The 71,281-nt window shown below is 47.1% G+C and overlaps 2 protein-coding genes across 6 annotated transcripts; one reads left to right on the forward strand and one right to left on the reverse strand.

Annotated features, from left to right (window-relative positions):
• Positions 1 to 2,897: 2,897 nt before the first annotated feature.
• LOC128341802 (uncharacterized) lies at positions 2,898 to 10,548 on the forward strand. Of its 5 annotated transcripts, none has more exons than XM_053288351.1 (8): positions 2,898 to 3,083; positions 4,392 to 4,486; positions 4,590 to 4,712; positions 4,844 to 4,876; positions 5,068 to 5,124; positions 5,228 to 5,287; positions 5,379 to 5,486; positions 5,901 to 10,548. In XM_053288351.1, exons 2-8 carry the CDS (start codon positions 4,432 to 4,434, stop codon positions 6,089 to 6,091), a joined length of 627 nt encoding a protein of 208 aa, XP_053144326.1. In that variant the 5' UTR covers positions 2,898 to 3,083; positions 4,392 to 4,431; the 3' UTR covers positions 6,092 to 10,548. The 5 variants fall into 5 exon arrangements, with proteins under 5 accessions (XP_053144326.1, XP_053144322.1, XP_053144324.1 ...); XM_053288347.1 differs by having other exon boundaries at positions 5,228 to 5,281; XM_053288349.1 differs by having other exon boundaries at positions 2,898 to 4,486.
• Positions 10,549 to 22,453: 11,905 nt separating this feature from the next.
• On the reverse strand, positions 22,454 to 56,501 carry LOC128343774 (ceramide synthase 4-like). The gene is made up of 10 exons (XM_053293210.1): positions 56,401 to 56,501; positions 54,798 to 54,915; positions 42,351 to 42,469; positions 41,592 to 41,649; positions 40,719 to 40,769; positions 31,871 to 31,963; positions 31,309 to 31,437; positions 26,849 to 26,955; positions 25,868 to 26,024; positions 22,454 to 24,414 (listed from the first exon to the last, which is right to left on the reverse strand). Exons 1-10 carry the CDS (start codon positions 56,499 to 56,501, stop codon positions 24,220 to 24,222), a joined length of 1,128 nt encoding a protein of 375 aa, XP_053149185.1. The 3' UTR covers positions 22,454 to 24,219.
• Positions 56,502 to 71,281: the final 14,780 nt, after the last annotated feature.

The raw sequence follows: 71,281 nt of genomic DNA on the forward strand, positions 1-71,281 counted from the left end.
GCAGCTTCACACATTCAGACATTGGCTGCATTTCACATGTAACATGAAACCGGAGGTTGCTGAACCCACAGTTTAATGTTTGTGCCCATGAACGGCATTGCAGGCGGTCATCCAAATGCAGCCCAGCAAGCTCCAGGTTGAGGGTAGGGGAGCCATTCCCTCTCCCTGATCCGATGAGGCCACATCTCAGCAAGCTCTGTAGTGCTCACATGGTCAGACTGTGGGCAAGGTAGCAGAACGTCTGCAGGGTGGCAGCCATTAGCCATGCTCTACAAGGGGTGTGCGGAGTGCAATCGTGACTTTTCAGGATGGACCGCCTGCCCTCAGCAGGGAAGATGAAGTTAGATCATCATCACCAAGTCGGAAGGCTACAGGAATTGATGGAAGAGCTACAGGAATATGGCAGGCAACAGAAGAAGAATCAGTCAAAGCTCTAACCAAACTATGCCAGCCAGTTTGGAGAACAACACAGTGGCCAACAGATTGGAAGAGGTCAGTCTACATACCCATACCACAGAAAGGAGACTTAACAGATTGGGCAAACCATCGCACAATATCCTTAATTTCACATGCTAGCAAAATCATGCTCAGTATCATCCAACACAGACTGGAGCCCTACATGGAAAGGGAAATGCCTGATGTTCAAGCTGGTTTCAGAAAAGGCCAAGGAACAAGAGACATCATTGCTGATGCACACTGGATAATTGAGAAAGCCAAAAAATACCAGAAAGAAGTCAATATGTGCTTGATTGACTACAGAAAAGCCTTCAATTGCATCGACCATAGTAGTATAGGGGCATACCTGCTGTCAAAAACCATGTGCTTTTGTTTACAAACAAAAGCACGTGGCTGGAGGATGACGTCACAGTGACGTCACGGGGGGCGGGGCATGCAGCTGTCAAAATGCACTTGCGTCACCGGAAATACGTCATCGGAAGGGGCTGAGGAGACTCCCACGTGACCGGAAAGGGTCAGAATTGGGGGACGCCCTTACCCCCGGAAGTCTGGCACCTACCCTACCACGCCTACCCCAGAATATGTCCAGACATGTCCGAAGGTGGGCATGTGACCCCTCTAAGAACATGCCTGGCCACCCTGGACCAATAGGAACAGGTTTCAGGCTCCGGAGAGGCCCGAGTGAGCGGGTGTGATAATGGTCGAGCGGCCATTTTGTGCAACTTTATTGGTCGAAAAGGCCCAGAGGAGACCCCACGTGGTCGGAAAGGGTCAGAAGTAGGGGAACGCCCTCACCCCGGAAGTCTGGCACCCACCCTACCACCCCTACACCTGAATATGTCCAGACATGTCCGAAGGTGGACATGTGACCCCTCTAAGAACACGCCTAGTCAGCCTGGACCAATAGGAATAGGTTTCAGGCTCCGGAAAGGTCCGAGTGCGCAGGCGTGATAATGGTCGGGCGGCCATTTTGTGCAACTTTATTGACCGTATCGGGGTCAAGTGAGCTCTCTACGAACATGCCTGGCCATTCTGATTCAGTAGGAATACCCCGTTTCTCTCTGAGCCACTTTGTTTTTGCAGACCCACGGTTTGAGCGATCATGGGTTCCCCAGAGAGATCCTTGGAGGATATTGTACAAGAAACAATTGTAAACCCTAGCCCGAGAAAGCGGTATATTAGTACAAGTTCTGATGATGAGAAATTCCCACCAGCTAAGCGTCCCGAAGAAGAAGACCAAGAACTTTATGAAATCTGGCAGGGAATCTTGGAAGATGCAGCGGCAGAATCTTTTGGAGCTCAGGTAAATAAACACTATTGGTGTTACAGACTTGGGGAGTATGTGAGAGTTCCCAGGGCTGCAACATAAAAACTGTGTTCTTTAATGTTTTCCCAGGAGGGTGAGGACCGTGGCCTTGACACACTGCCTCTAGCAATATGGAACTATACAGAGCCCGGGAACATGCATATCAGGGTGCGTATGGAGAATTTAGGGGTGGGAATATCTCTTTTAAAAGAAAGATAGAAAGAAATAGTAATAACAGCATACCTTCCCCATCCTACAGAATCCTCCCGCTGTGAGAACGCATCAACCCAGCCATGTTACTATGCAGAATTTCCTAGGACTACAAGTGGATGATTCAGATTACATACCAGCAAGGAAAAGACGTTCTGCTATGAAAGGCCTTGTCAGAGCCGGGGTATATGGAATTTTAAAATACTGCCTGAAGAATTACATGTATGATTCATGCTACGGGTGTATGGTTCAAGCAGGGGGGCAAGACTCACATGAATGTGTTACTTGGACCGATAGAAATGTTTCCAGATTTATTAGAACATTGTCATCAAGGATGTGTGTGAAAGCAGTGCTCCACATAATTAATATAATTGCTTACAGCTTGAAAATGTTATTGCTATCTAGTGATACCGTGAATCAGACTCTAAACCTCATCAGCAGGGTTAAGGGTTCTGATGACCCGCAGGCTGTGTTAGAAGCTATCCCACAACAGAACGATTCCAGAATGCTCTCTTTTGTGAACTGTGTCCTCGAAAAAAGGGGATACAGACAGTTTCTTGTTCCAGAGATACCTGAATAAATTCCCTCGCAAAAGTCTAATGGAACTGTTGTACACGACTGCCCTCTAGTGGTGTGTGTTTTTTGCTTTTTTTTGGTTTTGTTGTTGTTAATACATTCTTCCTAGAATACTGACTGTTTTTGTATGTCTATTAAAATACTATATTATTATGTATCAATTCATAAATAAATAAAATAACCCTGGCTCTAAACAAATGACTGCTTTATTTTTGCTGGGGATACCCTATTACAGATATATTTACAAGGAACTTCACCAGCCCTGAGGGTTCTGTAGTAGGTTTGGGTCCGACAAGAGGATGCGTTCATCAGACAATGGGTTCTGTAGTAGGTTGGGGGGATAATCCCATCAGCCATCATGAATCTTTTACCACTCCCCTAACCAGCATGCTGGTGGACATCCAATCAGAAAGGTCTTGCAAGACCATGTGGGCATAGAACTCACGTTGATAAAACTAGTTTGAAGCAGGAAGTCTTTCTCTTTCACCCAGAAGCACTCCCCAGAAGCAGGACCCTGCAGAGAAAGAAGTCTGAGGTATGGCTACCCACCATTTTATAACTTGCTTTTTCTAAAATATGCTGCTGGGCCTGGTTTTGAATCTGTTTGATATCTTTGGAATCTTTTGATATTTTAGTATGCTATTATTTTATATATGGAGAGCCTGTTTTCAGGGCCTTGTATGGTTTAAAAGTGCATGTAACTTTAGTAATTTACCCCCCTTTTCTCTCATTTTTTCCTCTCTATGCCATGCGGCCTGATTTTGAATCTGCCTGAATCCTTAGTAAATGCTTATTTTATATATGGAGAGCCTGTTTTCAGGGCCTTGTATGGTTTAAAAGTGCATGTAACTTTAGTAATTTACCCCCTTTTCTCTCATTTTTTCTCTAAGCCATGCGGCCTGATTTTGAATCTGCCTGAATCCTTAGTAAATGCTTATTATATATATGGAGAGCCTGTTTTAGGGGCCAGGATTGGTTTAAAATGCATGATTCTTTAGCAGTTTACCCCTTTTTCTCTCATTTTTTCCTCTCTACGCCATGTGGCCTGTTTTTGAATCTGCATGCTTCCTTAGTAAATGTCTATTTTTATATCTGGAGAGCATGTTTTAGGGTCAGGAATGATTTGAATCTTACCCACAGGGCCTTTTTTTTTTTTTTTTAAATGAGAACCCTGACCCTTGTTGTTTTTAAAATTTTATTCTTAAAACCTATATTTACACAGGCAGTATTATATACAGCATTTTTGATGTACGCCTCAACATCTGTAGAAATCTAGTATTCCAAGGGCAGTTTCTGTTCTCTGCAAAACAGCTCTCCTGCAACAAATAAATAAAACAGGGTTATGCATGCACAACTCACAATCCTGTAAATGGTTTAAATTAAATAAACTCACCCAGCACACGTGTTCATGGCAGCCACTCCTCACAATGTAATCTGTAAGAAAAAGGGCCATCTTGTCCATGATTTGCTGGCTCACCGCAGGACATAGACGCTTTGTAAGACTTTTTGTAAGCAAACCACCGAACAGAAAAATAGTTAAAAATCTGCCCTTATTGATTTTCCCATCTGCAAATTCTGCAGCCATCAAGGATGTGAAATAGTTCTCAATATCTAGCAAGCTGTTAGGGTGAAGAGAGTCCATGTGGGGTCTTAGTTCGGCCTCCATTTTAAGCAGCAAGGGGCCTATCCCCACCGCTTCTGGTTTTCCACAGGCCTGCCGGATACAGCCCACAGCAAGAGAGTAAACATGCCGATATTCCATCTTGGTGCCCGTTTAGGTTCTGTTTGGGGAGGATATGTCTGAGCATGTCCCTGGTTGGGTATTTTTGTATATATTCAACAGCACTCACCAAAACAAAGAAAGAAAAACACCACCAAAGAAGATGAGCATAAGGGATGATGAAATGAGCAATCTTCCCAATATCCCTCAAGATATGGGTATGGCTATATTCTACTCTCCCCAACCCCCCCCCCCTTTTTAGATTGTTTTAAAATGTTATGAAGATATATACATGACTGATTTATATTTGATGTTCTACAGAAAATGTTGTTCAAGCCCCTCGGTCTGGGAGAGCCACTTTTTCTCTCTCAAAGGGTTCGGACCCATATCTCATCCCAAAGGATGAGGTTCTCACATCACAGGCTGTTAGAAACACAGTATCTGGTAAATTACATTTTAAAAATTTAAAATAAATTCTAGATGAGTACTGTTTTGAAGGGTTTTCTGAGTAAGACCAACTCTCTCTCTCTCTCTCTCTCTCTCTCTCTCTCTCTCTCTCTCTCTCTCTCTTGTAGATGGCATAGGGCAGAGAAGTGATGATAACATAGGTAAGAACAGCCCCCCCCCCAATCTCTCTGTAATATCTCATTCTAAAATTCAACAAATTGTGTATTATTTCTCTGTGTAAACAGCCCTGAGCCATTTTTATTATTTATTTATTTTGGAAGGCCGGGGGGGGGGGGGGATACAAATAGAATTATTAATAATTATGGTTAACACATGCCTATGTTGTTCACAGTGGACCTGACAAATACCCAGGACGGGTTGCGGAATCTGACTGAGAGTGCTCTAGAGGGTAAAATAGCTTTATTTTAAAAGCATCCCTGCAAATGTATACGCCGTGTGGAAACCTCAGACTAATTCTATCTAACATCCCCCCCCCTTTTTTCTCCCTACAGAAGAACCTGAACCAGCCCCCACACGTCTAAGCAGATTGAAGAGAAAAGCAAAGAGTAAGGGTAGGAGAAAGAAAGAAAGAATGAAATGTTTTAACTATTTTATTTATGTATAGCTTTTATTGATAAAACCGTATGATTCCCTTATCTGCAGATGTAGTATCCCATGAACAGCATCAACCCGGACACATGGCGCCCAGGGACTCTGACGTGGAGGTGCAGCCAGCCTACAAAAAACCCAGAAAGGCTATCCTGGAACCTGGTAAGACATTTCCACACTGCATGACACAAACAGCTACATACTTCAGTAACACACATGTTTGTACCATGCGGGTAAGACATTTCTGCACCGCATGACACAAACACGCTCACACATCATGCACACACCTATGTGTCATGTTGGGGAGGACCCCCCCCCCCCTTGTCTGCGTGGATTCCTGAAGACGTTCCCTCTACTACCTGACGACAGCTGACCCGGAAGCCCTAGGAGCGGGCAAAACCACAAGACACCCAGAGACCGTTTCAGAAGCCTGGTAAGTCTACCCCCCCCCCATGGCACAACACACACACACACACACACACACACACACACACACGTTCAAACCTACTAGCTGTGGGTGATTTACTCCAGACATACATGGTGACCCCCTGCCCCCCTCTGATCTATCTGTTTCAGAACATGAACCGGGGGTCCGTGATGTCCAAGAGTTGAACGCCCAAGATAACGAATTCTTGGCCAGCATGGCACGTGTCACAGAACACATAGAGACATTGATAAGGACTAGGGCTGTGGCTTTTGAACGCAAGGCCGAAGCTGAGCAACACCTTGAACAAGCAAAACGCATCATAGTAAACAAATGGCCGTGATTAGTGATACTTCACAACAGCTAGAATGTCTAAAGACACGTGCAAACCCTGTGTGTGATTTCGTAGACAGAAATAAAAAAGATCAACCATACCCTGTCTGCATACAGGTGGGGGGAGGGTCCACATCTAGCCACCAGCCAGGAGGGTATAGGAATGCTTCTGATTCTTCAGACGAATTTGAACCATCCGAGGAGTCACCTAGTGGCCCCAGTCCTCAGAATGCTTTTACTGAACAGTGTGAAACCCAGAATGGGTCCTCTCTAGGTGAGGCTTCTGATGTTGGCCCGAATACCACCCCCAAAGAGCGGGCTACCCACAGCGGAGCTTCTCGAGGAGGCTTGGCGTTCGATGTTGGACCTGCAGCTGGTTCCCAACAGTTCTCTTCTGAAGAAGCAGCAGGCATTTCTGAAGAAACCCCACCTGTGGATCTTCAGTTTATACAGCGTTATAATAGGAGCTATGCACGCTTTAATGGAACTGAAATGTATTACGAATTCAAGTTTGTGAATTTGGACAGAGTACACTCCTTTTGTGATGCGCTATCTGGGATGCATTCTGCTATTCAAAGGGTTTTGGATAATATAAACAACCATATAGAACCAGGGGACTTTGTACAGCTCAGATTGCGAGCGCCAGGGATTTCAAACCCCCTTTACTCAGCAAGGAGACAGGCAGGCCATCTGAACGCTGAGGCATTCCTAAGCGCTATATCTAACCTGCTTCAAAGTTATGCACAAATTTTAGCTGATGGTGTATTAACACTGGCTGTGATTGTCATCACACACCCCCGAGGAGCCGGTCGCAGGCATATAAAATCAATACCCTATAGCAGCATTATACAGAAAAAGAGGCTGCATCTGATAGATGTCCCCATGCCTAACACAGCCCTCTGTTTTGCAGCGAGTCTCATGGCTGTTCTAGATTTGAGAGCCACCGCTACACAGATAAAAAAGGGAGCAAAAAAGTTGTACCAGGATCTTGGGTGGAGTGAGCAAAAACAAGTGTCTTATGCAGACGTGGAAACCGTAGAGACACACATGAAGGTCAATATTGTTGTTGTGCAATGGGGAACTTCTGGATGGAGTATTTTAAAAACTCCTGAACAGAAGTACCTCAAAACCTGTTTTCTGTCACTTCATAAGGATCATTATTATGGGGTTAAGAACATCAAGGGGTTTTTTGGGACCAGAAATTTTTGTTATGTCTGCTACACACCCTACAGACACACACACGACTGTTTGATGAGGTGCCACTGCTGTTTAGAGGCTGGATGTGTAAAACACGTGGGGCGTGTAATCAGATGCCCCAAATGCAAGATGCAGTGTAGATCACATGAGTGTCTAGGAAAGCATATGAAGCTCGCCGCCGTGGGGCGGGTAGAATGCATCCCGCGTGATCTATGTGAAAAGTGCTTCCGCTATGTGGAGCTGGGTCATGAAACTGAACGCATCTGTAGGGGAAAGCAGTGCCGTGTCTGTTATGAGTACCTTTCCCCCGGGGTAGAACACGCGTGTTACATTCCACATCTACAGTACCCCGAGATATCAGTAAAATATGTGTTTTATGACTGCGAATGCAGGCAGGAGGATGGGATCCACGTCCCAAACTATATTTATGCCAAGGCCTTTGAAGGGGAGACTGTGGAGCCTGTTAAAGCATATCAAGAGAAACAGAAAGATTGGGAGAAGTGGGGGCCCCAAGGGGATTATTGGGAATTTAAGGGAGATAAATGTCTGAATGAGTTTGTATTACGTTTTACATCAGATAATAAGTTTATGGGGTGCACTTTTCTGGTGGCTCACAACTCGCGGAGCTACGATGGCATTTTGATACTGAGAGAGCTAATCAATGAAGGCCTCGATGTAGAGCTGCTCACACAGGGGGGAAAACTGCTGTGTATAACAGTTACAAAAAATGACATAAAATTTATAGATTCCCTATGCCACCTACCCATGGCTCTAGCAAAACTCCCCAAAGCTATGGGTTTTCAGGGCTGCAAGGGCTATTTCCCACATTTCTTTAATAAAAAAGAAAATGAGAGTTATGTTGGGAATATGCCAGACCCCCAGGACTACGCTGTGGATGCTATGAAGCCTGCAAATAGGGAAGAATTCATGAAGTGGTATGAGGAAAACAAATCAAAAACGTTTGATATGCAGAAGGAATTGGCCTATTACTGTCAGAAAGATGTAGACATCCTGATGCAGGCCTGTACAAAATATAGACATGAATTGGTTGAGATGACATGGGATGTCGTTGATAAACCTATGGGGAGGAAAAATGCCAGGGTGCTGGTGGGTATCGACCCTTTCCAATACCCTACGCTTGCTAGTGTGTGCTTAAGAATGTACCGCTACAAGTATCTGAAAGATGAAGAGATCGCCATACCGGCCCCAGATAACTACCATCATCAGTGCAAAAGATTCTCAACTATGTCCATTCAATGGTTGGAATACATAGCCCACAGGGAAAACATACATATTCAACACACTTTGAAAGGGGGTGAGTTTAAGGTTGATATTCCTCAGGAGCTTCAGGAGGCGTCGGGGGGTGTTAAGGCATATTATTTAGATGGTTATTCTGTGAATGGGGGAAAGAAATGTGCTTTTGAATTTAATGGCTGCTTTTATCACGGGTGTGTAACCTGTTATTCAGCACACAAACAGCACCCCATGTTGTTGGAAACCTATGGTTTCCTCTACAATGCTAGTGAGAGGAAAGCAGATGTCTTAAAACGCATGGGGTTTGAAGTCCGTTGTATATGGGAGCATGAGTGGCGTGACATGGTCAAGGGGGATCAGAAGGTGGTAGATTTTCTGAAGCAGCAGGGATTTCCAGAACCTCTGGAACCTAGAGATGCGTTGTTTGGGGGCAGGACAGGCTGTGTGAGTCTGTATTATGAGGCGAAGGAGGGAGAACAGATTCACTACTCAGATTTTACCTCTCTCTATCCTTTTATCATGCGAAATCGCCAGTTTCCCATAGGTCACCCTAAAGTAATTTATGACGATTTTAGACCACTCTCTGAATATTTTGGAATTGCCAAGGTGAAGGTATACCCACCACACCGTCTCTTTTTCCCTGTCCTCCCTGTCAAAGTGAACGGGAAGCTCATGTTTCCGCTGTGCAGTCTCTGTGCAGACTCACAGCAGCTGGAGCAATGCAGGCACAATGATGAGGAAAGGGCTTTAGTGGGTACATGGTGCACTGTAGAATTGAATGTTGCTGTGGCTAAAGGTTACAGGGTGGCACAGATCTATGAGGTTTGGCATTTTGAAAGGAGTTCTGGCAGCCTCTTTTCAGAGTACGTCAAAACATTTCTCAGGCAGAAGCAAGAGGCTTCGGGCTACCCAGCAGAGTATGTCAGCAGGGAGGATAGGGAGAAATACATTGCTGAGTATTATAAGAAAGAAGGTGTGTGTTTACGCCCCGAGATGATTGAATCAAATCCTGCTAAACGCCAGATAGCCAAGCTTTTCTTACATTCCTTGTGGGGGAAATTTGCTCAGAGATCAAACCTTCCTAGGACATCCATAGTAAAAAGCCCTAACGAGCTTTTCCAATACCTCTTTTCAGATAGCTATGAGGTCTCTATGTGTGAATTCCTTGATGATGATACATGTTGTGTGTCTTGGAAAGATGCAAAAGAACGTATAGTTCCACCAGGTCACACAAATGTTTTTCTGGCGTGCTTTACAACCGCCTATGCACGCCTGCATTTGTACTCTATCATGGAGAAGCTGGGGGAACAGTGCCTGTACCATGACACAGATTCTGTGATCTATGTGTCTCGTGAGGGGGAGTACAACCCACCCCTTGGAAACTTTTTAGGGGAGCTGACAAACGAACTACCGGCAGACCAGTACATAACAGAGTTTGTGAGCACAGGTCCTAAATCTTACGGCTACAAGCTGTCAGGGGGGGAATCGTGTATTAAGGTCAAGGGAATTACTCTGAACTTTTCTAATTGTCAAAAAATTAATTTTGACAGTCTGAAAAATCTGGTTTTTGCCTACGTTTCGGACCAGAAGCCGCCACGTGAGATTGTGGTAGAGCAGAATGGCATCGTTAGAAATAAGAGGAGATGGGAGATAGAAACACGTCTTTTGAGGAAGACGCAGAGAGTGGTGTTTGATAAGCGCGTCATCGTTGAGGGTTTTAAGACTATCCCCTACGGGTATTAAAATGGATGTTCGATGGCAACACCCCTTCTCCGCTATCCTTGCGGGACCAAGCAATAGCGGAAAGACGTTTTTCCTTAAAAAAATGCTGGACAATGCACACAGTGTGCTATCTGTGATGCCTGAAAAAATCGTATGGTGTTACTCTTGTTGGCAACCTTTGTACAAACAAATGCTCTGTAAATACCCTATGATAAAATTTGTAGAAGGTATGCCTGAGAAAATTGATGATGATGGCTTGTTACCCCCAAATAAAATCTGTTTTCTTGTTCTGGATGACCTGATGAGTGCTTCATCTGACAGCCAGCAAATTGAACGCGCTTTCACTGAGTTTGTTCACCACAGGAATCTGAGCGTTTTTCTCATCACACAGAATGTTTTCTACAAAGGGAAAGCGGCCCGCACCATAAGCCTTAATGCCAAGTATATGGTGCTCTTTAAAAACCCAAGGGATAAATTACAGATCATTAATTTGGCGCGTCAGATTTTCCCCGGGGATGTCAAGTATTTCACTGAGGCCTACCACGATGCCACACGGGAGCCTTATGGTTATCTAGTTGTGGATTTAAACCCTAGAACTCCTGAGGATTATAGGGTCAGAACGGGTCTTTTCCCTCCCGAATGGCCTGTCGTATACATCAAGAAAAAATCAAAGGGGGGATACAAAAGGGGGTCACACTGATGCTTTCACAGGTATTCCTGTTACCCCACTGCTCTGAGAGCCATGTCTATCCGTGTGAAGAGAAACATACCCCTCTTAAAACTCCTTATTCATGCCTCAGCACGGCAGAGGAAAGCCATACTATGTGCAGCTTCTGATGATTTAATATCAGCCATATCCGAGATTGCCCTAAACACCTTAAAAGGAAATATTCCATTGTCTCCGCACCAGTTGCGTGTGCTAAGAAAAAAGCGTGGATTAATTAAAAAACTGAGTAACAAGCGCGTATCTCTGAGAAAGAAGAAGCTTTTGCTCAAGCAGTCTGGAGGGTTTCTAGCACCGCTGTTAGGTACTGCAATTCCTCTGATAACAAGCCTTTTAACCAAACAATAATGGAGTATGCGGAAAAGATGTACATGGTCCCCAAACATCAGTTAGATCTGTTAAAAGGGAACCCTCCTAAGGAGGAAAACATCAGAGCTGCTACAATCTACGCTTTAGACACTGAAATGCAAGGTGTTCTTCAGAGGTCTGACTTAACAGAATATGAAAAGGCTAAACTTTATGAGGGCCTACTTCAAAAATATTTAACACATGTGAGAATGGGTGATACCGAAAAGGGAAGACTAAACCTGTTTCTACCACAGCCTGAGATGCCAGCTGTTGAAGCTACACACAGCTCTGATCCCTCCTTTCAGGAAATCTTGGACACTCTCCCTGTGCGTTCTAGGAACTCGGCAAAGATTTTGTTAAACAAGCTGAGGCAGAATGCTGCAGTTACAGCGTGGGATGAGCGGGGGCATTTTGTCTATAAGGGGATGGCTGTTGACGGTTCCAACATGGTGGATCTGATCAAGGCATTCACTCAAGTTCATACCCTGCGTTCCAAACGCTTCCCTAAAGGCTGGGATCTGTTCATGAACGGTTTGGCAGAGTTAAATGTGCCTACCTCTGTGGCAGGAAACCAGACCAGTAGGGAGTTTTTGGAACATATGAAGAATCCTACCCCTGCAGCTAGCCCTCTAACCTTAACACCTACACCCAGGACTTCTAAAATACCCGTGAGAACTCACTGGCTCCAATTGTAACCTGCTACATTTATATTAAAACATGTAAAAGTGTCAAATAAATTTTTTCTCTGAAATATATTTTACAGGGTGGTAGTTGCTGCTTTGCGGGTAAGAATGATACAAGCACACACACGTATACTTTTTAAAGACTCAAGGCTTACTTTATTGTTCTGTGAAAATCAGTACAAGATCCACAACCTTGCGTGCTTTGAAAACAATTTGCAACATGCCTAGGCATGCATTTCTTTTTCTTAACATACAGTTCGACCATCTGGTCATTTCTTTCTAAATCCCCAGAATACAATTCTTGAATCTGCTTAAATGTTAATCCCCTACCCCTCTGCAGTAGAAAGAACAAACAGTGGTAGCCACAGGTCACAGAGTCGTGAGCTTGGAGCTGTCGGGGTTGAAAGACTGTCTTAGAGGCATTTTTTCTTAAAAAAATCATTATCGCTTTGGGAAAACGTGGGTGATTTGGGGGGTGCCCATAAGAATCAAAAAACTCTGCCTGGTTGTCCTCTGGCAGGTAGATGGCTAACCAATGTTCTCCCGGTAGGGTATGGTCATGTGTGTTCACTACTAATCCCACAGGTCTTTGTAGCAGTCTCTTTCTAGGCAACCAGTCACTAGGGAAAACTCCAAAGAACGTCTTTCGGGTGCAGGGGCTGGCAGACAGTACGCGTGTTAATTGTATGCTATCCATATTACATATAGTCGAACAGTACATCCCGTCTGTGGTTTATCTCGATGAGATTGTCAAATACCGCATACACAATCATGTTAATGGTCAGTTGAAGCGGTCTGGCAAAACGTATCTCGGCCCTCAGATTCCCTGTCTTAATCAGGGAATAGTGGCTCCCGCATTCTTGGTCAGGCGTTAGATCAAAAGCAAACAGTGTGTAGCCTTTCCCATATTCTTCCCTATTAATGAGCAGGGGTCTGTCTTCTAGATGCTTGCCTGTGGCCTGTAGCAACCCCACATACTCACGGATATAGTTACGCGCTGCAAAATCTGGCTGGTAAGGCTTCATAGGGACGGGAGTACTATCCATATAGAGGCAGGCAAAGTTAATGTCATAATGCTTGAAATTAAAGGGATTTTTGGTATATGAACCACTAAATGCATCGTTATCCACAAAACCAATGATGACAGTTTTTGGCAACTGCCCTAAATACAAATTTTCCTGATTGCAGACACGGCTTCCAGCGGGGATACTGAACACTTTCATACTCACACGGTCCACAGGGTATTTTGCATTGGCTGTGAGCAACGCCTCCGCATGTGCTAACCGCACAGAAGGGTTCAGGGAACATTTCTTGATAAAGAGGGATGCCGATAGTATTTGCAGCTTGTAGCGGGGGTTAGCTCCACCTGCCATCAGACAGAACGTGTCCTTGTTGCGCGTTAGTTTAATTTTCACATCTACACCGTTTAAAAGCAGTTTTTCTTGAAACATAATATCTGTGTGTAGATGCCCCATTAGGTCCACCTTCCGACTTTCAGATGTGAACGCTGCTCTGTCTAAAAATCCTAAATTCTGCCCATCGAAAGCTGTTATCTCGTGAAAGCCCGGGGCATCCTTATAAAATAACCCTGCTGAAAACTGTGTAGATAGAGTGGCCTCACTGTAATTCATCATCGCTTCAATGAAAGCCCTGTAGGGGTAGGTGCTACTGCTCTGACTGACAAGACGGTCTCCCAGGGTCACATCCACCTGGCTAAACATGGCTGCTAGCGGGTAGTTCTCAACAAGGACACCTGCCAGGTTGGTCCCATCCTCCTTGACAATTTTACAACACACATATAAAAGCGTGTTATTCAAATCCAGGTAAAAATCTCCAGACCCCGCAATGAAAAAGTCCAGAGGGGCTGTGTCTGTCAGGGCTGTAAGCGGTGGAACCTCGACATATACGCTTCTCTCGATACTTGTTTGTGTTGGTGCAATTTGGAAAAGGTCCAGTTCCGATTTCATGCATTCTTCGGAGCTGCAATGTATAAAAGCCATTATGTCTTAAAAGATGTCACCGGGAGCACGTTTCCTCTTCCCCTTGGGATGCCTTCGATGCTTCTGAGGCTTTTTCAGGTTCACCCCTTTTCTTTTAAGAGGTTGGGGAGGTCCTAATAGCTGCACACGTGCTGCTTTTTGTTTTCTTTTGATATACATCAGCCCTGACCCCCCTTGTGAGGAAGAAGCTTGATCCATCCTGTTCAGAACTGCTTGGGAGGCATGGCCCACTACATCTTTGGCAATACCTCGCGCTGCTGTTTTGATGTGTGGCCTAATGATTTCCAGCCCCCACCTCAAAAGAGGTACAGCTTTCCTGAAAAGGATCATAAATATACCCCCAATTCCAGCCCCATACATGACAGGGGCCCCCATGAAGCCAGGAAGAGCGCTTCCGGCTTGGGCCCTGTAATAGTTCTTGTAAAGGGCGGGGTCGCCATAGGTTTTCAGAATTGGCATTTTTATTTCCCCTTAAAGTTGTAGGCCTCTTCTGGGGCAAAAGTGTAGCTTCACAATAACCTTGCCAAAACGGAATGGCACACATTTGTCCTGATCCGTCTTTATCTGGACCGTGATCGTATCAATATGGTGCTTGCTGACAGAGATGTAGTGTGGCTTATCATAAACAATGTTAACACATTCACCGTTCAGGCCCTTCACGGGGATACTTCGCAAAAGGGGTACATGGTGGTCTCCCACGATCTGATACTCTACAATGTCTGTATAAACAAACAGAGTGTTGAACCCCCCTGTTATATCTGCAGGAAAAGGGAAACCTTTGCCTGCTGTATCATGAACAAACAGAGTTTTGACCCCACTGGCTATGCTTGATGGGTAAGACAGCTCTTTTGGGTGTGTGTCAGGGAGGAGTCCTAATATGTGTGCTAATTCTGCCCCGGCAGAAAAGGTGTATGCATTGTTAGGACTCATAATCTGTATATATCTAGTAACAGAATCATAAAGCAGGGTAGTCCCCTCTAGAGCCTTCTGGGTGCTGGTGATTTCATTCATATCGTGCAGCAAATCGTTTATGGTGGAGTAATATCCCTTTCGTAAGTAGAAGGTCCATTTCTTTAACCCCTTGCTATATTGAAATGGAGTGTCTGTCGTGATGGTGTCCCATGTGCACGGGTACTGTATCTCTGAGAGCCCACTCCCCGGGAAGATCCAGTGGCCTGGCTAGTTGGATGGTGAAATCTGAGCTAGCGTTCTGTGGAAAGGCCTTCTTGCTGGCGTTACTAGGGAGTGTGATGTAAAAACCCCTATCACCCATTGCAGAGGTCTGAAGCAGGTACCCAGCTATTGAACTTGTCAGGCCACCCCACCCACTTCACTAAATGTCGTTTTACTTTGCCACGGCCTTTTGTAGCTAGAATTTTTTCAATCCTGTACAATTTGCCCTCTCCTGCTTTAACTTTCTGTAATTCTTCATGATAGAAGCTCCCAATAACTGGCTCACAATAATGAGCTCACTGGCTCACCCATGTAGTCTTTTACCAGATAGACCGGGCGTTCAGCTTTTCTGATGACTCGGTCCACTATAAACAATTCTGTGGTGTAGTTCTGTTCATAACCTTTCTCAAAAACCCCTTTAATTTTTGAAATCCTGACGTGATCTCCTTTTCTTAACACTGGAGACTTTGCTTTTTTATGGCTACAGCTTCCATAGACTCTTCTCCAAACAGACAGGTCGTTGCTGGTTGTGACATCTACCGGCCTGCATTGTATGGTTCTGTGAAAGCTGTGGTTATAGCTCTTTAGGAGTTGAGGCAGGACATCAATATACCTGAATGTGTTATGAGCAGTAAAATACCTCCACATACGTGTTTTCAAGGTTCGGTTCAGTCTCTCCACAAGAGCAGCTTTGACATCGTTGTTGGTGACAAAGTGGTGAATACCTTGCTCCTTTAACAGGGTCCCTACAGGTTTATTTAAAAATTCCCTCCCTCTATCTGTCTGGAGCTTGCCAGGCTCTCGGCCTTCTTTGAAAATAGCTCTAAAAGCACCGGCCACTTCCCTCCCTGTTTTATCTTTTAGAGGTACAGCCCAAGCATATCTAGATAGAATGTCCACAACCGTCAAAATGTACTTGTACCCATTGTTGTATTTACAATATTGCTGCATGTCCACTAAATCGGCCTGCCATTGTGCATCCACCCCTGAAACAACAGTCTTGTTTCTTTTAAAATGAATCCTTGCAGGCCTGTGCAGAGTGTAAGCATCCTGCTCTGAAAGCCATGCCTCAACATGTCTTTTACGCAGATCTCTACTCTGCTGTCTGGCCTCTTGAAATAGTGGGTTTACACCTCCAAAACTCCCCACTCTCCCAGGGTTGTAATATATTTTCTTTAAAACTTCTTCGGCCCCTGCCATGGTTCTGTTTAACACAAGTATGGACACACATATTTAAAACAAATTTCTTTTATTGGGCCCCATCAGTACACGCACAGGAAATGCAGGACACATTGACATCCCTGAGTTGCATGTTCTCAACACCCCGTACCTGCACAAAAGAGGGAAATATTTTAATACTAACAGGTTAAAAAAACACAAGTAAACAAAACAAGACTGCTTAAATCGCCTCCAACTCACCAGCTTGCCAGTTTCCGCATTGGGGTCTGGTTCTTCAGGCTTTGTAACCACAAGGCCATCCAAGGTTTCCTCCTCCTCGCCGCTTTCAGATGATGAAGTAAAGCACACAGCCCTACAGTAATCGGCCCATGGGTCGGTCGGGTCTGGGGTCAGGCAGTTACAAGATGACCAGTCTTCGCTCGATCTGCAGCACTTATGCTCGCAATAGACGACCCTTGACCGGGATGACAAGTAAGATTCGCACCCGCACTCATCTGAATAAGTATACTCTCCACATGAGCTATCACAACACCTCTCGTCGCCAATCAAATTGGGGTCTGCTCTTCACCCATTTTCTCTTCTTCCTAAGCCGCTTTTGTTTCACAGGCTCTTCTGTTTCAGAATCTGAGGAACACACGTTTCCCACTTTGGAGGTGGTAGTTGGAGGCTCTTCATCTTCAGTTTCCATGGTGGTTAGAAGGCTGGTGTCACAGTGCCCGCAATCACATTCTAGTCTACCACCCTCATCCGAGGGCCCTGCTGCAAAGTTAGTCTCTGGAACCTCCCCAGCAATAAGATCAGCCCTCTGAGGGGTTTTCATACCCATAGGAGGGAAGGACAGACTCCGCACTTGCATAGGCTTAATCTTTGTGGGTGCCTGTGGCGATGATAGGTCTGTGGCACGCGGTGGAGTCCTAGCGTCAGCCATCGTCTCTGTACAGCTGTAAAATGGCTTCCCTCTAAATGCACCACCCCTAACCCTGTTCATAGAGGGGTCACTTGACCCGGTTTCACCCAATAAAGTTACAAAAAATGGCCGTCCAACCATTATCACGCCTGCGCACTCGGTCCTTTCCAGACCCTGAAACCTGTTCCTATTGGTCCAGGGTGGCTAGGCGTGTTCGTAGAGGGGTCACATGCCCGCCTTCGGACATGTCTGGACATATTCTGGGGTAGGGGTGGCAGGGTGGGTGCCAGACTTCCGGGGTGAGGGCGTACCCCTACTTCTGACCCTTTCCGACCACGTGGGGTCTCCTCTGGGCCTTTTCGACCAATAAAGTTGCACAAAATGGCCGCCTGACCATTATCACACCCGCTCACTCGGGCCTCTCCAGAGCCTGAAACCTGTTCCTATTGGTCCAGGGTGGCTAGGCGTGTTCGTAGAGGGGTCACATGCCCACCTTCGGACATGTCTGGACATATTCTGGGGTAGGCGTGGTAGGGTAGGTGCCAGACTTCCGGGGGTAAGGGCGTCCCCCAATTCTGACCCTTTCCGGTCACGTGGGAGTCTCCTCAGCCCCTTCCGATGACGTATTTCCGGTGACGTAAATGCATTTTGACAGCTGCATGCCCCGCCCCCGTGACGTCACTGTGACGTCATCCTCCAGCCACGTGCTTTTGTTTGTAAACAAAAGCACATGGTTTTTGACAGCAGGTATGCCCCTATACTACTGACCATGTCAAGTTGTGAAATATCCTTCAGAAAATGGGCATCCGGAACATCTCATTGTTCTCATGAGGAACCTATACAGAGGACAGGAAGCCATAGTTCAGATGGAACATGGTGGAACAGACTGGTTCCAGATCGGCAAAGGAGTAAGACAAGGCTGTATACTCTCTACTTCTTTATTCAGTTTATATGCTGAACATATACTAAGAGAAGCTGGATTGGAAGAAGATGAGTGTGGTTTTAAAGTTGGAGGAAGAAACATCAATAACCTGCGCTACGCTGATGACACACACCACTCTGATAGCTCAGAATGTGGATGATCTGCAAGCTCTAGTAATGAAGTCAAGGAGCACAGTGAAAAAATGGGACTACAATTAAATGTAAAGAAGACTAAACTAATGACAACGGGTACAGCAACCAGCCTCCGAATTGACAATGAAGACATTGAAGTGGTGGGTAGCTTCTGCCTTTTAGGATCGACGATCAACAGTAAAGGATCCAGCAGTCAAGAAATACACCGCTGACTAGCACTTGGTAGGGTTGCAATGAAGGCCTTGCAAAGGGTATTTAGATGCTGTGACGTGTCTACACCTACAAAGATTAGAATTGTTTGGACAATGGTTTCCCCCGTGACACTCTATGGATGCAAAAGCTGGACTTTGAAGAAGCAAGATAGAAAAAGCATTGATGCTTTTGAGCTTTGGTGCTGGAGAAGACTTTTGAGGATACCATGGATAGCCAGGAAAACAAACAAATGGATCATAGAACAAATCAATCCAGAATTTTCACTCGAGGCACAAATGACCAGACTCAAACTATTATACTTTGGACACATTATGCAAAGACCCAGCTCACTTGAGAAGTCCACTATGCTAGCAAAAGTTGAAGGAAAGAGAAGAAGAGGATGACCAGCAGCAGCAAGGTGGATTATGACAGCAATGAATGTACCACTGAGAGACCTTAAAGGCCAAGTAGAAGACAGATCATCCTGGAGAGAATCTATCTATGTGGTCGCTAAGAGTCAACACCGACGACACTTAATCGATCCATCAATCAATGATTCCTACTGTGGAATTTGTCTTTTTCACAGCTGGGAGAATGCTGGGTGTTCCCATGCAGCTGCCCACAATGACCTCCCAAGATCCTGATTTCAGCCTGTCAAAGAGGGTATCCGTAAAGGAGGTATACCTTCAAAGTGGAAGCAAGCTTTAGCCTGCAGTGACATCCAGTTCTGCAGAAGGTAGACCATAATATTCCATATTATGCTTTCTGCTCAGCCAGACCACTGGTCCATCTAGTTCGGCATTGAAAGCAGAAGTTCAGACTGAGGAGTTCAGAACTTCAGTGAAAGAGAAGGGACTACAAAAGCAATGTCTGCATTTACACGTCACGTGAAACTGGAGTTTACCGAACCTGCGGTTAATTTTTGTAACCATGAATCGCATCACAGACGTTCATTGTGATACAACTACGGCTGTATTACCATGTAATCTGTAAAGCACCCTGCTGACAATCCATAAAAACTGCATTTTTAAAAAACTGCTTCATTAGGAGAGCTGGTCTTGTGGTAGCATGCATGAATTGTCCCCTTTGCTAAGCAGGGTCCACTCTGGTTTGCATTTGAATGGGAGACTTGCAAGCACTGTAAGATATTCCTTCTTAGGAGATGGGGCCACTCTGGGAAGAGCAGCTGCCTGCTTGCATAAATAAGGTTCAAAATTCCCTCCCTGGCATCTCCAAGATAGGGCTGAGAGAGATTCCGGCCTGGAACTTTGGAGTAGCCGCTGCCTCTCTGCGTAGACAATACTGAGCTAGATAGACCAATGGTCTGACTTGGTAGAAGGCAGCTTCCTGTATTCCTAGGGATGTATGTATTCCTGTATTCCTAGTATTGAAAAAGCATGGTTTTTTTCACAGAGTGTCAGCAGACAGCCAGCAGATGGCACCAAGAGATTGTGCACTGTATGTAGATGTCATGTAGATGCTTTGTAAAATATCTAGTTGGAATTTTGTGTTGAAGTGGGAAGGGAAGTGGGAAGAAATTACCAAATAGACTCAGAAAGGGGGCAGATTTCTCAGGGTCTGAAAAGCAAGCCGCTGGAGCCCTGCAATCCCCAGTAGGAAAAGGCTGCTTTTTGTGAGCAGTGCTATTTATTCATATTGTGTAGCTGCTGTGTTTATAGCACACACACACTCCCACTCTCTGTGTCTGTCACTCTGTGTCCATGGCATACATATAGGGGCGGAGCCACCACTGAGCGAATGGGTTCAAAGCACCCGGGTCGCCGCCAGTCCGGGGCTGGGCCTGGCGCCCCAGCCACACACCCTGCACCTGACATCAGAAGAGAGGCGTAACTAGGGAAAATGGCGCCCGGGGCAAGCACTGAAATTGCGCCCCCCCCCCCACCGCCGCGACAGGGGAAAACTCAAAAGGTCAGGGGAGACAAGCTGCCTGATGGACGTCAACCCTCGAGGGAGCCCACTGCCGCCGCGTCCCTTCTGCTGCTGCCCCTACCTCGGAAGGGAAGTCCGGCATAAAGGCGCACGTCCTCTTCCAACCGGATGTCACCCACTTCGCCTTGCGAGGTGGAGGGAGTGGCCAGGGGTGGGTAGATGCCCCGCAGCTCCAGCCCCCGGGGAGGTGCCACCGCACGGAACTTTCTAGGCGCGCTCCCCCTTCCAAGTCCACTGGGGCGCCAGCAAAGGCTTCTTAGCCCCAAGAGAGGCAGGCAGCGCGGGGCTGCTGCCATGGCCGTGTGAGAGAACTTCTTCTCGGTCGGTCTAGTGCTGCGCAGTCTGGGGGCCACTAGCTGGTGGGTGATGAGGGCGGGCAGAAATGTATTGAGACCGCCCTCCTGGACGGTGGGAGGAGGTGAAAACACTCTGTTCAGCCCAGCAGCCTCATCAAAGTCCTCTTCCGGTTTTAAAGGGACCCTCGAGAGCCGCTTTATACCCAGTCAGGCGCAGCCGTTTGCGCCATCTGTCTCCGTAGTTCTCCACACCAGCCTCGGGCTTCAGGTGGGGAGGAGGAAGTGGACCTGGGACCTGGCATGATCTGCATGTAAAGCAGCTGCCCTACTACCACCGAGCCATCTATGCCCTCACCACCACCCCGTAAAAAAACATGGAAATCAATTGGCCATGTAGTAATAGAAGTATAAGGGCCAGCCAGGTGCAATGCCAAGCCTGCCCCGCCCGACCAAGTTCACACATCAATCATCACACACACCTTGTCCTGGTGCTTTTGCTTGTGTTATGCGGCAGCAGTAGGGATGTGCATGGTCCGGAGCAGTCCGGACCAGCACCGAAGGGGGGCCTTCCTTTTAGGGCGGGGAGGGCTTGCTTACCTCTCCCGCCTCTTTGCCCCCTCCAGTGCCCGTATTCTATAGTATAATTGGGGTGCTGGAAACCACCCGCCCCAGCCCCCCCCCCCGTCTTCCTCCCGGTGGGTAGACCGGGCCTCCGGCGAAAGTTCTATTAGTTAAGGTGTTCTATCGCGCGTGCGCGCGTGCCCAAGGCCCCAGTTTGGCCGGAGACTTTGGCAAGAGAGGAGCTCTGCGTGAGCTCCTCTCTATTTTTCGGCAAACGTGGTGAGCACTCGGGGGGGGGGGCGGCGGGTGGGTGGGAGGGAGGGCGGGGGGGGGCAGCAGTAGCTTTTCTTTGCCCCTAATCTGCTAGCGGAGGGGGGGGGGGCGGCTGGGGCGGCTGGTTTCCAGCACCCCAATTATACTATAGAAGACGGGTGCTGGAGGGGGCAAAGAGGCGGGAGGGGTAAGCAAGCCCTCCTGCCCTTAAAGGAAGACCCCCCACCCGGACCCGGACCGGCCAAGTCCGAACTGGTCTGGAAGTTCGGAGGCCTTTAGAATGGCCTCCAGATCGGTTCGGACACACCCCTAGGCAGCGGCCGGCCGTTAACTCCCCCTAGTGCTTGTGCTCAGTGGCCTCAGCAGCAGAAACACTCCCGTCGCTGCTCCGACTCTGAGTCCGACTCCCTGCCTCGTCACCGACGCACGTGCTGCAGGCGGCGAGTTGGGAGGAGGAGTCAGACACCAGCACCACGCATGCGCGACTGGTGGTGGGGCGGGGACTGGGAGTGCGGAGTACTTGCTGTTCCTGCTCATGCTGTGATGACGAAGATTGTTTGAGTCGACAAACTTTAGGCGCCCGCATGCCAGAGCCGAGCAATGGGGGGGCGGGGGTGTGGCGCCGGGACCGGGGGAGGGGGCACCACGTGGAACGGAGCGGTCGGACTGCTCACTCGACTGCTGCGCTTTAAAAAACCCCAAAAAAGGGAAAGCCAGGGGATCGGCGGGGGCACTTTTTGGCGCCCCCCCATGTGACCAACCAGGGTGGCGCCCGGGGCACGTGCTCCCCCTGCCCCCCCTATAGTTACGCCTCTGGATGATCCACAATTTAGCCCAACTGTGCCTCAAATGTTCACGCATCTGCCATCTTGATTCGGGGTGGATGACATCATCACAAACTAAGAAATGTTTCTATGTGTCCTTACAACTGTACCCAATTTGGTTCATATTGGTCCAAGCATTGCAAAGTTGATAGCGAGGGTCACACAGACAGACACAATGCCAGGTGATCTCATAAGCTTACTTTTCTTAGGGAATGTAGACTAAAAATCAGGCCATATAAAACAGCTTTTAAAAAACCTTTTTGTATTCTATTGTGCTTTTTTGGGTAGTTTTATGTGTTTTAACAGTACATTTTACTCAATAGTTGTTTTATTGTTGTACTTTCTGAGCCACCCAGAGAACAAGTTGTTATGGAGCTGTCAGCAAATGGTTATTATTATTATTAGAAAAACACATACGTTTTGAATGAAAAATCTAAGGGACAACACCGTAAGAAGTTATTTTATCTTAAGATAAAACTAAGTTAGTGGAGAACTCAAGAACCCCTTTTGGGGTTGGGTACATTGATCAGTCTGCTTAGAAATATGGGAGACAGGCCATTCAGTAACAGTAACTTTGGGGTATATCTTAAGTTTTTGTAGAACTGAGTGTTTGTGGATTATGTTAAACAATTTAGTAGGATTATGTCAGATCATTCATTCCTAATGTATGTTTTTCTGGCTTGCATTGTTCACCAGGCTCCCTTGAAAAAGATTATTTTCAAAATGCACTGGGAATAAACCATCATCCTTTTCACCCAGTGGTTCCTCTTTTTTGTTCTTCTGCTGTTCTACAGCTGAACTGATCCTCCGTATGGCGGGCCCCAGCGTGCCTCATTTTTAGCATGCACCATTCTGATAAAAACAGAGACACGCCCTGGATTTTGCTTTCCTCAATGACCTTATTGGTTCCAGCAGTCGGGTGTGCTCAATATGGCACCGGAAGGCGGAGTCACGCGACTCAGGAAGAGAACTGGGAAAATACAGCCCAAATGGTAGCACTAGCATAGCTTCCCACCTGCCACCCAGCCCGACTCAGGAGGAGGAGGAAGAGGCCCTCCTGTTGCAGGATCATAGCCAGACCCCTCCTGCTGGGGGCAGCGTGGCAGTCTTCCTTCTAGCTCAACGCTTCCTCGTGGTGCCCTGTGGACGGGCCACCCAATATCGCCAGTTCTCCCATCGCCTTTCTCCTGCAGTTCCTGTCACTTCAAATGTCCTCCTTGCACTTCTACCCGGATCCCAGCTACAGAGACCTCTTGACGGCATTTCCCGTCTTGCGATGGCCGGATCGGCTGCTCCTGCACCCCGTCCCAAGCACTCCGCTGGGCTCCGGGCTCTCCAGCTTCTGCGTCACATCGAGATGCCTCTTGATGAACCACCACGCGGGGCCTCAGCCACGTCCCAGGCTGTCACTGCCTCCTGAATCTGGCCTCATAGCGCCCTAACCTCTCAGAGTTCGTTGGGGGAACATGCTGGGGGCTATTTGGTGGAGATGCGCAAGTGGGCGGCTGCAACGACCTCGCCAAGCTGCAATCAGAGCCGGCTGAAGCGAGAAGGCAAGGCCAGCTTGAAGCGACGCCATCCCTTGTGTTACTTCTGGCTACTCCAAAAACAATGTAAAGAACTGAAGAGATCAAGAGAAGCAGCAGAGAGTGTGTATTCTGCAGAGGGCAGAGAGTTGGCTAGGAAGCTAGAGGGGTGCCCGTCCAGGCCTACGAGAAGCAGGAGCAACCTGGCAGGGGCCGGCTCCAGTTATCATAACATGCAGGCTCCAGTTATCTCATTTAGGCATGGCCGCCGGTGGGCCATTGGCTCCTGCCAATTCCGCTGCAGGGGGTTCTTCTTGCCAATGCCAAGGCAGCAGCTGTACTGTTTGGGCTGTGAGGGGGGACCCCGTTCCTCTTGGCTTCCTTCTCCTGCTCCATCTCTTCCTCATTATTCTCACTGTCTTCTGTATCACTCTTCAGGTCCCCTTCCATCTGCAAAAGAAGTGAACCTTTGTAAGGAACACAGGAAGCTGCCTTATACTGAGTCAGACCATTGGTCCATCTAGCTCAGCACTGTCTACACAGACTGGCAGCAGCTTCTCCAAAGATACAGGCAGGAATCTGGAGATGTCAGGGAGGGAACTCGGAACCTTCTGTGTGCAAGCATGCAGGTGCTCTTTCCCGGAGTGGCTCCATTCCCTATGGGGAATATCCTACAGTGCTCACATATAGTCTCCCATTCAAATGCAAACTAGGGCAGACCCTGCTTAGCAAAGGGGACAATTCATCCTTCTTACCACAAGACCAGCTCTCCTCTCCTTTGTCACCTGCCCCAGGGCCAGCTCCAGGCTTGAAGGCCCTCTGTATAGAAGTGCTTTGGAATAAGTGAGCAAAGTCCACTTTGTGGAAAGATGGAGCTTCTTTACCGAAACTTGGAATGATCATTTCCAGGATAAGAAAAACCCTTAGGCACTGTTCTCCCTTCTCCAGTTAACAGGAAAATGTGTGGTTTAAAGCTAGGAGCATTATGCAGAATTGAGACACAGAAGATGGATATGCTGAGTTGAGAAATGATGAGTGTATAAAAATAGTAGCTTTTAAATCTGTTGTGATATATAAATCATGGATATCATGAACAATGTTGGTTGTGTGTGTTTGTGTGTGTGAGAGAGAGAGAGAACAAACTAAAATTTGAATAAATAGCACTACTCACAAAAAGCAAGCTTTAGGGATTGTAGAGAAAGACTTTCAGAGACTGAGCAATTTTCTTTTCAGACCCTGAAAGGTCTGCCCCATTTCTGACTCTGACTAGATAATAATTTATTTCAATTTCAACGTAAATTCCCAACCGATTTTTACTAGGCTTCTACATGATGTTTAAGCATGCCAGATAATTTATTTGCGCCGTCTACTGGCCATCTGCTGAAAAATCTGTGAAAAAGCCATGCCTTTTCAATATTATTATTTTATTTTTATTATTTTTACATTTATATCCCGCTCTTCCTCCAAGGAGCCCAGAGCAGTGTACTACATACTTGAGTTTCTCCTCACAACAACCCTGTGAATTAGGTTAGGCTGAGAGAGATGTGACTGGCCCAGAGTCACCCAGCAAGTCTCATGGCTGAATGGGGATTTGAACTCGGGTCTCTCTGGTCCTAGTCCAGCACTCTAACCACTACACCACGCTGGCTCTTACCACTTTTAAAGCCAGACTGAAAAGATACAGGGGTTTTCGTGGTGTGTCAGAAGATCGTGCTAGAAATTTACACTACACCCATTACATCCATTTTACATCCAAATTTACTACACCCATTACTACACTACACCCATTACATCCAAATTTACACTACACATACATCCAATCAGCACACATTATGATATCTCCTGTCAAAATCTGCCTAAAAGGTGGAATAAATTATTATCTGGATAGCCTCTCTGTGCTTACTGTGCCATGGAGGATGAACCTGTAGACCATGAGGATGATCATGCAGGACCAGAAGATATTCAGTAATTGGATGACCATCAGGAGGCCATTCAGGAGGTAGTAGCCAAAGAAGGGCTGGTAGATTTCAATGAAGTAGTAATATGTGCTGTAGATTACCCTGTGGGATGAAGAAGGGGTTGGAGGAATCAATCCACTACAGCATTTCAGAAAGAGGCTCTTAGCCTTCTATCCATTAAACTGTATGCTATTTGGGGCAGATACACGCCCCCTTCTGCTGATATTGCACTCTGTAAAGCACCCACCTTGTGCACTGAGAAACAAGGAATAAGGATTATCTTGGAGAATTTCCATGGCACCTGGCCTGGAAGCATCTCTTCTACGAATGAGCTATGGCACCATCCCCAAAGGGGACTCTCTTACAGAAGATGTAGCTTCCCTACTTGGGGTACCTGTTTTGCCCTAAAGACCAGCCCCCCCACCCTCCCACTTTACACGCAGTTCAAGCAGGTTTAAATGCATCACTGCAACCTGGTAGCTAGCAGCAGCTCAAGACCTCTGTGTGCCTGAGAAAGGGTGCCAAATGCTGCCTTCTTGCACACACCCTCCTCCCCCTCTTTCCTTTTTTGTAAATCGGGGGGGGGGGGGATCTTGCTGGTGCCCCAATAATCTGCCGCCTGAGGTGACCGCCTCACCTCGCCTCATGGAAGGGCCGCCTCTGCTGGCCGCAGCTATAGCACTGGGGGAGAGGAAGTTGGGATTGTTCTGAATTTGTGGTTTTCTGGCAAGTGGGTAGAACAGATCTAGGGACCCTCCCTTGCCCTGCCCGGCCATGCTCCCCTCTCCCAAATTGCCACCTTTTGCATCCCAACTGGGAGCTGGTGAGGAGAGCTGCGCTCCTCTGGTTCAGGTGCAGCACGCCTGGGACTGGAACATGGGAGGTCATGAAACAGTGTGGAAAAGCAGCCTGAAGCTAAAACTTACATGCAAGGGAAAATAACCAGCCGGGTAAGCAGGAAAACGGCGGAGAAAATGATAAACAGACCATCAGAGATTCGGCGCCATTTCAGGTAGTAGAATATCTTGGTGGGCTGTGGGGGGTGGGGGTGGGGACAAAATCAAAAGGTACAAATCGAGAAATGAGATCCCCATCTTGCAATCCTGCTGCAGACTCAACCCAACGTCAACCTGAGAAGCTGTAACGGCTTGCCCTCCTCCCAAGGAATGCTGGGAAATGTAGTTTTGGACTAACATTAGAGCATGAATATGACCTGCCATGATAGGTCAGACGGGATTTCTTTCTCCATCCATACGCTTTGATCATGTCTCCCTAGAGTTGTTTTTTCCTGAACTAAAACCCTCAAATGCGTCATCTGGTATTTCCTTGATTTGTGCATATTGAATTTGGTGGAATTTTGGAAAGAGGATCTTGGACTAGGTGGGCCCTCTTTCTTCTACTCCGGCAGAGAGCTCTTCCTCACATTTCTCTCATGTGGTGAAACTTTTGCTCTTAAAAATAAGATGTTAATCTTTAAAGTGTTGCAAAACCACCTCCTCTCTCTGCCTCCATTTCCCTGCAGCTGCATTGCCTTGCCTCAACCCACCCACAAAAACGTAAGTGGAGAGTATCAAGTACTTGAACAAGCAGAAGCTCACATGGCTCCAAATATGATAGTGAGAAGAGTGAACACACACAAGTGGCAAACCTTCTTTCAAACCACCTTCAGTTCTCGGGGTGGGTGGTGGCTTCTAGTAAATCCTGATGCCCAACTGCAGATCAGAGAAACAACAATAACAAATATTTATATACCGCTTTTCAACAAAAGTTTCCAAAGCGGTTTACATAGAGAAATCATAAATAAATAAGATAGCTCCCTCCCTTAGCAGAGCAAAGTCAGCAATTCTTCTCTGAGCCTATCTCAAGACTGGAAGATCTGATGGGTCTTTTGGGACCTGTGCCATCATTTCCTGGATTTATAGTCGCTCTGAAGAAAGATCAGCCTTACCAGCCGAGGACTGGAGTACTGGAAGGACCTTCACAAGAGGATGAAGTAATTGTCAATGTACCCCTTGACATCCTCATCATGGATGGAAGCTGAGGAACCTATCAATTCCTAGTAGCCTATCAACAGCTACTAGTTGGAGGGCTATTTGGCCACCTCCAGCCTCAAAGGCAGGATGCCTCTGAGTACCAGTTGCAGGGGAGTAACAGCAGGAGGGAGAGCATGCCTTCAACTTTCCAGTGGCATCTTGTGGGCCACTGTGAGAAACAGGATGCTGGACTAGTTGGGCTTCCTTGGGCCTGATCCAGCAGGGCTGTTTTTATGTTCTTATGTTCTAACCTATGTCAGACAAGCCCACAGCCCCACCAACAGTAGGAGATGTTAGACAAGGACCTGTTTGATCTAACTCATGGTTTTGTCGCCCTCTTTGCTGAACTGGGAGGGGTTATCCTCCTCCCCTTGTAAGATGCCTCAAGAAGCAGACATGAGCCTCCCGGGAAGCGATTCTACCAATATATTGGCTGCAACATCTCCTGTGATCGAACTGCCCCCACTGAGTAATCTGGAGCAGAATAATTGACATTTGACTTTCCCAACAAACCTCGCCCTGCTCCCGTGGAATGCTGCGGGCTGGCAGAATGCCATAAGAGACTCCGCCCTTGTCACCTATCTATCTAAACATGATACTCTCCGCTTACAGGAGATGTGGGCCTTGAAAGACTTAGAGCTGGATGGGGTTTGATGTTAATTCTCTTAATGAAACTCCCAGCGTGAAAGCTGGAAGACCTAAAGAGGGCTTAGGCATTTGATGGCATTGTTTTCCCCGGCACTCCTGCAGGGTAGATACTCCAAAGCACCACTGGCTGAGAGAACTTGCCCATGCGGGGCATAGGAGATAGAAACGATCCAACATGTCCTGTTATACTGCACGTTTTATAAGGACTCCTGTACAAGATATATTTCCTCTCTACTGTAGAGGCATATGGATAGATTGGAGCGGTTCTATATGAAGCCATTGCTCTCTGATACAAATCAAACCCTCACCTGCATGGTAGCTAAGTTCTGTGTTTTGATTGATTGACTAAGTGCTGTCAAGTCGGTGTTGACTCTTAGCGACCATACAGATAGATTCTCTCCAGGATGATCTGTCTTCAACTTGGCCTTTAAGATCTCTCAGTGGTGCGTTCATTGCTGTCGTGATCAAGTCCATCCACATTGCTGCTGGTTATCCTCTTCTTCTCTTTCCTTCAACTTTCCCCAGAATTATGGACTGCTCAAAGGAGCTGGATCTTCGTATAATGTGTCCGAAGTATGATAGTTTGAGCCTGGTCATTTGTGCCTCAAGTGAAAATTCTAGATTGATTTGTTCTATGATCCATTTGTTTATTTTCCTGGCTGTCCATGGGATCCTCAAAAGTCTTCTCCAGCACCTAAGTTCAAAAACATCGATACCTTTTCTATCTTGCTTCTTCAAAGTCCAGCCTTCGCATCCATAGGGTGTCATGGGGAAAACCATTGTCACGTGACAGTATCTAAATATCCTTTCCAAGGCCTTCATTGCAACAGTGCTCGTCTGCGGCATATTTCTTGACTGCTGGATCCTTTACTGTTGATGGTTGATCCTAAAAGGCAGAAGCTATCTACCACTTCAAAGAGCCTCCCCATCTCTTACAACTTTTAAAAAGGCAGTCAAGACTCATTTGTTCACCCAGGCTTTTAATTAGATATTGTTTTAATTGTGTGTTGAATAGTTTTAACGTTTTAAATTTTTAATTGCTGTAATGTTTTAACCTTTTAATGTGTTGTTTTTATACTTTTGTTGTAAACCGCCCAGAGACTTGCGTTTTTGGTGGTATACAAATGTGTCAAATAAATAAATAAATAAATAAAGAAAGAAAGAAAGAAAGAAAGAAAGTCTTCATTATCAGTTCTGAGGCTGGTTGCTGTACCCGTTGTCATTAGTTGAGTGCAGCAGTGGTGAAAACATGACAATTTTACTCTAATCATTTGAAGGTAGGGATAAAGGTGGGGTGATAACACAGAGAAAAAGCTGTACATGCAACATGCAATCACCTCTTTTCCATCTCTAGAGGGGTGCCCAAAATTACTACGAGCATTCATCCCCGAGATCGTACCAATGGCCAACAATTGTGGGCTTGGCTCATTGAAGAAGACGAAGAAGGGTCCAAAGAGCAGGCAGTGCCCTTCTCAGGTATCTCAAGAGCACAAACTGCTCTGGGATCTCCATTAGGGCATCAGAATAGACTAGAAGCCATTTCTTGCCTGAGAGAATTGAAGGTGGTTAGGGAACTTTTATAAGGACATTTTCCAGTTTAGCTGCTCAGCAGCGGCAATATGCTTCCTGTTTAGGCAAATCACATTCAAAACATAAATAGCAAAGCGCCCAGCAGGGGGAGCAGTCTCGCGAAAACTAACAACCCGAAAAAACAGCAACCTTTTTACGCCAGACATACAACGCTTTATCAATAAATCGCAGCAATTAAATCCAAAACAAGGCATTGGAAATGTGAACGGCACCCTGTTGTCAGCATAGGGACTGCAGTGGCACAACACAGGATGTGTGGAAGCACACTTCGGAGATATGCCGTGACCCCATTGCAGGGTCTAATCTGGAAAGTGCCCTGGAGTGCTTTCATGATGTTCTGATAATCCTCCTTTTCAGCACTACTAAGCCATCTTTTCACACTAGAGTTTGTTCCACAAGCAAGGTTTTGGCTGTGGACATCAGCTGCTGTCTCAAAGCTCTATGCCATGCTATTGCAAAGCAGCTTCTGTCTTGATGAGATAATGGAAAGGAAGCTTAGGAACATAGGAAGCTGCCTTCTACTGAGTCAGACCATTGCTCCATCTAGCTCAGTAGTGTTGTCTACACCAGGGATTCTCAACGATGGGTCCCCAGCTGTTATTGGACTTCAACTCCCATAATCCCCAACCAAATGCCACTGGGGCTGGGGATTATGGGAGTTGAAGTCCAATAACATCTGGGGACACAACGCTGAGAATCCCTGGTCTACACAGACTAGCAGTGGCTTCTCCATGGTTGCAGGCAGGAATCTCACTCGGCCTCGTCTTGGAGATACCAGAGAGCAAACTTGGAACCTTCTGCATGCAAAGATGCAGATACTCTTCCCAGAGTGGCTCCATCCCCTATGGGGAATATCTTACAGTGCTCACATGTTGTCTCCCATTCAAATGCAAACTAGGGGGGCCCTGCTTAGCAAAGGGGGCAATTCATCCTTGTTACCACAACACCAGCTCTCCTTGCTTATATTCACCCCCTGCTTGTATCCCAAGAGGAGGTGTTCCCTGGGAACAAAGCATCCCTCATCTTCCTTTTGCCCCCCCCCGGCATAAGCCACGAGAGAGGGAGCCCACACCACCTCCGCTGGTCTTCCCTCCTGGGCCATGAGCACCACTTACCTCCAGCAAACATTCAGATGATAACTGTATGATTATGACAAGTGTGCCGATGCGGATATAGTTGGCGCAATATGAGAAGATGATGAGCGGAATGGCGGCGGCGTGGTGGACAATTTGCTGGTAAAAGTCCTGTGGGGTGGGAAAGTCATGGCTGTGGGATTGCCAGGGCACTCTGATGCAGCCAAATATTGCGTTAATAATACAGCCTGAATAATGCTGATCGTTCGTATGGTGCTTTAAAAAGGAGTGAACTGCGCATCAGTAACGATGGCACATACACTATCCAATACAGTCCTGCAGCACTTGTGCAAGAATTTTCCCACTCAGCATGCACAATAGCAGGAAGAATTGCTTCTGCCCAGAGATATGACATGGATGGGACCAGTCTTCTCTCTAACAGGGATTCCCAGATGTTGATGACTCCAACTCCCATAATCCCCAAGCAAAAGCCATTGCAGCTGGGGATTCTGGGAGTTGTAGTCAACAACACCTGGGAATCCCAGTTAGGGGAACACTGGATGGGACTGAACCTCCCTCTGCCACAGTGGATATCCCCACTCACCTTCTGTTTGACATCAAAAGGCAATGTGATGACCAAGGAGCAGAAATAGGAGAGCTCCAGCATGTAGAAGCCAAAGGTGGAGTAGAGGAGCCGCTGCGAGAGGGAAAAGGGAGCGGAGACACAGGAAGACACATTATAGAGAGTCAGACTATTGGTCCAGCTAGGTCAAAACTGTCTGCACTGACTGGCAGCAGCTCTCCAAGGTTTCAGTCAGGGGTCTTTCCCAGCCCTACCTGGAGATGCTGCCAGGGAGTGAACCTAGGACCTTCTGCAGGCAAAGCTGATGCTCTACGACTGAGCTATGGCTCCACCCCCAAAGGGGAATCTCTTACAGCAGACAGTGCTCACATACAGTCACCCATCTAAATACAAACCAAGGTGAACCCTGCTTAGCCAAGAGGGAATTCATGTTTGACTGTTTCTTCTTCCAGCGTAAGAGGGAGTTGCTCTTGGGGGCAGGGAGGGAAGTGTGAACAGAACTGCCACTTTCCCCCTTTAAGAGCTGCTGAACCATCTCAGACAAACATTCACCAGGTATATCTTCTTTGAGTCTCATGCAATGATGACTCTGCCAGTTGTACTGATTTAAAAAGCTCCTTCTCAGAGCCACCAGCTGAAAGAACGAGGGCTTTAGCGTCTTCATGGAGATGGTAGTTCCACAAGAGCCACCTTGAGGAGGTGTCCATCCTGTAAGGGCTGCCGCTGCAAGGTTAAATGTCTCAAGAAGACCAGCATTTATGTCCTAACAGTGGCTAGTCAGATGCTTCTGGGAAGCCCACAGGCAGGACAGGAAACTGATGGCCTCCTCTATCATTCCTCCACCCCCGGCATCTGGTTAGTCAAAGGTACACTGCCTCAGAAAATGGAGGTTCTATTTATAACCAAGAGCCATTGCTAGCCCTGCCTACTGTGTATTTATCTAACTCTTTCTAAGAACATAAAATGAATATGCTGGATTAGACCAAGGCAGGTTCACCTGGCCAAGCATCCCCTTTCCAACCAGGAGGCTACTCCAGGAAGCTCACAAGCAGGGCACAAGGGCAGTATCCCTCCCCCATTGCTGGCCCTTCCAGCAAATGCTGCTCTGAGGTAGACTGCCTCAGGCCACGGAAGCTTCTCTGAGCTATCACGGCCACAGAGCCTTTGGTAGGCCTCTCCTCCCCTACAGCTACTGCTCAGCCTGGGAAGTATTCTTGAGTCAAGGAATCTGGCACACACAGTTGCACATATCAGCTGCTTGAAGAAATCAACCCTAAATCTGAACTCCGCCAATGTGCTTTTCAAAATCGAACCCCTTCCTTTCTGGGCAGGGACAGCTGATGCTCCATGGAGCAAGCAGGGAACCCCAACGTCTCACTCTCCCCAGGCTCAGATGAGCAGGAGGGGGCCTGGGCTGGGTTTTAGCTTCTGCCCCCCACCATAACCATGCAAGATTTGGGGACCTGGATTATCTGGAGAGGTTCCATCCAAGGCTTGCCTGGCCTTTGCAGCCGGTTCTCAAGTCTGGGTAAGTTCAAGGTTGGCTTTAACCTCTTGGCAGCTGCTCAGATCTCTTTCGGTAGTTGGGGGAGAGGCCAGCTGCAACCTCCATTTTTGGATTCATTTTACAGAACGTGGGATGCTCGCCAGGGCCGGACTGGGGGCACTGAGAGGGCGGTGGAATGTATGTGGGGAGGGCGCCGAGTTTTGAGCAGAATGGGTAATTAAGGGTGGGAGTTGGGGCGCAGGGGCCCCCCCCAGGTGGGCCTCACCGGGAATATGCCCTGTTGCCCTGTGGGCCAGTCCGAGCTTGGATGCTCCAGAAATCTCACCCGCAATGGTGGAGCTGTCCAGAATAAATTCATACAGGGGTGGTCCATGTCTGCAGTTTTTTAGAATGAGAGATATTATTAAGGTGATATTTTCCCTTAACTCTTGTTCTTTTTTCACTCAAAATCTGTGATCTCTGTTGACCATAGAACCCCATTTACTTACTTTAAGCAAAAATACAAATAATTGATCATTTAGTAAGCCTTCACACTTAGTCTACATACCCATTCCATCCATCAATCAATCGTTTTATTTAAAGCTGTAAGCCAAACAAAATTAAAACTTTGGACTGTTACCATAGATAAATATACAGCATAAAATAACTGAAAGATACAGGATCAGCCTCAAAAAACCCCATGACAAGAGGTCAGTTTCATAGCCCCATATAAAAATTTAGCAACCAGTTTAGTGATACCCACATTAACATCAGCAAGACATAAGTTAAGATAAAATGAGTCAGGCTTGCCTGGGAACTGATCAAATAGAGGGGTCAATAATTCTTTCCTTGAGTCGTGGAACAGAGGGCAGTAGAAAAGTACATGAGCAACTGTTTCTAAGCAGCCCTCTCCATAAGAACATAGCCCCGAAACAGGGGAATCCTTGCAAAACCTTCTAAGGAGCAAGGCAGAGGGTAGAACATTCAGCCTGGCTCTTGCAAAGGCTGACCTCAATTTAACCAGATGGAGCAGGGAGAGATATTTAGCAGGATGACTTCGAGCAGGGAGGGAAATACCAAGATATATGGGAGAGCAGCATCTATTCGCTAAGGAGACAAGGCGTTGATACTCAATGTCTCTAAGACATTGGATCATGATAACCTTGGCGCTGGTAAAACACAGGGACAATAAACTGGAGGGAGAAAGCCCCTAACTCAGCACTCATACCAAAAGAAAGGAGATTTAACAGATTGCGCAAACCATCGCACAATATCCTTAATTTCACATGCTAGCAGAATAATGCTCAGGATCATCCAACACAGATTGGAGCCCTACTTGGAAAGGGAAATGCCGGATGTTCAAGCTGGTTTTAGAAAAGGCTAAGGAACCAGAGACATCATTGCTGATGCACGCTGGATAATTGAGAAAGCCAAAGAATACCAAAAAGAAGTCAATATGTGCTTGATTGACTACAGAAAAGCCTACAATTGCATCGACCATGTCAAGTTGTGAAATATCCTTCAGAAAATGGGCATCCGGAACATCTCATTGTTCTCATGAGGAACCTATACAGAGGACAGGAAGCCATAGTTCAGATGGAACATGGTGGAACAGACTGGTTCCAGATCGGCAAAGGAGTAAGACAAGGCTGTATACTCTCTACTTCTTTATTCAGTTTATATGCTGAACATATACTGAGAGAAGCTGGATTGGAAGAAGATGAGCGTGGTTTTAAAGTTGGAGGAGGAAACATCAGTAACCTACGCTACAATGATGACACCACTCTGATAGCTGAGAATGTGGATGATCTGCAAGCTCTAGTAATGAAAGTCAAGGAGCACAGTGAAAAAATGAGACTACGATTAAATGTAAAGAAGACTAAACTAATGACAACAGGTACAGCAACCAGCTTCTGAACTGACACTGAAGACACTGAAGTGGTGGATAGTTTCTGCCTTTTAGGATTGACCACCAACAGTAAGGGATCCAGCAGTCAAGAAATACGCCACAGACTAGTACTTGGTAGAGTTGCAATGAAGGCCTTGGAAAGGATATTTAGATGCCAAGATGTGTCTGCACCTACAAGGATTAGAATCGTTCGGACAACGGTTTTCCCCATGACACTCTATGGATGCGAAAGCTGGACTTTGAAAAAGCAAGATAGAAAAAGCATTGATGCTTCTGAACTTTGGTGCTGGAGAAGACTTTTGAGGATACCATGGACAGCCAGGAAAACAAACAAATGGATCATAGAACAATTTGATCCAGAATTTTCACTCGAAGCACAAATGACCAGGCTCAAACTATCATACTTTGGACACATTATGTGAAGATTCAGCTCCCTTGAGAAGTCCATAATGCTGAGAAAAGTTGAAGGAAAGAGAAGAGGACGACCAGCAGCAAGGTGGATGGACTCGATTACAACAGCAATGAATGCACCACTGAGAGAGCGTAAAGGCCAAGCTGAAGACAGATCATCCTGGAGGGAATCTATCTATGTGGTCGCTAAGAGTCGACACCGACATGACATTCAATCAAAATACCAGTTGCAGGGGAGCAACAGCAGGAGAGAGGGCATGCCCTTGCCTCTCCCCTGTGGGCTTCCTAAAGGCATCTGGTGGGCCACTGTGTGAAACAGGATGCTGGACTAGATAGGCCTTGGGCCTGATCCAGCAGGGCTGTCCTTATGTTCTTAACTCCAGTTTCCTCCAACAAATTGCAGTTGTAACCTGAGATTTTCTTGAAGCTTTGCCACCGACAAATGCAGTTTTGCCACCGAACGGTTACGCCCGAAGGCAGACTTGCTCATAACCGCAGTTAAGCTCCCATTTCCAAACTCCAGTCACAGAGGCAGCCGTGCAGACCTGCCCAAGGCTGCTGCATGCTTTCAGCACTTCTCACTCGCAGGTGCTCGGAAAGAAGGCCACACCCCTCCCGTCAGCCAAGCAGCTGTGGAGTTGCCAGGCAACAGGGCAACACGCCCCACCCCAGACTGGCCAGCCTGTCAAGTCACACAGCGACTCATGGGCAACAGTCATGGGTGTCCACAAGCACAAACACTCCAAATGGCATCACAAGCAGGGCACCCCATCACGGTGCTGGGAGGGGGAAGCCAAAAGGCAGGCCCAAGCAGGGAAGGTGGTGTGGCCAAGTTCTATTTTCCACACATAGGGTGGGGAAGGGGGCTCTAGTCCCTTCCCTGGGTAGGAACATTTGGTCCCACAGTCTTCCTCAGGAAGAGAACCGTCTTTGGTCATGAATGCCAAATGAACAACAGGGTACCCATGTTGTACCAGGGTCTGAAAGGCAGATCCCCAGAAGGGATTCCAGAGCAGCCAAGTTCTATTTTCCACAGAGAAAGGGTGGGAAAGGGAACTCCAGCCCCTTCCCCTTTGGGGGTTTATGCCCACAGAGGCTAGCTCATGAGCAGGGCAGGTCACTGCGGACAGCCTTGGTTCAGCAGAGAGCCTTTTTCAAGGCAACTGTCAGCCGACCCAGGGTTCAGTGGCCAGGCATGAGAGAGACAAGCCACGGGGACACCCCCGGACAGCTCATGAGAGGGACCATCCAAGTGGAGTGGAGAGGAGAGTATTGCCTGGAAACAGCAAAATGGATGCAAGAGGGCAATCGATCCCCTTCTCCACCTAACACCTCCCTCACGAGAGTGTCAGGCCATGGGTGCTCTGAAAAGAGCGAGGAGTGCTAGCTGGCTTGCAGCCGTGGAGAGTGCTATCCCGGGGAACACTTGCTTAGTCCTGGGGAGTGCGGACAATCCGCTGCGATACATGTCCATGTGCACAGGTGTAGTGGGGTGGGGGGCTCGCCTCTCCTGCCCATCCCTGTACCTGTAGATTTGCTTATGGCGGGAGGTTGGACCACGAACCGGGAGTTCTGAATGGGTGGAAGGATCTGTGCTGGTGTCCAGCCCTCACAGCGCACACACCATGGCAAGGGAGCCAGCGTGGTGTAGTGGCTAGAGTGCCGGACTAGGACCGGGGAGACCCGAGTTCAAATCCCCATTCAACCATGAAACTAGCTGGGTGACTCTGGACCAGTCACTTCTCTCTCAGCCTAACCTACTTCACAGGGTTGTTGTTGTGAGGAGAAACCTAAGTATGTAGTACACTGCTCTGGGCTCCTTGGAGGAAGAGCAGGATATAAAATGTAAAAATAAAATAAATAAAAGTAAAAGGGAAAGGGGAAAGGGGGGCACCTAGATTCCTTGCACAGAGGAAGAGTGTGGGGAGGTTTCAAGGGATATGCTCTATTTTATTTTATTTTTTACAGAGAAAGGGGTTGCAACCCCGTACCCACCCACTTCTCTGGGGGTACAGGGTTGCAACCCCTGGTTATGCATGAGCAAGGCCTTGGTTACTCCTCATCAAAACATGATGACGAGTGTGTCTAGGAAATGGCCATTTGGACTACGCCCACTCACAATAGTGTCAGTCCATGGATGCTCCAAGTGGAGCTGTGTTGCTGCGTGTTGGGAAGCCATGGGCAGGTGTATCCCAGAGACCGCTTTCTCAGGGACTGCGGCCGAGGTGCCTGGGAAAACAGCCCCCTGCCTGGCCATGCACCCCTGTGCACAGGGGCGCCGTTGCCCGCAGCCCAGGCAGTCAACCTAGCTGCCCCCGGGTTAGGGGAGCAGAAGAGAGTGCTGTCCCTCACAATTCCCTGCACTCGCTTATCTGCACTGAGCACACAGAAGGACCGGAGAAGGGATCTTTAAAACTGGAGTGAATGCACTGTCCCATTGGCCCAGCTCACCAGCTGTGCAGGTGGCCAAGCCATGTGGGGATGCCCGTAGGGGTACATGCAAGGCTGCACAGGGATGTGGGGAGAGGGGAGTCAGTGTTTCTTTTCCTTTTGTATTTTTCAACAAAGAGAGCTGAGGGGGCTCACCAGAGCAGGGTCTTCTTGGATTCCCTGGTGGTGAAGTGGCGGGCTCAGTCCATGGATGGGGATAGCACCTTAGTGGGCACAGGCATATCCCCCAAAGACTGGCCCTCTCGTGAGTGTGTGAGCCTACTGGGCAGCAAGCTGGAGGGATGATCTGCAAGAGTTGTGCTATTCCTTGAATATTTATTTTGGGGACCTCAGTGGTGAGGTTGATTGTAAATGCTCATTACACAAACTTGTTCTGTACTCTTGTTCTCCCTGGTTACATGTGTTTACATTGCTCACATCGATGTGTTGAATGAGACTGCTTATTATTTGTTTCTCTTTATATTATATTTTTATTCCCTGATGTTTGGACTACTCCCACTATCCATAGACTTGATAATTTTCCAAAGTCCATGCATACTTATGAAGCATAACATTTTGGACTATAATATGGTGGTGGGTTCTTTTGGGGTCCATTTCCTTAATTTGCTGGCCACCAGACCGTTCTCCCTCTTCTTCGAAGTCTAGTCCATGTTCCAAATCAACTGAGAAGCCCATTGGGTATCTTTAGGATTTGTGGGCCCCTGTGGAATATGTGGTTCAACAGCCCCCCGCCCCGGGTGAGGGTCTGGAGAGTCATATTCCGAGACAGCCGAGGAGTGAGGGGAAGCTGGCCTTTTAGGCCTATGCCTTGAATGGTTTTTTAAAGGGTTTTTTTGGGGGGGGGTCTTTTTGTATCTTTTCCATTTCTTCTGCTTATGATTCTTTTTTGTCATTTTAAGGGAACTCTCTGATGAAGATGATGAAGTGGCTGAGGAAGACGACACCTCCCTAGGCCTATGGCGCTTTTTGGAGGATTTCTTAGGCTTGTGTTGCTCTTCAGCATGTTAGAGAACCAAGATTCCCAAGCCTCAGGGACCTCACCAGTGGAGGTGGGTGGCATTGGATTAATAGGTACTTGGGGCGTATTTGGAATAGTGGGGCCAGATGGCCCTCGACTCATTGGTCCCGGCATGACTGGTTTAGTGGGTGGTGGTGCCGCTAAAGAACATTATCGTTGTCTTTATTGTCCAGAGTCCATGGAGTGGTGGTGGTGGTGGGCGTTTGGATCCTCACCACCTTCATCACGTGTCAGGCCCCCTGGATTCGAAGGCGGGGGTAGAGCCAGCATAAGAACAGGGTCCTCTGGTGTTGGGTTGGACCTGCCCGGCATTGCTTCTCCTTTTCCTTCTACAGTCAGTGGTGTGCTCGGGGGCTCAGTATTTTTGCTGCTGGCTGGGCGCTTTCCAGTTAGCCTCTCAACAGTAGCAAAATGCTTCCATTCAAGCAAATCACTTTCAAAACGTAAATAGCAAAGTGCCCAGCAGGGGGAGCAGTCTTGTGAAAACTAACAACCCCCCAAAACAGCAACTTCTTTACGCAGGATATACAACGTCATAGCACTATATCACAGCGACTAAATTTGAAGCAAGGCATTGGAAATATGAACAGTATCCTGCTGCCAGTGTAGGGACTGCAATGTCACAACACAGGAAGTGTGGAAGCACACTTCAGAGATTCATCGTGACCCTGTTGTAGGGTGCAATTTGGAAAGTGCCCTGGCTGCAGATTTCTCAAGGCCGCTTTGTAGGGGGCACTCAAGGCAAATGAGGGCTTTGAAGGCCCACTGAGGAGTCCAGGATATCCTCAAACAGAACAATGATTTGGCGGCTTTCCTCCCACCGAAGGGGGATTTGGAATAGTTGCACTTTTACGCATGCTCAATTTCAGTTAGGTGAGCACCCGTAAACCTCTCTACTGCGGTGGTGTTGGGGCTTACTGGCTTGCAGCAGGGCCATAGTTTCCTCCCGCGTTGGGATCTGAACGTTAAGAATGCCGACTCCATAGGAGGGAGGATGATAGGAAGGAGAAAGAAAGGGGAAAGGATAAGGGTTTTTAAAAATATTTTTATGAAGAGAAGACTGAGGAAGAGTAAGGAAGATAAGGTAAGCTGAGGCAAATAGCTGAAGGAGAAAACAGAGGGAAGCAAGAAGTGAGGGGAGCTTGAACGCTCCGGAGCTTTAGCAGGACAAACTAAAAATAAAACGGAAGGGGCTATCCTCCACTGCCTCTTAAAGGCTTTGCTTAATTGGTTTGTCCTGCCTCTGGGGTGTCCTGGGAGGATGACCCACATGAGGTGTCCTCACCCAGCAGTCGAGAATTAGAATTTTAAAGGAAGAGGGGGAATTCTGGGTTTTTAAGTTCCCAGCCATGTTTGCCTGTGAAAAGGTCAGACCCACATTAATGTCACGTTAGGTGTTTGGGTGTGAGAATGATGAGTTTGGGTCATCTTAGGGCAGGGGTAGGCGACCTGGTCTCGTCAGCTGTTGCTGAACTACAACTCCCACTAAACTGCAGCTGGGGATAATGGGAGTTGTAGTTCCAAAACAGCCAGTAAGCCCAGGTTGCTCACTCCTGATCTTACTCCTGATCTTCGGCTTTGCTCAGTTACGTACCTGCTGCGGGTACCCGGTCCAGCACTCACGATGATCCCAGAACCAGGGTTTCTGCAAGGAGACACAATCTCTTAAGAAGTGTGCATGGTCCAAACACACACTATAGGAGATGCCAATTTTATGGCAGCATCAAAAATCGGACGGAGGGCCTCTGGGCAAAAAGCAGACTTGGCCCACAGAAGCACTATGCAGGGATTTATTTATTTATTATTTATTTATTTACATTTATACCCCACTCTTCCTCCAGGGAGCCCAGAACGTGTACTACATACTTAAGTTTCTCCTCACCACAACCCTGTGAAGTAGGTTAGGCTGAGAGAGAAGTGACTGGCCCAGAGTCACCCAGCAAGTCTCATGGCTGAATGGGGATTTGAACTTGGGTCTCCCCAGTCCTAGTCCAGCACTCTAACCACTACACCACGCTGGCTCAGGAACACAGGAAGCTGTCTTCTGCTGAGTCATTGGTCCATCTAGCTCAGTTGTGTCTAAACCAGGCCTGTTCACCTTAGCCCCCCCCCAGCTGTTTTTGGACTACGACTCCCATAATCCCCAGCCATAGGGGCCAATAGCCGAGGATCATGGGAGCTGTAGGCCAACATCTGCAGAAGGGTCAAAGTTGAGCAGACCTGGTCCAGCACTACCTGGAGATGCTGCCAAGGAGTGAACCTGGGACCTCCTGCATATGGCCCCGTTCCCTTGTATCCCTCGGGTAACTTGCCAGATGCCTTTGCTCTCCGCCAGACTACCCCTCCTCTCTTCTTCTATTCAAACAGGGAACCCCCCAAGCACAGGGAAGTCTATCCAGGGATGCAATTCTGCTGGTTGTCATTTGGTAATGGCTAATTTAAAATAGGGCAGGATCTTCATACTCACATCATATAAGGTGGCCAGGCCTATGCAGAAAGCCGTTAAATAAAAGGTGGCTCTGCAGCTGGGGGGAAACAAACACACAGAACATAGATCAAGGTTTGGGGTTGGGGGAGGTTCGAGGGAAAAGGTGTGTGTGCAGACCACAGCAAATGCACAGCAAGTGTTGTTTTGCTCTGGAAACTATTACAAGGAAGAAGAACTCCCCCCCGCTTTCAGAACATTAGGGCTCCTTCCAGTTGGCAATAGATTTAGCTGTGCAGTTTCAAAGATACCCTCCCGACACACCTGTAAGCCTTCAGAGTTCAAATTTATACTGTGTTCAAAAACAAAGCAGGGCCCTTGTGTGACTTTTGGAGCGCCACCTCCTGGCTACCTCTTGCATTCCATGAAGAACTGCTTTTTGGATAAATGGTGGTTCTTCATGAAATACAAGTGCTGTCCAGCAGGTGGAGCTGTAAATATCACGCAAGGACTCTGCTCTCTATCTACACATAGCATGAATTCAGGGTGGGAAGAAAGACTGAGGCCTGCAGGAGTGTGTGGAGCATGACTCAACTTGTGCTTGGAATTTGCTCGAAAGCTTCTTATGTTGCACAGTTCATTGCTGCCAAAGAGGACCTGTTGAATCTTTGCATTTTTGAATGGACAAATGCAAATGTAAACTCTAAGAACTCCAGAGTGGAACTTATCCCACCCCCTACATCCCCCAAATTCCTTTTGTTCCAGTTCAAAGGAAAGCGGTCTGCCCCTCTCCCTGGTCACCTGGCTACACAGAACTTTTTCGTCAGGCTCGGCTGGTCCTGATTCCGACGGCACCGAAACCACCTCTCCACTTGCCTGGGCTGCAGGTCACACTGCTTGGCCAGACCACTGAGCTCGCCCTGCAGAAAGAAAACAGAAGCAAAGGTGAGAGGAATCACGGCACACATCCATGGAGCCCTTTGTGGTGGTGGTAGTAGTAGTAGCAGTAGTAGTAGTAGTAGTTTTTATTACAGTCAAAAGACTCAAAATACAGCAAGAGAACAAGAAACAACAAAAGAATAACAGCAATTTGATATACCATTGAAATACAAAACAGACACTTAAGATAGCAATTTCCTCCTATGTTTAATCACAGCTGCTAAGAATTTAGCTACAGCAAGAGTTACCTCAGACCTGGAGTCAGACAAAAGGAATTCTGCATATACCTGAACTGATCGATAGAGGCGTATCTGGGGAAAATAGTGCCTAGGGCAAACACTGAAATTGTGCCCCCTGTCCAAACATCTGACACCCATCTTTCAGATAACTTTACCATAATATCAGCTGAAAAATACAAGTCAAGCTCGTTAATCTTTTAATCTTTCAAAAGCTATTTAGCAGTGAACATAGCCAGACCAAAAAGGGCTGGAAAAAGACAACTTTCAGTATGCTGGGGCTCATGAAATAGCCACATACTATGTGGAGGTGTACTTGGAAAACTAAAAAGAAGTGCCTGTCTAATTCTCTACTATGCATTGTAGCATCACTATTACATAAGTTTTAAAATTAAATGGAGAATTGGACTTTTCCCAGATACTCTGGAAAATAATTAAAGAATATGCAGAGTAAACTGTGTCACTGCTTGGAATATATTCTAGTCTTTCAGAAAGACAGTTAAAATGAGAGAAAGAGAGCAAGATACTCCCAGTGGGCGTTAATACTAAGGATTTTACATGGATTCAAAGACAAACTCACCATTAATAGCCATGTTATTAAGACATCACATTTAACTCGCTTATCACAAGAAGCAAAGTAAGAGCAAATGAATACAATCCTAGCTCATAAGCTTCAGCTCAGTATTCACAAGCCCTGATTCTCTGTACATAGTGTCAATCTGAATATGTGTACAGTGTCTTATATTATATTAAGTTTAAATTTTTTTTTTACTTGTAGCCCCTTCAGGGGGCTTCCTAAAGGCTGTTGGGGGGGTCTTCAAAGGTCCCCCCTCTGGCCTCTAGGGCCTCACAGGGATCATTTGAGCATGTGCGGTGGCCATTTTAAAAAATAATCTTTTTTTTAAAAAAAAAGGCTGCTGAAAACAAAATGGCCACCGTGCATGCTCAAATGGCCTCTGCAAGGCCTGGCATGACCTAGGGCCTCACAGAGGCCATTTGACCATGTGCGGTGGCCATTTTGGTTTTGGCAGCCACTAAAAAACAATTTACAAAATGTTGCCCCCCTCAAGTGGCACCCGGGGCACCGTGCCCTGCCTGCCCTACCCTAGATACGCCCCTGTTGATTGACCAGGTTGTGATATTAATAAGGAGCAAATGAGATTTTATCTCATATTAACATAAAACCCACAGACCAAAAGTACATGCTCCACAGTCTCTATTTCTAAATTATTGCATGGACAGTATCATTGTACACCCTAGAATCTCCCTAATAACTCCTGTGAGGGGGAAGTATTTAAACAGCCTTTGCAAAAGCAACTTGATGGAAACTATTAAGATTAATTAAGTATGAAGCCATATAAAAAAAGTTTAAAGTTTTATAAACGTTTTAATAATAAATAATAATAAATAATAAATAAGTATGAAGCCATATGCCAATTATTCTGGTAGTTAATATCCAAATGGGCTGAGGAGCAGGATGGACTACGTTTGTGTTTCAGACAGAGAAGCAGCAGAGCCCTCATTGCTCCATGAAAAGAAGCCTTTGGTTAACCCTTTGGTTGACAGGCTATAGGGTCATCTCATCTTTGCCCTTAGTCACTCCCCTTTACATATGAAGATGAGCTGATCTGCCCCATTTGTCTTGACTGAGGTTGGAGAACCAATGGACAAGTACTTTTTCACACAACCCATAATTAACCTATGGAATTCTCTGCCACAAGATGTGGTGCCAGCCAACAACCTGGAGGGCTTTAAGGGAGGTTTAGATAAATTCAGAGAGGACAAGTCTTTCAGTGGCTACTGATCTGGGGGCTATAGGCCACCTCCAGCCTCAGAGGCCTGACAGAGGCGTAGCTAGGGGAAATAGCGCCTAGGGCAAGCACTGAAATTGCACCCCTGTCCAAATTTTACCATACCATCAGCTCAAAAATACAAGTCAAGCCCGTTAATTAACAAATCTTTTAATTAACAAATTATGGCACTACATGGAAATTGTAACTGCACCTTCCTTGCTTTCACTGATGCAAAATTGTTTACTCAAAAGTAAGTCCCATTATGTTCAAGAGGGCTTACTCCAAAGTAAGCATGTGTAGGATTGCAGCATTAGACAGCAATCCTATGCGTGCTTACCTTAAACTATGTGAATTCAATAGGGCTTACTTCCAAGTAAACATGCTTAGACTTGGGCTGCGCCACTGAGAACAAAGCAATGGGATTATAAAAATTCCATTATGACTAACTTTTGCGGGGTTGTGTCCAATGAGTATAAGAAACTGCTCTTTTTCAAAACTGCCCAATTTTCAGGTTTTTGCTTTCTTTTCCTTCCTCTGTGTGATGCAGCCACTTTCCGGTTGCACCTCTGCTTTCTGGTTGTACTGCTGCACAAAAGCTTATGCCACAACCAATGCAGCCATTTCCAAGGTGCCACCACACAAGACTCTTGGGGAAGCGAATCCCACTTAACACAGTCAGCTGCCCTGTCTGTGCTAATAATATGTGAGCAGCAGGAGGAGGCAGTGACACTTTAACCAGAGCAGGAGCCAAGCCCTGCTCTTCCTTGACACTTTCCTCTTCCTCTCCCCCACCTACAAAGCTCTTTCTCCATCACTTCTCATCTCTGTCTCAGGCGGGGTCTCCCTCTGCCCATTACACCTCTTGGGGACCCTGGATGGGGGCAAACTACATTTCCAAAACTCCCTTCTGGCAAATTCCCTCTCTTTCCCTACATTGATTCTGCAAGTGGGTATCTTCTGTAATAAATTATAATGATGATGATGATGGTGATGATGATGGTGAAAGAACAACAACAGTAATTCCCTTCTCCTTTCACTTCTCCAGCAGCAACAGTTGGAGACAGGAAAAGCATTATCAGTACCAATTAGGACACAAAACTATAAGGGTTTGGAGAGAAACGCTAGGAGCTGAGAAGCAACGTGGAGGGATAGAGAGGAAAAACATTTGCCACCAGGACAAGCCTCCCTCCCTTCAAGGCTCAAGCTCAGACATGCAAAAAAAAAAAAAAAAAAGAGGTGTGTGTGTGTGTGAATGCAGCTTTAAAAGGTCGCATTAACTCAAAATAAATGCAAAGTGTGCTGCCTCATGAGATGTTAAGCAAGGTGCTAGATGGGGTTGTAAATACTGACACTCGGGGATTAAAGGGGAAGAAAGTGGAGTGCAGGCATATAAAACTTCCCTTTCCCTCCTGTAATGTTCCATTGAAATGCAACCAAACAGGTTCCTCCAAAGCAGGGATTCTCAACATGTGGGTCCCCAGATGTAATTGGACTTCAGCTCCCATAATTCCCAACCAAAGGCCACTGGGGCTGGGGATTATGGGAGTTGAAGTCCGATAACATCTGGGGACCCACACGTTGAGAAACCCTGCTCCAGAGGATGTGGACCGGGACTAATTTCATCTCCGAACAGTGAGGAAAGGTGGGGGAAGGGAGTGGAGAAAGAGGGTGGGAGGAAGAGGTCCAGAAATGGGGAGCAAGATGCATACCCCCAAAAGTTATTCCTTCGGGGTTCAGAACTTGGGAAAGCGCTCAAGCCCCGGAATTGCAAGCAACGGACGAGCAAGCTCGAGTCCCCTGGTCTAAAGGCGTGACATTGGTGGGAGACGGAGCTGCTAGAAATAGCGCCTCTTTCCTTATCTCCTATGTGAGGAGGTTCTTGCTGGGGAGGAGGAAGTGGTGGTAAACAAAGCAGCCGGCAACCGACCCAGAGCAAGAGGAAGCAAGAGGGACCATGAGGCAGGCAGGCAGGCAGGCAGGCAGGCAGGGAGAGGGCTTCCGTTTTAAAATGGAAAAGGGGAAAAAAGCAGGGGTATGGGAAACAGAGGAGCTACATGTGGGAAAGAGGATGTTGTTGTTGTTGTTTTAACGAATGTAATGTGTGTTGTGGAGTGGAAGGAGGAAGAGGAGGAGCTTCCAGAGAAAGAAACATGTTCAGGGGGGAAATCCAAAGAGAGCTGGAATAAACAAGATTTTTAAAGGGAAGAAAGCTCTCTCCTTCAAGACTTTAGTCCAAGTAAACATCTGCTCTGCTGTTGCGCCCCCCCACCCCACCCTGGCAGCAGGTCTCTGTCCCACCCTGCTTGCTCTTCCAACGCCCATCTCCTCCAACTGATGTGTTTAGAAAACCAAAGAAACTCCATGTTTGCCCAGAATACCACATTCTAACTCAAAGTAACCCCAGCCCAGCTCAGGGACATCACGGTCTCTCATGATCAATGTCGTCATCTCTCACCACTAAATTGTATCTAAGAAACTTGGTTCTCACAAGGTTCTCACTGTTCTTTGCTGACAGTTAAGAAAACAGGATTTCACCAAATAAGGAGTAAGCACCAGATGAACAATGAATCATTCGCATGCGTACTAGATACTTAGTCCACCATTTTATTGCCACGTATACTATGTCTAGGGTGTCAGCATCCATTTTGTTGATTGTATAAAAGAAGAACCTCAGCTGTAACTTATTTGTATTCAATGTGGAGCAATTAGCCGTTGAATACCTTGCAACTGCAGTGCAATAAAAGCCTCTAAAGAATTCCTACTGAGTCTGTTTGATTGGCTGAAGGCGGACCCAGGGACGAACCGAATTCACATCAATTTGGTGCCGTGAGAGTCGGATGTGACCTCTGGGTGGACAGTCTGACCTGTCACGGGACGATGAAATCCAGCGCGCCCCACAGCGTTTTGTCTGTGGAGGATTCTCATAGCCCCGAGACATGCCAGTTGTTATAAACATGCCACATCTGGGAATCGAGGCAAGAGTGAATGAAAGTGTGAACAGAGTGAGTGAGTGAGACAGAGAGAGTGAAATCCAGAGACGTCTTTTGGTGAGTACCCGGTCCGCGCAGGGGCGAGGGGAAATTGCAGCCCGTGAAGGGGCAAACGAAGTCCGTGCAGGGACGAAATGGGGGGCGCTATGGGGAGTAGAAATAGCAAGTACACAAAATCTGAACGGGCTTCATGTACACCTTTAGAATGCATGTTGAAAAATTGGATGATTCTCACGGGAGGGGGAGGCGCCCTCAGAATGAGAGTTTTAAAACGCCTCAGTATGGAAGTTTGGACATATCATGAGCTCAGTAACATCCTTTTGCAATTGCTTTTATTTTATACACATACCGGTAAATTTTAATAACACCAATATGCACAGGCCTACCAAAGAAACCCCCGAATGATTGCCTTTTGCTAAAATCATGTTGTCTGTGTTCTCTTTCCAAGCTCAAACAGCTGCTAGCTGCTCTTGTGTTGCAAACAGTCTAAATTCTTGCTGCTACTGTAAGGAAGCCAAAAGATAACACTGTTCTTGCTGCAAAAAGTTTCTCCGAACAAAAGGCTGCTTTTGTTCTCTTTTTCTTTTCTCTCTCTCTCTTCAACTGCTTGCAGTTGGAAAGGAGGAAAGAAAATGGAGTTTGAAGGAATGCATATGTTGAAGTTCTGTGCAGGGAATTGCAGAGAAAAGACTAGAAGGAGACGTGAAAGGATTTTGGTTTGAAGTTGTTAACAAAACAAAAAGAAAATTGATTGAAAAGCACCTGTAAGTTGTAAGTTGTGATGTGGAAAGCTAATATGGAATTACAGATTGTTTTATGGATGACTGTGGTAAGCTGTTCTGTTTAAGCTACTTTCTTAACTGAGTTTATGGCTAACATTTTAAAAATGTTATAAAATTCTTTGTGACTCATATGAAATTTCTTTTGTTTAGTCCTTTGTTCTGTGAAATAGACAAGCCTCTGTGTGTGTGTGTGTGTGTGTGTGTGTGTGTGTGTGTGTGAATGCAGCTTTAAAAGGTCGCATTAACTCAAAATAAATGCAAAGTGTGCTGCCTCATGAGATGTTAAGCAAGGTGCTAGATGGGGTTGTAAATACTGACACTCGGGGATTAAAGGGGAAGAAAGTGGAGTGCAGGCATATAATACTTCCCTTTCCCTCCTGTAATGTTTCATTGAAATGCAACCAAACAGGTTCCTCCAAAGCAGGGATTCTCAATATGTGGGTCCCCAGATGTAAATGGACTTCAGCTCCCATAATTCCCAACCAAAGGCCACTGGGGCTGGGGATTATGGGAGTTGAAGTCCGATAACATCTGGGGACCCACACGTTGAGAAACCCTGCTCCAGAGGATGTGGACCGGGACTAATTTCATCTCCGAACAGTGAGGAAAGGTGGGGGAAGGGAGTGGAGAAAGAGGGTGGGAGGAAGAGGTCCAGAAATGGGGAGCAAGATGTATACCCCAAAAAGTTATTCCTTCGGGGTTCAGAACTTGGGAAAGCGCTCAAGCCCCGGAATTGCAAGCAACGGACGAGCAAGCTCGAGTCCCCTGGTCTAAAGGCGTGACATTGGTGGGAAACGGAGCTGCTAGAAATAGCGCCTCTTTCCTTATCTCCTATGTGAGGAGGTTCTTGCTGGGGAGGAGGAAGTGGTGGTAAACAAAGCAGCCGGCAACCGACCCAGAGCAAGAGGAAGCAAGAGGGACCATGAGGCAGGCAGGCAGGCAGGCAGGGAGAGGGCTTCCGTTTTAAAATGGAAAAGGGGAAAAAAGCAGGGGTATGGGAAACAGAGGAGCTACATGTGGGAAAGAGGATGTTGTTGTTGTTGTTTTAACGAATGTAATGTGTGTTGTGGAGTGGAAGGAGGAAGAGGAGGAGCTTCCAGAGAAAGAAACATGTTCAGGGGGGAAATCCAAAGAGAGCTGGAATAAACAAGATTTTTAAAGGGAAGAAAGCTCTCTCCTTCAAGACTTTAGTCCAAGTAAACATCTGCTCTGCTGTTGAGCCCCCCCACCCCGCCCTGGCAGCAGGTCTCTGTCCCACCCTGCTTGCTCTTCCAACGCCCATCTCCTCCAACTGATGTGTTTAGAAAACCAAAGAAACTCCATGTTTAATATGGAATTACAGATTGTTTTATGGATGACTGTGGTAAGCTGTTCTGTTTAAGCTACTTTCTTAACTGAGTTTATGGCTAACATTTTAAAAATGTTATAAAATTCTTTGTGACTCATATGAAATTTCTTTTGTTTAGTCCTTTGTTCTGTGAAATAGACAAGCCTCTGTGTGTGTGTGTGTGTGTGTGTGTGTGTGTGTGTGTGTGTGTGCATGTTTCTGAGCGGGAGCCCAAAGCTCTCCAACACCCATCAATCTTAACTCATCTCTGTGAAGATGAGGTTTCTGTTGTATTTGTGAATTTATTTATTCTAGTGACATGTCTTTTCCTGTAAACTGTTCCAGACCAAACTTGCTCTGACATTGAATTCCAAAATTAGCAGTTATTATATTAATTGAACATAAAATTGGTCATGGCCTGAGCAACAGGGGGAGCAAGAGTCCCAGCTGGCCAACTGGAGGGCTGAATCTTTCCACCTCTGCAAAAGTGCTGCTTATGGCTGGCTGAATGCATTAGGCATAGGAGCAAGCTCTATTTCATTCATTCTTCTATCAAGTTGATTGTGATATTTCTGCCACTACTGAGTATCATAAGCCTTTATATGTTATGTTTACTGATTTCCTTGACATGGTCTATCTTTTTTCTGTGAGCTCAAAACCTTTCCCTAAACCGGAAGTTTCCCTTTCAAATTCTTTCTCACAACTGAGAGCTGATCTCTGATGAACAATGACAACTCCGTCCATTTCCAGATGGGAGGGGAAAAGAGGTTCTCTGTAAAGCAGTTTGTGTTCCAGCCAGTTAATTGTGGGTGAGAAGGAAAAATGGATTTTAAGATAAATTAGTTTAATTGTATTACTGTCATGTTTTTGCAAAATCTATGCAATATTTCTGCTAGCTGATTTTGATGTAAACTGAGAGCTAATGATCAAATGGTCTAAGGTTTAAATTTTTAAATTTGTCTCATCCACTAGCCCTGCTTTGCCTTCACAGTAGCTGAATCTTAAAATTCCAGATCCCAGACATGAGATTTGATGAAAGGAATTTTGTTTTGCCACTCCTGCAAGTGGAAGGGAGTTCCAAAGTACCGATTTGCAATTTACCTAGAAGACTTCCCAGTTTGAAAGGATCAAGCTTTGTGTGTTACTGTGAAACCCATACCCTGTTTTCACAGCTCCTGATGAGAGACTTGACTTTATTATCACAGGTTTCACCCCTCTGCAAGATTATGGACAATTTTTCTGATAACACCTTTTACTAAAGAGGCCTGAAAAAAGAGACACTTTGATTTGCTTCATTAGACATTAGGCCTCGTCCGGAAGTCTCAATCCTATTTCAACAAGGTATAGCATTTTGCCTGGGGGCATGGACGGTTTCTTTCTTATATAGGTTTTTCCCAGAAGATATTGTTACCCTACAAAGATGTCAAACCCCAAACCCTTACTCATTGGTCACTTGCTAAGTTATGAGGCTAAAGATGGAGAACTGGAACACCACAACTATCTACATGTGACCTAGATGAAGTTCCCAAAGCCAGATGTTACTGACGAATCACCCCTTTATGGAGAATGAAGTCAGGTATACTGGATGGAGATTGATTGCCCTGACAAAGGCCTGTAAGTATGATTGTCAGCCAACGTGGTGCAGTGGTTAGAGTGCTGGACTAGGACCGGGGAAACCCGAGTCCAGACCCTCATTCAGCCATGACACTTGCTGGGTGACACAGAGCCTGCCACTCAAATGATTTGGCCTGCCTCGCAGGGTTGTTGTAAGGAGGAAGAACAGGATACAGAAGAGAATGTGAGATGCCACATGGAAACTGGACTTTGTTAGCAGTTACCTCCCGTTTATTCTTAGGCTAAAGTGGGGAAAACGAGCAAAAGAAGCAGGCATGGAAAATGTGTTTGCAACAGGGGAGAGGAGATTCCTAGAGCTGCTGCATTCGACCTGCCCGGAAATCTGCCCCTCCCTCAGAGAGGTCCCGGGCTTCTGAGCAGGATGGAGGAAGAAGATGGCCAGAAGATCCACACTTACTTCTTGCTTTGCTCAGTTTGCAGGCAGTGTGGTGGAGGGCAACGGGGGGTGGGGGATGAACGAGTAAGTCAACCAGCCAGCTGTAGCACAGAGATGAAGGACAGCATACACGTAGCACACTAACGCCCAGCAGCAGCAGCAGCAACTTGCTTCCCACTACTGCTAGTCCCTCCTGACCTAGGTCCCAATGCACGTGGTCGTGCTACAGGCATGCGTGTTGGGTGTGCAGCTACAAATGACCGGCGGTGGGGGGGGGGTGAGCAGCCCGCTGCCCAATCGGCAGGGGCGCATGCTCTCCCACCCGCCAATGGGAGTGCCCGCCTGCCACCTCACTGAGTGAGTGGGGAGCATGGGGTGAGTGGTGCTGTGGGTTAGGGGGTGCCCAGAGACAGTGGCAGTGCCCTGCCCGGCGGTGGCGCCCGCTGGCTTCTTGTTAAAAAAGGTGTTTTGGGGGAATTTTTTTTTTTTTTTTTGGAAAAGGAAATTTTTGGTGGTGGGAGGGGGCGTGGTGGGGCACGGCAATTGCGCCCCCCTCAAGTGGTGCCTAGGGCACGTGCCCTGGCTGCCCCACCCTGGTTCCGCCCCTGAGGCCTGAGGCCTCTCAAGACCAGTTGCAGGGGAGCAACAGCAAGAGAGAGGACATGCCCTCACCTCCTGCCTGTGGGCTTCTCAGAGGTATCTGGTGGGCCACTGAGTGAAACAGGATGCTGGACTCAATGGGCTTTCTTGGGCCTGATCCAGCAGGACAGTTCCTCTGTTCTTATGACAGATAAAAAAGGGACATGCCAGATTTCTGTCATCTCAGCAAGTCATCTGAGCAATTCTGATTTTCATCTCAAAAACCCACTGTTCTCTACAGTAGGAAATGGTGCATTTCCAAGTGGGCATGGTGCTTTATGATCAAGGTCAGCTGACCACAAATGGTGCAAATTGCCAGCAAATTGGCTTCTGTACAGCACATCACATGACATCAGTGCCACTGTTCTAAGCGGAAAAGTTAGGAAATGCTTTGCAGGAGCAAAGGTTGTTTTGGCGATACGTTGAACTGAAGATTTAGCCGGTGGCTTTTTAAAGTTCTGAAACATTAGAAAACTAGTATTTTTAAGCCCGTTATAATAACGGGCGCTAGCTCCCCCCCCCCTTAAGCATTCTTCCTTTCTATTGCTTTTTTTTTTGTCCCTGTCTCTCTTCCTTTCTCTCCTTTCCTTCCTTTTCTTGTTCTCCTTTTCCTTCTATATTTTTTTTGTTTTGTTTTTTATATGTTTTATTCTCTTCGTTATCTTTTTCTCTCTTCTTTCTATAATGGGTGTGTTCTGTGGGGTTTGTGTGTGTGTGTGTTTTCCTTTTTCTCTTTTTCTATCTTTTGTTTTTCCCCTTTGTTCTTCACTTTTATCTCTCTTATTTTCCCTTCCTCTCTCTTTATTTTGTTCTTTTCTTTCCCATCTCTCTCTTTTCTCTGTTTTTCCTTCTTTATTTCTTTTCTTTTCTCTATTGTTCTGTCTCCCTCCCTCATTCCTTGTTTTGTCTTTTGCTGTCTGTCTATTTTTTTGTCCGTCTGTCTCTCTCTCTCTCTTTCTCTCTGTCTTTGTTTTGCACACCCATTGGGAAAAATGAGAGTACCATCACAATTAGAATTATGCACTGCTTAGTGGCCCCAGAGTGGTTGCACTTTGGAGTGGCTTGCAAGCAGTACATGCACATCTCAGAGCTGTGGATCTCTGCGCAGTATGCAAAGTAGTATTGGAAAGTTCTATAATTTTGAACAATTACAGTCATCTTCACAAATAGTAAATAATTAAGCAAAGGGTGTGTGTGTGCTTGTGTGGTACTCCCCCCACCCCCCTCCCCACAGTATTAAAGTCCAGATCGTCCCATGGAAATGGTGCCGTTGCCGCCTGCTCCGCTGCCCTCCCGGCCGCCCTTCCTCCGAAGGTCTGGAATATTTTTCCGGGCGCAATTGGCCCACGGAGCCGTCACCACTGTCTTCCCGGCCGCCCTCCCATGAGGAGAGTCCTTCTCCCAAGAACTGCCTCATGTCAGTGGGAGAGAGGTGCTCGCAAGCAGAGCTCCTCTCTCTTGCAAAGCCTCTGCCCGTACTGTCAGTTTGGACGCAAAGGACGCCTATTGCGTCCTTCACGGCCAGAGTGTCAGTTCGGACAGAGCCGTTGCAAAGAGAGGAGCTCTGCTTGCGAGCTCCTCTTTTTCTCTTTAATGCAGTAGCTTTCAGCCCGACGGACATGGCCAGGGTAAGGAGGACTCGGGAGGGAGGGAGGAGGACTCGGGAGGGAGGGCGGGCGGCCATCGGCAGTATTTGGGTGGAAATGGCCGCCCGTGGGGCTGCGAAAGGAGGACCGGGGACGCAGGAGTCGGGAAGGAGGGCGGGCGGGGCGCCAGCGGCAACATTTGGATTGAAGTGGCCGCCCGTGGGGGCTTGAAAAGAGGACCAGGGATTTTGCCGAAATGGCCGCCGGTGGGTCCGGGACGGTGGTGGCGGGCGGGCGGGCAGCGATTGGCCCGTAATGGGCGGCCGTGGGGCCGCGGCGAGAGGTCGGGTGTTTGCTGGCTAATGGCCGCCCGTGGCTTTGGGACACTGGTGTCTGCGGTCCTGTGTCCCTTGGGCTGTTCTGGACCTGCGCTTCGCGCAGGCCCAGAACAGCCCAAGGAGGCAGGGACGCAGATCCCGAGCGTTCCAAGGCCACGGCCACTCACTTAGCCTTTTATTATATAGGATAGCCCCACACCATTCCGCCCCACCCTCGAATGTGTCTTGGAGAAGAGATTATTTTGGTTCCAGTTCAAAACTTTGAACGGAAACTTGGAAGACGGCTTTTTTAAAGCTTTGAAACGTTAGAAAATAGTTCCCTCCCAGCTGGATGTATTGTAACATGAGGTTTAGGATTCAAGACACCACAAATACTCTTTCAACCAGACATGTTAATGTTTAATGGATATTTCCCCCTCCGTTATTGCCAGTGATTTCTGCTGCTGCATGCAGAGAGGATACAAAACCATCCCCTAATATCAGAAACCATGCTGCTCTCCCGATCTCTATTGTGGGTTAAATAGGAGGGCTGACCATGCTGAACCCCCAGACTCCCCCCAGGGGAAGAGCAGGGCCTTGCAGGGTGTGGGTGGGTGGGTGAGCTCACCTCTTTGGGGCTCCTGTGGTGTGCAGCGTAGAAAGCCTCCAGCACAGGGTTGGGAGAAGCTTTCCTTAGCAGCTTCTCCTTCAGCCCCATCTTTTGGCTCAGGGGCACAGCTACGAACCTTCAAGAGAGAAGAAAGAGGGTCAGCAACGGGGCACTCTCTGGATAGGTCTAGGCCCGATGCCTGTTTTCTCTGGCAGAACTTAGCCACCAGACACGTGGTGCCAGCGCAGAGAAAAGACTGTCTCTGAGCATATGTGAATAGCTTTTGCCTCCCCACTAGAGCCATCACAAAAATAACCTTTTTGAGAAACAGTTTCGGCACACTGGTTTCTGAACATGTGAAGCAGGAACAGGTGCCTCTGAGCATGTGCAGAGTGCAGCACCACAGCTAGTTTCTCTACACGATTGGAATTAGTGTAGAGCTTATGCTAACAGAACTTCCAGGTGCAGGAGGACCTCGATATTCGTAGGAGCTCCGTTCCTGGCTGCAACTGTGGATAAGGAAACTGCGAATATCAAGTCATTGGGGGCTATGGGATTGCAGGTGTTAGGCTCCCAGTCGTCGGCAAAATAATTGAAAATGACCAAAAATCAATCAAATTTTTTAGGGGGGGAGGAATTGTGGGGAAAGTGCCTTACAGTGCTTGCTAGTCCCCTGAGTTGAACTGTGCCCTGGAAATTGCCCAAGAATCATAGGTTTTTCCTTTAAAAACAAAACAAAAAACCAGAGCCATTTTGAGGCTCCCAAACAGAAAACAGAGGCCGAAAATGACCTCTGCAATCATTTCCAGCCACCCGTGACCTGCGGATATGCAAGGCCGGTGTGTCCCCCCCACACCACTTCCCCCTGCATATGCTGAGGTTGGGTGTCTTTTACCCAACCGTGGATACGCGAATCCGTAGATACGCGAATGTGCAGACATAGAGGTCCTCCTGTAGTTGATAAGCTGGGGATTGCACAAGGTTTTTGCTATCCGGCAGTTTCAAAACATCAAACAGTGTGTGTGTGTGTGTGTGTGTGTGTGTGTGTGTGTGTGTGTGTGTGTAGAGAGAGAGAGAAAGAGAGAGAATATGTTTGTTTATGCAAAATGAAGTCATACTTCCCGATTAACCACCGATACCAAATTTTACATAAACAATACTGCCACTTAAATTAGCGGGATGCACTACTTTTCACACCAGAATATGCTGGATGAAAGATGTAAATAATGATTTTTTTTTTAATTTTTAGAAGAAATTCTGAATATAATCATATTTGAACTTTTATAGTTCTCAATAATCAGATCGATAATTCAAAAATGACATCATGGCCAAGAGGACCAGAAGATCTTTCTAAGATTTAAATTTACTATGTGTGGTAATTATTCAGTAATTGGGGTTTAGGTTAGCCAGACCATCACCGCCTCCTAGATCAGACCCAAGATCCGTCAGGTCCACCCTCTCCTTCCCCCCAGCTGTTTCCAGGAAGTCCACAAGCCAGGCATGAAGGAAACAGCTCTCTACTCTTTGGCCCTAGCAAAAAGTGTTCCAGGTACACTGCCTCTGAACCTGGAGGCTCTTTAACTGCTATGGGGCAGAGCCAATGAAAGGGAACTGGACTTGCCTTTCAAAGATGAACCGCAGGCCGATGAGGAGAAGGGCACCGGGGAGGCTGACCAGGAGGTGCTGGGGCTGAGGGTAGCGGGTCTCCTCCGTCTCTTTCATGTCCTCCCAGGTGATCCCTGGAGGCAGCCAGTATTCATGCTGCCAAAGCCAAGCAGTCAACGGCAGTGTCATCCTAGGGAGAAAAGAGAAGGTGGTGAGATAAGGAAGCCTCTCCGGCAAATGGACACGGAGAAATGAAAGCTGGAAGTTTAGGGATGAGCTTTTAAGGAACACAGATGGATCCAAGGCATTGGCGCGTTTCCAGGAGTTTACACAACAGTCCCGAAGTGCCAAAACTGACATCAAAAGGTGGGAAAAATGCATCTCTGATTCCTTCCCCACCCTCTCCAAAATCCAAAGGACTGCCAGCAGACAAGGGTGCCAACCGAAAGGGTGCTGATTTCTTCCCTAAACATTTAGCTGATGACCCAAATCAGGTATTCCTATCACATTTTAACCCCCAACTTTCTCCAAAGAGCTCAGGGTGTTGCCAACAGTTCTTCCCTCTCTTTGTTTTGGCTCCACAACAACCCTGTGAGGTGGGTAGGTGGAAGATCCAGTGGTTGGCCCAAGGTCACTCTTTGAGCTCCTGGGCCAAAGTGACCGGACCCGATGAACAACTGGCCACACCTGAATGCACTTCATTGATTTATTTTTACCTTTATATCCTGCTCTTTCTTATTTATTTTTACTTATATCTGCCACTTCCCCCTCCAGTCTCACTGCTGCCACCAAGACTCAACAGCCAGTTTTTGTGTTCTGCTCTCCTTTAATTTTTTTCCATTTATTTATAAGAAAATAAAAAGAAAGAACATGGTTACATTGTCATCTCTTGAACTTCCAGTGGTTACATATGACATTATACATCTGACAATCCAAAGTTCCACTTCCACCCTTTGCCAACCTTCCCCCTCACATCAGGTATTATAAAGAGATAGAAATGATGCGCTTGTTTATATTTAGAATTTGTTGCACCTTAAAGTGAGTTTCCCCCCGCAAATTGTTGTGCTTTGCCACAAGTCCACCACATATGATAGAATGTCCCAGCATGATTCTTGCATTTCGAACAGTCTCCCGAGTAATTACTGTCCCTTACTAATGGTTGTAGGAGTAATGTACCAACAAAAATACATTTTGTACCAATTTTCTCTTAGGGTGCTATTTGCTGTAAATTTTATATTCACATCCCATGGATGTTCCCATGATTGAATATCAATTGTCCTGTTTAAATTTTGCATCCACTTAATCATACAGTCTTTAATCTGTTCTGTTTCTGAATCGTATTTCAGCAGCAACTTGTATATCAATCCCAATAAATGATCAATGTTTTTGGTTATTATTAATACTTCAAATTCTGTTAAATCTCTGAGCTTATCACCTTGTCTTTGTATTTCTTTCTGCACTATAGAACTAATTTGTAAATATTGAAACCATGAAGTTTCCTCGGACCATTCCAAAGTAAGAGTTGGAATAGGTTTAGGTTTTGTTTTTCCAATAGTTAGACTTTGCATACTATATCCTTCTCTCTCCAAGAATCAAACTTATTAGATTTTTCTTTATGGGAAAAAAGGGTTTTGCTCTCCTAAGAGTCTCTTCAGGCCTGGCTTGTCTGGTGCGGCTCAGGAGTCAATCAACTATAGGCATATGAAACAGATTTCCGGACTGTTTGTTGCTTGTCATAGGCCTGATCTGGTCTTTTGCTGGGATCAGGGAGGGGCCCATGGGCGGGGACTCTTATGGTTGCCCCATTGTCATGGATGGGCCGCCATCAGCTCAAGGTTGGATTCACAGTCACAACCCACCTCTGCAGGGGTGGAGGATGGCTTTCGATTAGGGATGTGCGTTTCGTTTCGGATACAAAACGTTTTGTGCACAAAACAGGCCATTTCAGCTGTTTTGTAGCCAAAACAAAACACCCAATGCTTAAAACAGAAAATTTTGTAGCCAAAACAAAACGTCCCTGTTTCGGATACAAAACGTTTTGTTGTTCGGCTGTTTTGCAACTCCATTTTGCAATCACAAAAAATCTTTCTCCTTCAGTCTCCATTTTGAGTTTTGACATCTGTTTGAATTTCCGGCCCTTCCAGCCTGCAGATTGGCCAGCAGGGGAGCGCGGGGTCTGGGGTTGGGGAGCGCAGTGCGGGGTCTGGGGTGGCAGCAGGGGAGCACGGGGCTTTGGGTTTGCAGCAGGGGAGCACAGGCTCTGGGTTGCAGCAGTGGAGCATGGGCTTTGGGGGTACAGCAGTGGAGCATGGGCTTTGGGGGTGCAGCAATTGAATTTAAAAATTTATGTGTGGTGTTTGTTGTTAGTTGTTGTTTCACACTCTTGTGTGTGGATAAATTGCATTTCGGGGGGGGGGGATGTCAATGTGCGTGACCAAAACTTGTTCTTTGCACAGCTCTGCAGGTGTTGTAGATGTGTGATGTTGATGTTATTTTGGAAGGGGAAGAGTGGGTTGGGTGGTAGTGCCCCAATGGGTGCCTGCTACCACCTAGGTTTCAGAGTGATTGGGCAAAGGGCTCAATATTATTTGATTTTTGAAGTGAAGTTTACTCTTTCCCCCCATAGTGAAGAATGGCCACTTGGGTGGCCCAGAGAGAGTGGTGGCATAGTGAACATAGGGTGCCAACCACCCCCATGGCTTGATAACCCATGGTGTACTGGGTTCTGTTGTTTTGGAAGTGTTCTGAGTGTAGATTCTATGGTTGCATATGAGATTTTCAATGAGAAACCATGAATCCACTCTCATTTGCTACTGCTACTAGCAAAATAAAATAAAATAAATAAATAAATCTTAAAGACACATAAACTTAAAAAAAAAATTAAATCAACCCTTTGCCCATTTTTTGGGGAAATTGGGGTGGTAGCCTCCACCCATTAGGCACTACCACCCCACCCCACTCTTTTGACCCCAAGACCCATTTTTCCAATCAAAATCGATTCGGATTCACATTCGGATAAATTTGGATCCAAATCGAATCTGGGCTGATTCGGATGGGTCAGATTCGGACACAAATCGAAATGGGGTGTTTCGATTTGGGTACAAATCGAATCACAAAAAATCATTTTGTGCACACCCCTACTTTCGATACCATCAACCATGGGTTTTTTTGGTTTTTTTGGATCACCTTGTGGATCTGGGAACACGAGGCACTACCTTGCAATGGTTCCATTTCTATTTCTTGGGAAGATTCCAGATGGGTGTCACTTGGGAGACCATTGCTCTTGGAAATGGGAGCTTTTACATGGAGGCCCCCAGGGCTCCATCCTGTCTCCAATGCTTAAAAAAAAAAACCACCAAAAAAAATCTACATGAAACCGCTGGAGGAGATCATAAGGAGATTTGGTGCAGATTTTGAAAACAACCCAACCGCTGGATAAAAACACGTTTTTGAGGCCCTCTCGAAGGCCACCAAAAGTGTTAGGCCTTGTATTTCAGCTGGGACTTTGTCACCACCAGACAAGCCAGTGGCAGCTGGAGGCAAATCTTCCCAGATGGCCTTAATGAGTGGTGGGGCTCATGCAGAAGAAGCCGTTCCCTTAGGTTAACTGGTTCTGAGCCATTTAGAACTGTGAAGGTCCTCACCAGCACTTTGTGTCTGGCCCAGAAACTAGTGCAGTAGTTGTAAAAAATGAGCACTATGGTTTCTTGGGATGGCCTCGGAGACCAATCTGGTTGCCAAATTTGAACTGACCTTTCCGAACGTGTATAGGCAGCCCTACATAGGGCACACTGGAGTAATCAGACCTAGAGTGCACCCCTGTTTGAAGTTCATTCTCTTCGAGGAATGGATGCAGCTGTTGTATCAACCAAAGCTGATGGAAAACGCTGCTGGTCACTGCCTCAGCCTGAAATAGAAGAGTGGGACTTGCATCCAGGAGCACTCCCAAATAGGGATGTGCACGGAACTGCGCCTCTGCAGTTCGAAGGCAGAGGGGGTGCCTCTTTAAGGGCGGGGGAGGGTGCACGCACCCCTCCCGCTGCTTCCCCCCCCCCGCCAAAGCTCGTTACTTTGAAAAACCTTCAGGGTGGCAGCGTACCTCTCTGCTGCCCCGTTGCCCCTCCTCGGCTGGAAGTACTGGGTATGCATGACTCATCAGCAACTTCCCATCATATCTGCTAAAAAACCCGATGCCGGCCTGGTGTCCCAGCCACGCCCCCTGTGTCTGACGTCAGACGCAGGGGGCATAGCTTTGCTTGCAAATGGGCCTGTTTGCAGGCAAAATCTCTGGGCATCCCATGTTCATGGTGTGGTTGGATCAGCCCTCCCTGCCTTTTAGGGTTAGTTATCATTAAGAATATCTATAGGCCACTTTTTAAACAAAAAGTTCTCAAAATGGTGTGTATGAGCTTAAAACGACAACCACACCCTTCTTCATCCCATCTCTGCAGGCAGCAATGGTGGCTTCAGCAGGACCTGGAAATGCTGAGAAGGTTCTCCTGTGAATTTTCAGCCTTTCCCCTCTAGAGTGTACCACGGACAGACCTGCATAACATCGTAGGATCATTTTGTTGGAAAGTTAAAGGACTTTGCGCTGTCTCTTTGCCTCAGACAGTGGAGGACAGACTAGTAAGTCAGAGGGCTAGAGGGTCAAGACATTGGTCATCCCTTCTCCACTGCTCTGATGCTATCCCTTTGAAATGTAGGTTGCTAATCTCAGGGACTCAACTTCCTCCTTCTTCCTCTCTCTCTTGCTATCTGCCCGCCTACCTTGCAACATGGCAAGTTCCTCTCCCTGCACCAAATGTGCAGAGAGGATGCAGAATCCATCTGCATCTAGATAGATAGATAGATTAGAGATCCTAAATCCTCACTTTCCTATCTAGAATGGAGTTCCTTAATAAATGCCTTTTATATTGATTTGAAACTATGAATTGGCTCCAGGTTACTTTACTCTCAGCACACACGCATGCCTAACTAATCTACCACTGTGTTGTGCCTCTGTGCACTCTGCTATATTGAGAAAGGGATTCTCTCACCACAGAGAATTTCCAACAGGTTATGGGAGCCCAGTATTTTGAGCTTCGTGTGCTGCAACTAGAGAGTTAGGTTTGTTCCAGGAGATCCATTGAGATCTAGCGTGGACACTTTGAATTGCTAATCTACAGCAACTGCCTTTTGGAGCCGGTGAGGATGGCTACATACCTAGAAGGGAAACTCAGGCTTACTATCCTGGATGTGGACAACTACCTGGAATGGAAAACCAGATTGAGGATTGCACTGAAAGCAGAAGGACTACATAACGTTATTGAAGGGGACCCCCCGCCAGAAGGATCCACAAATGATGAAAAGACTGCCAGGCAAAATTGGGTCATCAAAGACGCAAGATCACAAGCTTTGATTACAGCTTCTGTGAGTAAAAATTACCTTTTTGCTATTTGTAATCTTGGAACCTCAAAGGAAATGCTAAGCAAGCTAGATTCCTTGCATATGAAAAAAGGGTGGGCATACACCTTTAATTTACGAAAGAAAATGCAAGATCTCCAATATAAAGAGGGGGACTGCTTTTCTACTTTTGTGGGAACTTTGGAAGATTTCTTTTTTCAATTTAGAGAGGCAGGAGAATGATTTTCAGACAGTCAGAGGCTAGAAGCTCTGTTCCTGAGCATGCCTCCCAGCTATAGCAGTATAATCGGCCAATTGGAAACCCACACCAATCTAAGCTTTGAAAAGGCTGTGGAGACGTTATCCTCTGAAACAAGTAGAAGGAGAATTTTGAATTCATGCTGTGAAAGTGAATTGGCAAGCAACTTTGCTCTTAAAGCAACAATTGATCATTCCAGGTGAAACCCGAGATGGGCTCACATTCTAAAAATAAATAAATAAATAAGACACACACCAGCAACAGTCACTGGAAGTACTGTGCTGGGGGTGGATAGGGCCAGTTACTCTCCCCCTGCTAAATAAAGAGAATCACCACAGTAAAAGGTGCCTCTTTGCCCAGTTAGCAGGGGTTAAAGAAAAAGAAGAAACCCCAAACAACAACAACAACCCACCAATTTACCAAGACCTTGCTTAGTGTTGGAAGTTAAAGGACTTTGCGCTGTCTCTTTGCCTCAGACAGTGGAGGACAGACTAGTGGGTCAGTGGGCTAGAGAGCCAAGACATTGGTCATCCCTTCTCCACTGCTCTGATGCTATCCCTTTGAAATGTAGATTGCTACTCTTAGGGGATTCAAACTTCCTTCCTCTCTCTCTCTTCCCTACCTGGCCTCCTACCTTGCAACATGGCAAGCCTCTCTCCCTGCACCATATGTGCAGAGAGGATGCAGAATCCATCTGCATCCAGCTAGATAGATAGATTAGAGATCCTAAATCCTCACTTTCCTATCTAGAATGGAGTTCCTTAATAAATGCCTTTTATATTGATTTGAAACTATGAATTGGCTCCAGGTTACTTTACTCTCAGCATACACGCATGCCTAACTAAACTACCGCTGTGTTGTGCCTCTGTGCACTCTGCTATAATGAGAAAGGGATTCTCTCACCACAGAGAATTTCCAACAGGGAGTGGATGATGGATAATGCTGTCATGCAGGGACCAACACACTAACACAGCTGCAGATCCAGATCCAGATCAAAGCCAGGCATGAAGGATCCAGCCCCAGAGAGGTTGGGCTGAGATCTAAATTCATAAAAAGCAACTCGGGAGATGCAGATAACATCACAGCAAACTGGGAAGCCGCTTTGACCAAGTGATGCTCAAATTGTACACTTGCTTTTTCGCCTTTTATTGTTTGCATTGTTGACTTCTATTCATGCTTCATGTGGCCTGGCATGTGGGAAGCCCTTTAAGAACAAGTCAGACAAGCAGGAACATGGGAACATAGCATACCGAGTCAGACAAGTGGTCCATCTAGCCCAGTATTATTAATTTTTTATTATTGTTGTTGTTGATGATGATGATATTTATATCCCAAAGATATTCCCCTCAGAGGATGAAGCTGCTCTGGGAAGAGCAGAAGGTTTCAAGTTCCCTCCCTGGCATCTCCAAGATAGGACAAGATTTTTTTAAAAAATAGGACAAGTTTTTTTTTATTGAACCAACAAACTACCAAAGCATACAGTACGTTGCCAAAGCACAATTATATACAAAGTGGTTGTTTGTACACGATATATCTACAAAGATTTACACACCAGGATTTGGAAACCCACAAGGTTATGAAATATATGCAGGTAGTACTGTAACTCGGGGGTGGGGGATTTCAAGGCACATCAGGTAATCAGGGGGGTTACGTCCGACGTCCATTTCCACAATTTGTCCCATTGCTGTTTAGAAGAGATACTCTTGTCTTTTTGCACATAACCATACAAACTTTTCCAGAAGAGATTTACTGACTCATCTGCGTAAACCTCTTGGTCGCGTCTTCCCTCCCTATTCCTATGCAGGAGCATTGCATAAATGACATACAGGTTTACTAACCTGATTACGAGAAGGGGAACGTTCCGATTCCCTAGTATGAGGGCACCCATTCCGTCCCGTTTCCTTGAAGGTTTCTTTCTGGGACCTCGAAAGGAGCTTCTATCGCTCAAACCCGAGGTTAGTTCTTCCCAAGTCTGTTTTTCCAAATCAGGCCACTCTAACAGCTTGCTTACTCCCTGCCACACTCTTTTGGCTACCACACACTCCTTTAAGAAATGTGAGTGGGTTTCCCTGAATGTTTTGCCTAGCTTACTAGCTTTCTGTTTGCAAGTGATTTTAGGGCACTCTTGCTGTTCCTCTGGGAGCCATGGCTTAGCTGCATTAAGTGGTAGTACTTGATGGTATAAGAGCCACCTTGTTTCCCATAAATGGAAAGGGACTTTTTTCTCCTTAAAGAGAGCGATAGGGTGATCGGGTTGCAACAAGTACTGTGAAGTGTGGTGTTTGTAGCGTTTACGTTCTAAATCAGGTTTTAAGAAACCCACTTCTAGAATCACTCCATAAATTGTTTTCCTTAGCTGCTTAACTGAGGAGGATCCTTTAATTAGATCCGGTTCAACCTTCCATTTAAGTGTGAATAAAAAATCTCTCAAGTAGTCTGGGTGTTCTCTTTTTAATACTTGTGTGATATTACCATTGAAAGATCCTTTCCCGCACCATGGTATGCCCCATGCTGACTTGCGCCAACGCAGAGTGAAAAGCGAAACCCAGGATTTTTGCAGGAAGTTGGACATATTATGGACATTCACGAAAATAGGGCTGAGAGAGACTCCTGCCTGCAACCTTGGAGAAGCTGCTGCCAGTCTGTGAAGACAGTACTGATCTTGATAGACCAATGGTCTGACTCACTATGTGGCAGCTTCCTATTTTCCTATCCCACCCTCCAGTACAATACTGTTTGGGGCAGCTCACAACAGCAAAAAATTAAAAGTAATATAAAATTACAAGATGCCCCCGACAACTACTGCCCCCACTGGAGCAGCTCTTGGGGACCCTTGCACGTGTTGCAAAGAGCATAGGAACATATGAAGAGCCCTGCTGGATTAGGCCCAAGGAGGCCCATCCAGTCCAGCATCCTGTTACACAACACAGTGGCCCACCAGATGCCCCTGGGAAGCCCACAGGCAAGAACTGAGAGTATGCCCTCTCTCCTGGTATTTACAGGCATCCTGCCTCTGAGGTTGGCCTATAGCCCTCAGACAAATAGCTGTTGATAGACCTGTCCAGTCCTCCATGAATGTATCTGGACCGTTCTTAAAGCCATCCAGGTGGTTGGCTGTCACCACATCTTGTGGCAGAGAATTCCATAGACTGATTGTACATTGTGTGGGCAAGTACATTTCTTGGCAATCAGTTTCATGGGATGACCCCTGGTCCTAGTGTTATGCGAGAGGGAGAAAAAATAAATGCCTCTCTATCCACTTTCTCCACGCCATGCCTGATTTTATAGACCTCTATCATGGTGCCTCTCAGTCGTCTCCCCCCCCGCCAAAGAAACTAAAAAGCCCCAGGTGTTGTAGCCTTGCCTCATGAGGAAGGTGCTCCCGGCCCCTGATCAACACCTCTCCCCACACTCCATGCAAAGCTGGCAAGAAACAAGAGGAAATAAGAGGAGGCCTTTTCCCGATCCTCTGCCCCATTTCCAACACTTGCTAGGGGGTCACTCTGAAAGGGGAATACCCCCACCTTGCTGCAGGTGCCAGGATCCCTCTGTCCATCCCTGAGTGGCTGGCAGTCGGAGCTGTTTTTCCATGGCAGTGTGGGGGGAGGAGCTGGCCCAGATGGGGATGGTGGCAGGGGCGGAAGATCAAACCCTCTCCTCCGTGCCACAGTCCCAAACTGACTGAAAGCCCATGAGCAGCCTGGTTGCTTATGCCCATACTCATGCTGTGCTTGCTCCCTAGAGTTGCATGCTAGCAAATGCTGAGATTTGTTAACACCTCAATTGCAAATTCCCTCCTCCTCCCCCTCCTCCTCCTCCTCCTCCTCTGGCTGCTGCAGATTAATCTAGGATGAGGTCTGTGCTTTTCCACTTGGAAAGGGCCTGTCTCTCTCCTGTCGCTTTGGGGTCTTTCACTTTCCCTGTTGAATGCAAGGAGGGAATTTGCCTGGGGCAAAGGGATTACTGCTTCCCTTTAGAAGTGAAGGACTCCAGCCAAGAGGCTGTCCTGTGTTTGCATCCCATCCACCACCCGTGGAGAGGGGGGTCACCCCCACTTCTTCCCAGCGCCGATGCCCAGGGGCCTTACAAGATGTTGCAAGTTCGGAGATGAAACGAACAGGCAGTGCTCCAGCAGTACAGCAGCAACAGTACCCAGTCACACAGGCCTTGCCAAAGGCTGGTTAAAACTACATTGGCGTTCCAATGGGAAAATCTGCACGTACCAACAACTGTGAATAGCACACCTCTAGGGCTGGCCCTTGGTTCTCAGCCAGGGGTTCCCAACCTGCGGTCCTCCAGATGTTGCTGAACAACAACTCCCACCATCCCCGTGCCACAATAAATTGTGGCCAAGGGTGATGCAAGTTGTAGTTCAGCAATATCTGGAGGGCCAGAGGTTGGGAACTCCTGTTCTGGGCAATGAAAAGTAATTGGATTGGCTGCAGAGTTGGCCCTTTTATGTGGCCAGGTGAGATGGTCACCTCAGGGGGCAGAATATTGGGGCACCAGCAGTGTCCTGAGAGAGGGAAGAGCCTTCAGGGGCCCCTCATGGCTGATTTATCAGCATGTTGTTGTCTTCCTATCTTGTTGCAGGCCCAGGCTGACATACAGAGCAAGGATTCCCTGCTGCAGCAAGAGATCAGCCTAATAGTACTTCCCAACTAACGACTCCCTTGTAGCAGGGAAGCAGCAATTTTTGACACCCTCCTCTTATCCAGGAAGCCCTCTGTGACTCCTGAAAACATGTCCCCAAAGGGACACATAACCCTCAGGGACATACTTTTGGGTGGCACAGAGGGCTTCCTGGAGAAGGAGAGAAGAAATTGCCACTCCCCTGCTGCCCTGGTGCAGTTAATCTGGAAGTGCTGTTAGGCTTCTCTCTCGCAGTGAAACTTGATGGCGGCTGAAATGACCCAGAAGCCCTATGGAGGGCTTCATACCACACCCCATGGCTTCATACACACCCCAGGGCTTCATACCACACCCCATGGTATGGCATGGCTTGCTTCTCCATTGTGAAGATCAGGTAATTCTAGATGTGTTACCGTATTTCTTTCCGTTGTCACAAACAGGAGAATGTGCAGTAATGTTTCTGGTGCTACTGTCCAATCTTTACAGTTGTGCCCCATGTCCTACTATCTACATAGGGCCGACGGATCATTATCAGCCAGCACACTCACCATATAGGCCGCCTTCAGACGTAACGCAGAATTGTGAGTCCAATGTGCCCCCCGTCCCCCCGCTCTCCCATCTGAATCTGAACATTCAGGACAGTGGTCTCTCCGCAGTCAGTGAGACTGAAGAGAGGCAGGTGTGAGCTGACTGTGCAGGCTTCCTTCTTTACTGAAAGACAGCCTGCACAGCCAATCATGGCTGGAGTTGAAGGAGGAGCTTCCTCCCTCAACTCTGGTTCCAGGCTCAGTAGCCTGTGGTTCCAAATTCAGATGTACCACAGGCTGCTAGGAACCTCGGGTTGCAGTGACAAAACTCACCACAACTCAAGATTGCAGGTCCTTTTCTGAACCCTCAATTTTGTTGCTGCACCCAACTCCAGTCCCACACATTCGGATGTAACGTCCGCAGAACCTTAGGCCTATTCAACTGCCGTTTTGCATTACATGTGAATGTGACCATAGTGAGTCACCAAATTCTTCTTAGCATGCTCAGGTAGGGATCCTGAGCGACTGCCCAGTTCACCCAGCCCTACAGCCAGCCCCCCACCCCCAATTAAATGAAGAGTAATTGCAGCCTTCTCTTCTCTGGATTTCTGTCTGGCTTTTGGAGTTCTATCAGGTCTTCTTTCTAAAGGAGAACTCAAGCATTACGAATCCACCATGGTACAAAAACTGGAAATAAGAGATGGGATGCAGTTTGGCTTTCAGATCCTTCACTTCACACAGTCTTTCCTCCCAGTCCACATGACTGAGGTACACACAGGTGGAGACAGGGTTGTCCTCCGGTCATGGCAGCCTCAGAGGCCAGATGCTGGTCAGGGCATAACCTTACCTCTTGCCTGTGGGCTTCTCAGAGGAATCTGGTGGGCCACTGTGAAAACCAGGTTGCTGGACTAGACGGGCCTTGGGCCTGATCCAGCAGAGTAGTTCTGATCAAGCCCTGCGGCCGCCACATACATTGCCACCATTAAAATTGCTGGAAGGGCCCCGGACTGGCTGATTGGCTCCAGGCTCTGCAGCACACCAGGACTCTTTAAAGATTGCCCTGCATGGTGACGCTGCCCCCCCTCCGCCCCAAGGCAATTGGACATGCTCCTATGCAGGACTGACTCAAGATTATTGGGGTGGGGGGGCAGTGTATGATTGAGGCACTCCTGCAAAGTGTTTCTTTTTTATATTGTGAGCCCTTTGGGGGACACGGTGCCATTTTATTTATATCTATGCAAACCACTTTGGGGACTTTTGTTGAAAAGTGCTATATAAATATTCATTGTGTTAGTATATATAAATATTTGTCATATTCGTAAGGCCAGCTCTGTTGCCTGGCCGGGTGGAAACAAGACATAAAGTTGGGGGAAATGGTCCCTTTAAACTAGGAATGAGTAGATTCCCCCGTCCCATTAATTGGCTCCTTTTCTAGTTTGCTCTGTCCTCTCCCTGCCTGAATTTTGATCTAATTAGAGGAATGTTTCTTCTGGAATTCAGCTTTCAGTTCATCTCCCTCTAGGTCATGGATGTATGCGCGGGTAAAACACTGCAAGAAAACTCTCAATGTCCACACAATTGTTCCAGGATTCTGGTGGTAGAGGGGTGTTCTCCCATTTGCAGCAGTGCCTCAATCATACACTGCCCCCCCACCCCAATAATCTTGAGTCAGTCCTGCATAGGAGCATGTCCAATTGCCTTGGAGGTGTGGGGGGGTGGGCAGCGTCACCATGCAGGGCAATCTTTAAAGAGTCCTGGTGTGCTGCAGGGCCTGGAGCCAATCAGCCAGTGCGGGGGCCCTTCCAGCAATTTTGATGGTGGCAATGTATGTGGCGGCCGCAGGGCCTGATCAGAACTACTCTGCTGGATCAGGCCCAAGGCCCGTCTAGTCCAGCAACCTGGTTTCCACAGTGGCCCACCAGATTCCTCTGAGAAGCCCACAGGCAAGAGGTAAGGTCATGCCCTGACCAGCATCTGGCCTCTGAGGCTGCCATGACCGGAGGACAACCCTGTCTCCACCTGTGTGTACCTCAGTCATGTGGACTGGGAGGAAAGACTGTGTGAAGTGAAGGATCTGAAAGCCAAACTGCATCCCATCTCTTATTTCCAGTTTTTGTACCATGGTGGATTCGTAATGCTTGAGTTCTCCTTTAGAAAGAAGGCCTGATAGAACTCCAAAAGCCAGACAGAAATCCAGAGAAGAGAAGGCTGCAATTACTCTTCATTTAATTGGGGGTGGGGGGCTGGCTGTAGGGCTGGGTGAACTGGGCAGTCGCTCAGGATCCCTACCTGAGCATGCTAAGAAGAATTTGGTGACTCACTATGGTCACATTCACATGTAATGCAAAACGGCAGTTGAATAGGCCTAAGGTTCTGCGGACGTTACATCCGAATGTGTGGGACTGGAGTTGGTTGCAGCAACAAAATTGAGGGTTCAGAAAAGGACCTGCAATCTTGAGTTGTGGTGAGTTTTGTCACTGCAACCCGAGGTTCCTAGCAGCCTGTGGTACATCTGAATTTGGAACCACAGGCTACTGGGCCTGGAACCAGAGTTGAGGGAGGAAGCTCCTCCTTCAACTCCAGCCATGATTGGCTGTGCAGGCTGTCTTTCAGTAAAGAAGGAAGCCTGCACAGTCAGCTCACACCTGCCTCTCTTCAGTCTCACTGACTGCGGAGAGACCACTGTCCTGAATGTTCAGATTCAGATGGGAGAGCGGGGGGACGGGGGGCACATTGGACCCACAGTTCTGCGTTACGTCTGAAGGCGGCTTATATGGTGAGTGTGCTGGCTGATAATGATCCGTCGGCCCTATGTAGATAGTAGGACATGCGGCACAACTGTAAAGATTGGACTGTAGCACCAGAAGCGTTTCTGCACATTCTCCTGTTTGTGACAACGGAAAGAAATACGGTAACACATCTAGAATTACCTGATCTTCACAATGGAGAAGCAAGCCATGCCATACCATGGGGTGTGGTATGAAGCCCTGGGGTGTGTATGAAGCCCTGGGGTGTGTATGAAGCCATGGGGTGTGGTATGAAGCCCTCCATAGGGCTTCTGGGTCATGTCAGCCGCCATCAAGGTTCACTGCGAGAGAGAAGCCTAACAGCACTTCCAGATTAACTGCACCAGGGCAGCAGGGGAGTGGCAATTTCTTCTCTCCTTCTCCAGGAAGCCCTCTGTGCCACCCAAAAGTATGTCCCTGAGGGTTATATGTCCCTTTGGGGACATGTTTTCAGGAGTCACAGAGTGCTTCCTGGATAAGAGGAGGGTGCCAAAAATTGCTGCTTCCCTGCTACAAGGGAGTCGTTAGTTGGGAAGTACTGTTAGGCTGATCTCTTGCTGCAGCAGGGAATCCTTGCTCTGTATGTCAGCTCAGGCCTGCAACAAGATAGGAAGACAACAACATGCTGATAAATCAGCCATGAGGGGCCCCTGAAGGCTCTTCCCTCTCTCAGGACACTGCTGGTGCCCCAATATTCTGCCCCCTGAGGTGACCATCTCACCTGGCCACATAAAAGGGCCAACTCTGCAGCCAATCCAATTACTTTTCATTGCCCAGAACAGGAGTTCCCAACCTCTGGCCCTCCAGATATTGCTGAACTACAACTTGCATCACCCTTGGCCACAATTTATTGTGGCACGGGGATGGTGGGAGTTGTTGTTCAGCAACATCTGGAGGACCGCAGGTTGGGAACCCCTGGCTGAGAACCAAGGGCCAGCCCTAGAGGTGTGCTATTCACAGTTGTTGGTACGTGCAGATTTTCCCATTGGAACGCCAATGTAGTTTTAACCAGCCTTTGGCAAGGCCTGTGTGACTGGATACTGTTGCTGCTGTACTGCTGGAGCACTGCCTGTTCGTTTCATCTCTGAGCTTGCAACATCTTGTAAGGCCCCTGGGCATCGGCGCTGGGAAGAAGTGGGGGTGACCCCCCTCTCCACGGGTGGTGGATGGGATCCAAACACAGGACAGCCTCTTGGCTGGAGTCCTTCACTTCTAAAGGGAAGCAGTAATCCCTCTGCCCCAGGCAAATTCCCTCCTTGCATTCAACAGGGAAAGTGAAAGACCCCAAAGCGACAGGAGAGAGACAGG

This window comes from Hemicordylus capensis, chromosome 2 (genome assembly GCF_027244095.1).
Source record: "Hemicordylus capensis ecotype Gifberg chromosome 2, rHemCap1.1.pri, whole genome shotgun sequence".
NCBI lineage: Eukaryota > Metazoa > Chordata > Lepidosauria > Squamata > Cordylidae > Hemicordylus > Hemicordylus capensis.

Bases quoted from the DNA above. Each gene is read 5' to 3' on its own strand.
- LOC128341802 (XM_053288348.1), top strand. From the start codon at position 6,082: ATGGCCGTGATTAGTGATACTTCACAACAGCTAGAATGTCTAAAGACA.
- LOC128343774 (XM_053293210.1), bottom strand. From the start codon at position 56,501: ATGAAAGAGACGGAGGAGACCCGCTACCCTCAGCCCCAGCACCTCCTG. The intron at 26,025-26,848 runs GTAAGTTTTAGC...TTCATCCCACAG, and splicing joins CTGGTTATTTTCCCTTGCAT to GGTAATCTACAGCACATATT. The intron at 24,415-25,867 runs GTAAGCACAGAG...CTTCTTTTGCAG, and splicing joins GGTTCATCCTCCATGGCACA to ATGGAAGGGGACCTGAAGAG.